Consider the following 72,089-nt stretch of genomic DNA (forward strand, 5'->3'; position numbering starts at 1 on the left):
AATAACCAATTTAATAATATGTAATAATTAATTAGAAATACAACTACATATTAGTTAATAAAAATTAATAACCTATTCATAAATATTTAAGAACTAATTAATTTTCAATAACAAAAACTAATTAATAATACAAATTAATACCAATTAAAAATTAAAAGTAAATTAATTATCAATACACAAAAAGTATTTTTAACATGTAATTAATTACAATTACATTACTTCCCACCCTGTTCCCCTATAAACCCACATCCCACTACAGAAAATACATTAATAAAATTATCATAATTATCAAATATTTAATTAATACAAAATAATTACCAATTAATAAAAATTAATTGCCAATTAATAGAAATTAATTACCAATTAAACATTAATTAACAATAACTTTAAAATCAATACCAATGAATGAAAAAAATTATTTACTTAATTACAATTAAATTACTTCCCACCCTATTCCCCTATAAACCCAAAACCCGCTACAGAAAATAAATTTAGAAAATTAACATAATTAACAATTAATCAATTAATACAAATTAATTGGCAATTAATAAAAATTAATTGCCAATTAAAAAATAACAATAAATTCAAAATGAATACCAATAAATAAATAACAATATTTAATTAATTACAATTAAATTACTTCCCACCCTATTCCCCTATAAACCCACAACCCGCTACAGAACTAAAAAGCAAAATGTAATTAACAATTAATAATAATTGCTAAAAATTAATATTTAATTTAATATAATTAAATTACTTCCCACCCTATTCCCCTATAAACCCACAACCCGCTACAGAATTAAATTACGCAAAAATTAAATAACACAAAATGTATTGCTTAAAATACATTAAACATACATTACAAAAATTAATACATATACTAACATACAAAACACTTTAAAAAAATTGATATTATTAAAAAATCGATATATTTAATGCCTATATTGTATACTTCGATATTTTGACTTCTATATTTTGAAAATCGATATTACTTACCTTAAATTCGATATTTTTAACCACTATATTGTGTCCATTCGATATTTTGTCCATTCTATATTTTTACTTCGATATTATGTCCATTCTATATTTTGGAATCAATATTATGACTGTTTACCAATAAGGAGGTGTGCAAATATGTTTTATGGCCAAAGTGTTGAGAAATTATTTCATTTCCTCTGAAACTAACTGTACCCCATTGTCCCTAATGAGCATATGGGGAATACCTTCATTCATAAACACTTCCGACAAGAAAAGTATTATTGTTTTGGTGTCTACTTTGTTGACAAACTTGATATTGATCCATTTTGAGAAATAATCTATCAGAACTATAATAAATCTTTCATGTAGACCTGAAATTTGAAGGGGGCCAATAATGCCCATGCCTAACTTTTCCTACGCTTTGATTGGTACTTGAACTGGTTCCAGTGGTATTTTCCTTGTACTCTTGGTCTTGTCACTGAGACCACAAGCATGGCATTTCTTAACCATTTCTTCCATGCAGCTGTCCATATTAGGAAACCAATATCCTGATCTTAGCTTACTTTTTGTTAGGCTTCTGCCTAGATGACCTTCATCGGCCATTTCACAGATGCGATTTCTGAGTCCTTCAGGGGGGGATTACTTTGCCTGCTCTGGTCACATTGTTACCTGCAATAGATAGTTCCTCTCTGATATTCCAGAACGGTTGTAGCTCTACTGGGAGACCACTACATTTCTTGGGCCAACCTTTGCTGATGAGTTCTTTAACTCTTCCAAGCGTGATATCTCTGGCCATTCGAATGTTCCATTCCTCTTCTAGGATGGCAGGAATGTTTACTTGCAAAACTTCTAGTTCTTCTGTGCTTTCCTCCCCATGTTTGTCAAGGGGTAAGCGTGAAAGAAAGTCTGCTACTAGATTCTTGTTGCCTGGAACACACTGGATTTTGAAATTGAAATCCTGAAAGGACACAATCCATTTGCCAATATGAGGTGTTGCTTTTTCTGTATGTCCTTAGATGAGAACAAAGATACCAAGGGTTTGTGATCTGTTCTCAGTACAAATGGTAAGCCCCATAGAAAAAATGTAAAATGGTTAGTGGGCCAATAGCAGGACAACACCTCTTTTTCAATAGTGAAGTAGTTGTTTTCTGCATCCTTAAGTGTCCATGAAGCGAAATCTATAATTTTCTCTTTTCCTCCCTGCATTTGTGAAAGTGTGGCCCAATGCCTCTATTGCTGGCATCCGTGGGTAAGAAGGTACCACTAGAATAATCAAAATTTCCTATGCAAGGAGCTTCAGCCATGGCTTTTTTGAGTTCCATAAATGCCTTATTGTGAGAGAACGACCATTCAATTTTTTTTTTAGAAGGTCGCTGATAGGTTGAACTTTTTGGGAGAATTTTTTTAAGCCGAAAGTCCCCTAAAGTAGCTATGTAGGATGTTACTTTTTCATTTTTTCCTTGTACCCTTTGAAACAATTTGTGGCATTCTAACACTACATTAACCGTGTCTTTGAAATGGGCCCCAAGTTTCCTCAAAGTAGTGGTAAACACATCCACATCCCCTTCACCTTCGAATTTGCATAGGATAGCCAGGGGCAAGGGAGGGATCCAGTCGAGCTCTATGTTGACCAGCAAGGCCCTTATGTCACCGCAAAGGTCCTGGGCACAAAGTCGCCATTTTTGGTAGACACAGGAGCAACACGTAATGCACTATCCAAACAACTGATTCCCCGGGCACCCTTGACGGTATGCCCTCCACCAACCCTTTGTCCAGACTGATCCCCTTCAAACTTGAAAACAATGTTATCGACACGACGTTCCTTCTCTCCTCCAACACTCCCGACGCCATTATGGGTCTCGATCTACTGAAGCATTTCCGTGCGACTATCAGATGTTCGCCAGGCGGAGTACGAGTCATCTTATATGACAATCAGCAACACCCGAGAGATAATCCATTCCAACACATGTACCCCATTGCTGAGGCAGACACATCCCTACTAGACACGTTATCCTCGCATCTGTGGGCTAGGGCTGTTTCTGATGTAGGACGAATGATTATTGACCCAGTGCATGTGACTATACAGCCAGATGCAACGTTACCGAAAATACCCCAGTACAAGATATCGCCAGAGGGAGAGAAAGCCTTGACCCAAATCATACAGTCACTCGTAGAGGCGGGAGTGGTGGAAGAGGTATTGAGCCATGTTTGTAACAGTCCCATTCTACCGATCATAAAGCGTCAGGGAAAGGGAGATGGAAAAGCCTACCGCTTCATCATCGACCTACGGGAGGTAAACAAAATAGTAGTTCCACAGTATCCAGTAGTTTCTGACATCACCGCCATCCTAACCCTGATTCCGTCAACTGCTACCACTTTCACCTTTATCGATCTTAAGAATGCCTTCTTCTCCATACCCATTCACCAAGAAAGTCACTATCTCTTCGGATTCATTCTAAGATCCTGCTCATATAGATTTAGTCGAGCACCCCAGGGGTACACAGAGAGCCCGAGCATCTATAGCCAGGCGCTCAAGAGACAGTCAGATGCCGTTCAATTACCGGACGGAGTGGTGTAGATACAGTATGTGGACGATATCCTTCTAGCAGCAGACACCACTCCACTAGCTGTCACAGCCACCATCCAACTCCTACACTTCCTTGCAGACAATGGCCACAAAGTTTCTCAAAAGAAATTGCAGTTCTGCCAGCCACAAGTGACCTATTTAGGTCACCTCTTATCGAAAGAAGGAAGAAGACTGACACCCAACAGAATCCAGACAATTCTAGACACTCCCATTCCCAAGAATCAGAAACAAGTCCGCTCTCTGATAGGCCTCACCTCATTTTGCCGACAGTGGTTACCAAACTTTAGTCTCACTGTGAATCCCCTTCTCTCCCTCCTGGCCAAAGACACCCCCTCACCTTTTCCTGGACACCCGAATGCCAGTCAGCATTCAAAGAATTATAAGATGCCCTCTGTTCAGCTCCTGTTCTAGGTACCCCAGACTACTCCAAACCAGTCTTCCTCTACACTCATGAAAGAGAGGGATGTGCATTGTCCATCTTAACACAGTCAATTGGTCACAAACATCGGCCATGTGCATACTTCTCTGCCACCCTCGACCCAGTAGCTCGAGCGCTGCCAGCATGCTTGCGCGCTGTGGCGACAGCAGCCGAATCCATATGCCAGAGTGAGGGAACAGTGCTCTCCAACCAAATCACAGTGTTAGTACCCCATGCAGTCGACACACTACTGAACCAGACCAAGACCCAACATTTGACGAGCGCACGACTGACCGGCTACGAGCTAACCTTGCTAGCACCACACATCACGCCACTCTCAATCCTGCCACATTGTTGCCTCTACCCGAAACTGACCCCGGTGTGACTCCACTGCATGGTTGCGTAACCCTCACTGATGAACAGACAAAGAGTAGAGCTGTTCTCTGAGACACTGCATTTCCAGAGCCAGACGGAGAACTATGGGTAAACGGCTCATGCCTCAAGCTTCCCGATGGCACCACCTCAGCAGCATATGCCGTAACCACAGCCCGAACCATCCTAGAGACAGCCCGCATTGCCCAACGATCCGCCCAAGCAGCTGAGCTCATTGCCCTTGCACAAGGTGTATTTTAGCGGCTGGCACAACAGTCAACATATACCCTGATAGCCAGTACGCCTTTGGGGTGGTTCATCATTTTGGGCTCCTTTGGAGGGAAAGAGGGTTCCTGACATCACACGGCACACCCATCCTACATGGAGATCTAGTCTCAGCATTAACTGAAGCAGTCCTCCTCCCCAAGCAGCTAGCAGTAATTAAGTGCCAGGCTCACAAGAAAGTGACCGATCTCATTGGCCAGGGAATCGCACTAGCTGACATTACTGTCCAAACCACAGCCCAGGACAGAACCACAACACGGATGTACGTGACCAGGTCACAAGCAGAACAATGGACTGATGCTAGAACGACTGTAAGAGACATACAAACGACAGGCACACAGGACAAACTGACTGAATGGGCTCGGTGGGACTAAAAGACGAGGAAGGCTGCTGGAGGACAAAAGACGGAGACAAATGTCTGCTACCAAATGCCTATCTGATCCCTATATTGACCATGGCACATTTACCCGCACACATAGGATCTGCCCCCATGACCGAATTGATCACCAGGGTATGGCATAACAGCAAGATAGCAGAATCAGCAAAACACCTAGTGCAACAATGCCTAGTATGTCTGCAACACAACCCAGGGAAGGGGACGGCAGTACCACGGGGAGGGTTTGGAGTTCCCGACTATCCCTTTGAAGTCCTCCAAATGGACTACATCCAGCTAGAAAGGTGCAGCGGTCTTAAATACGTGCTGGTGATCGTGTGTGCTTTTAGTAAATGGGGGAGGCCTACCCCACCAGCGACAACACCGCCTTAGCGACAGCGAAGGTGTTACTAAAAGAATTCTTCCCCCGATATGGCCTTTGTAGAATTTTATGGAGCGACAATGGCCCCCACTTCGTAGCAGAAGTTATACAAAACATATTGAAGGGGTTGGGGGTCAAGCAAAAGTTCCACACCGTTTTCCACACCCAATCAGCGGGCCTGGTAGAGAGACACAACGCCACACTAAAACTGAAACTAGCAAAAATAGTTGCCACAACTTGGTTAAAATGGCCAGACGCTCTCCCACTGGCATTGCTCTCAATGCGCTCCACCCCAACAAAACACCGACTACCCCCCTATAAAGTGGTCTTTGGCAGGCCTATGAACATTTGTGCGGCATAAGCCAACTTCAATCCACGATGTCCCGGACATACTAATGTCTGATTCCTTGTACAAATTGACAAACAAACTAACTCTTATCCACCAACAGGTGCTGCGTGCCATTCCAGACGTGTCCAGGGGCCCAGGACATTACATCCAGCCTAGGGACTTCGTGCTGACTCGAAATTTCCAGAGGTCAAAGAGTCTAGAACCCAGGTGGATGGGCCGCTTGCAGGTCCTGATTACCACCCGAACTGCCCTTCGAGTGGAAGGAAAGAAGAACTGGGTGCATGCGCACCACTGCAAGAAGATACCTCCAACACTGACGGCCCCCGGAGAAGTGAACAGCCGAGAGGAGCTCCTGACCAAAGACCGATCAGCCCTGAGTTGCTATCCACAAACAGAGACACTTGAATTGGCAGAGTTTCCTGACCCCACGGTACCATCCAATGAGGGGTACAATTTGAGATCGACTAAAGGAGAGAGCTCTGACAAGCAGGACACTAACTGAGTCAAAAGTCTCAGATCGGTAGCTAACACTACCAGGCAACCGGGACATACGCTAAACGAAAGTATGTGGTTCTGCCAGTCGTCGAGTCTCTTGAAGGTGATGGAAGATACCGGATGACCGAAGAACCACAGCGACGACTCCAAACTTGCCAAACTGCACAGTGCAAAGACAATAACTCTTGTGGCAACATCTCTCACCTGCCTCTTGCTGTTTGTTGCCATCTGGTACCTTGATGAAAATGCTCCCACTTACAGGATAATGTCACCGACCATGCAACCCACCACCAAGAAAGAACACTGTCTGGTGTCACTGTCACCGCGCCTCCGAGAACGGCGCAAAGAGTTCTGGTACAATTCTTTTGTACAATTATTGCACCAACACAATCTTGCCGCAAATGGCACGAACTGTTGGATCTGTGGGTTGCTACCTCATGCCACTGAACATTCCATTCATTTCATCCCTTCACCTTTCTCTGTTCATGGATCCTGCCTTGCCTGGTTAATGCTCCTGCAAGAGAGCTACAAAGACAATGCCACGTCCGATGGGACCATCAAACAGTTTCACAATGAGTTCTGGTTGAACAAAAGAGAACCTCTGCTCCCTTCTGCCCTCTGACTTTGAATGCAACCTTTCCTATAAACATTCCAGTCAAAGAAAGAATTGAAATGCAGGTGTACCACAACCCATCCAGACCTACCTTTTCCTATCTGAAGAAACGAACTGCCGCAACACTGACAGTGGCCCTATCTGTGGTGAACGTCTGCATCGAAGGCCACAGGACTAAGATCATAGGTCACAGCTCTTTCCAGATAACGAAGACTCTGAACACTGCCGACCCCCCTTCATTTGTTGCATCACCCAATGTGTACTTTATCTGTGGTACCAAAGCCTACACCTGGCTCCCAAAAGGCTGGGGGGGCACTTGCTACATTGCCTTTGTTCTGCCGCCAACCTACACAGCATCTGCAATCCATCACAGAGAAAGGCGGTCCAAAGACACAGAACAAGCAGACTCCGCCGCATCACAGTCCCTTGATGCAGCAAAAGGACTCGTCCCACTATGGGGCCCGCTGGCAAACAGCCGAGCCATCCGACACCTATCACTAGCAGAAGAAACAGCCTTGAATGTCATAACTGGCATACTCACCAACAACACAGCTGAGCTTCAGGCAGTCCGCTTGGTAGTTTTGCAGAACCATCTTGTTCTAGACGTGGCACTAGCAGACCGTGGAGGAGCATGCCGCATCATCGGTGCCAGCTGCTGCACTTTCGTCCGTGACAGTGCGCCTTCAGTCTACAAGGCAATTGAACATCTCCACAGGCTGGCATCAGAGATCCACCAAGAACCAGAGACTTGGACACTGGGAAACTGGTTTTGGGGCATATTAAAGGAATGGGGTTGGAAGATATTGAGGGTCCTCTTGGTTCCGATCTTAGTAATATGTGGCTGTTGTCTGGGGATACATTGTATACCGCCCCTGTGTTCTCTTTGTTTGCATTCTCTGCACTTTGGACACTCGATGCGAAAACATGAAAGCAATGTATGACAGAGAGGTACAGGACATTATGGACATTAAAGTAACTGACAAGCTGGCTCCTATATGTCCAAAGGGGCGACTGTTGAATATAAGACGATAAATATGAACATTGCCGGCGCCATCTTGTGTAACCAAGGCCCCTACGAGCGTTTAAGCGGCAACCATTTTAGTCTCTGCAGCCATTTCCCACATTGCTGGTCACCTGCGCATCACCCCGACCGCCCTCATCCCCCCGCCTTCTGACTGAACCCGAGCATACGTAAAACCATGTCAGCATGACAATACTCTAGAGCCACTTCCCGCACCAAACCCACTTGTCCTTTCATCCTCTGCGCGCGATCAGGCCCCTCTGATAACCTCCTCCACTGCACCTGGCTACTCAATCCGGTCCCAGGCACTAACCAACCCCTGCGAACCTAGTTTATTGCCCACATAACGACAGAACTTGCTTCACCAACAAAGGGGCCAGAATTTAATCGGCGACCCGACCCCTTTGATCTGACGATCCCACGTGTTTTAGGTCCTGTCGGAATGTCCAGCTGCAAGATATCGATCAACTGTAAGATCCAGAGGGGGAACATTTGCTGCTGGACTTGTGTGGGAACTAGCTTAAGGCGGGGATTCCAAGGAAATTTCACTATGTAATAAACTGATGCCAGGAATGTTTGACCGTGCAATAAAACTGACGAAAGAAACATATAAAAGGGCAGGCCTCAGAGATGCAGCTAGAGCACCTCCTGACAATAGCCCCGGTGTCCGAAGTGATGTACTCTCCTCTAGAACTATAAACTTGTTCTTTGCCTTCCAACTGCCAGCGCATGCCTCGTTATTTTGATCATTAATCTTAAGGTGAATTAGAGGTGGTTTGCATCAAGCGGCATCGAAAGTCTTGGGAGTCTTGCTGCTTTTCATCAAAGGTACTTGTAGCAACAAGGCCTGCAGTAAAATTATCACCACTTTAGTGTCCGTTTTCGGGCGAAAATCGGCGCTAATTGTATTGCCCTATCGGCAAAGACACGCTATCGCGTGTTTTCATGCTTCTTCACTCGTTTCCTCAATGTCCAGCTTTGCATCGCTAATGAGATGAAATGTGGGCATAACACACAGAAATTACCAGGAAAATGTCGCTAAGCGACATTTCTCCTATTAACAATCTACACACTAACCTGCACAGTGATAAGAAAAGCAGCGCTAACCCCGCTTATCCCTACTTTCCTTACGCCTGCTTTCAATCTGACTTAGCCATTATGTCCAATGGAAGGTGGATATTATGCCCTGCCCTATCATCAAGCTATCACCTATGGCTGTACGATTATCGCTGGATTTCCATATTTATTACTTTGGAGAAATGAATCGCTGATAGCGCGCTATCTCTGCGATAAAATCCAGCCATAGCCGGCGAGAAGTATCCTCGTGCTAAGAGCGCTTAGCAATAATTTTCGCCCGCTGTTGCTGATATGCCCCATGGTTTGGGCAGGATCGCTTAAAAGTGTAATGGCTTAATTTGTGCTCTTTGCACTTTGGTATGCAAAATATCTGTTTAGATGAGCAACTATCCCTTTTAGGTCGAGCCTGGGCAGCGGATGTGCTGCTCTTTGAGGCATGCTGTGCTCAGCTAGGAAAAACCACCACTGGGTCTGGGTTCCCAACAGCAAAGCTTAGCCACTGACTAATATTAAACGAAAAGAGTGCCAATACTGTTCTATGATTTAGACTTGAATCAACTAAAAGTTGATTCAAGACTAAATCATAGAACAGTATTGGCCCTCCTTTTCGTTTAATAGTACTCAGCTAGGGACTTGAGGCTTTGCCCACTCTCCGCACATATTTTTCATTGGCTTGTGTCATTGTCCACTGCAAACTGTGGCTGTTCATTGGTCAGTAGGCTTAGTACCGCCTTGTTTCATTTTGTAACCTCCCATAGCGACAACTCATGTTAAGAGTGTTGTTACTCGGTAGGCTTTAATTACAGCCTCTAACCACTATTTTCCCAAATAGATTTTACCTGCCTTGTGGGCAGGACACACACTCTCCTAACGCTTTTTAAAAATATTTATAGCATGGGCGCCAAATGCATTTGCAATGCAATAGGTCTTGTATTTGCAAGAGTTTAAGCTATTGGCATTGTAAATGACAATGCCTTTTATTTATCTGTTTTAAAAACAACACATAAATAAAAGGTATCGTCATTTACAATGCCAATGGCTCAAACTTTGGTAAATACGAGATCCTAATGCATTTCTAATGCTCGTTTCAAATGGAATTTCTATCATAGAAAAAAAATCAGTCACTGGACAGTGTGGTGTTAGACCCTGCTCACTATTGGGTTGAGAAAAAAAGTAATTAGAAGCGCCGGGAGATGTAGCGATCCAATGTAGCCAGGACAAGCATGGGAGGCTGTAACATGACAAAGAGGCGCGCACTCTGCCGCAAATGCATTAATTCAAAACTAACATGCAAAGCCCGAATGAGTAGCCAATCACAGGATGCGATGATAATGTTTCTAGAGGGGCTTCGCGTAAGAGCAGAGTTGCTTTTTCACTTTCAAACACTCGATCAGCTGATTTCCAGGAGCCGGCAGACACATTCCCTTTTCTTCCAGTGGTGTGCAGTGATCACAAGGGTCTGGGGGGGTGGCAATAGTGGGACCAACACCCAGCAGGCAGGCGCATCGCATACAAACGTCTGTACAACAGACCCCACGGCTAACACTGCATGTATGTCCGCAGCAGTACCACTCCGCTTACAGTGACATTGCCTGGTACTCCGATGAAAACAAAGGCGCACAGGCCCTATAGTTAAAGCGTGCCACGCTGCCAAAGATAAAACCAGCATTTGCAATGCAATAGGACACGCATTTACGCAAGACCTATTGCATTGGTAACAGGACTGCGGGCGGGCAAAGAGGATCGAAATGGAGTGCTGGGGTGGGCGGGGGGCCGAGAATTCTTGGACTGCTGGAGGGAGGGAGACACAGGAAAAAAATTGTGTTGAAAGTAAAGAGGCCTGTAGCCTTGGAAGGATGCAAATGAGAACATGCTGGGCATAAGGAGGGATTAACAAGCCTAAAAAGAATCGGAAGGCAGCATTTAGGACCTAAGCCAATGAAAAAGATGGGCGGAGAGAAGGCGGAGCTTCCACGAAGCTTCCACGCTATATTGAATACTGCATGCCTCGCAAAGCATGCGCTGCAACGCTAGGCTCGACCTAATGATGACTGGGTCGAGAACGAGTAGGGCTAGAAGTAGTGAGAATTACCAATTAGTAATTTGGGCATCCTCCATAATGTACAGAAGTGCATTTCCCACTAATTAACTTAAATTTTTACATTTTATTTCTCATTTAAGCAGCACATTATTTTAAATGTAGCTACCTGAAGGTGGAAGACCAAAATATCTTACAGAATATTCAATTTTTTAACCCCACCTTTGACCCTGCCCCATGCTCACTGACACTGCCCCATTGCATGCAGCATCACAGTTCTCATATTGTTTATTAATGCACTTCTAACAGTGATGTAGTCACTTGTAGGTGAAACGCCAACAAAATAGAGAAAAACTTTCTTTATAACGGTTTGTCACCCAAGCCTCCCAACACCCCCACTCCCAATGTACTTAGGATCATAGTTTCCACGTGAAAGAATGAAGCTGTTTCCACATTAGTACAGACAGTTCTGAAAGTAGTATAGTTGCTATGTTCTCTATCGGATTTCACCTCCACTAACGTTCCCTCATCAACGCCACACAGAGAAAAACCTCACCGAAAACAAATGTAATAATTCTTCCATAACAATTTCCTTGGATCTCATTTCATTATGAGACCTACCAAAAATTGTACTAATTTCCCTTATCAGTGCCCCACACTTTATTTTTAGGTTGAGCCTAGAGTCAGGGCGCATGCACTGCTCTGCGAGAAATGCAGTATCTCCTGCAGGGACATTTATACCGCTTCTGGCTCCCCATTGGCTCCTTTGTGTGCTTTTAGACATTCCTTTCCTTTCATTTGCTAATTCTTATGTTTGTCCCACCTTTTGGTGGGGGGTTCTAGCCCCTGGCGACTGGCCCTGTTACGGATACAGGGTCGGATTGGCAAGGCGGGCACTCGGGCAGTGGCCGAGTGGCCGGTATCCGAGTTCCAGCTGTGGGCTGCTTTATTGGACAGCCTGGGGCCGATTTGGGCTATGTCTGTGTGGTTCAGATGCCGCCAGAGGACCAGTGGGTGCCTGCGTGGCCTTTATGGGGGCGATGGGCGTTCATTACCTCCCTTTTATCAAAAGGCAGAGGTGTCACTCTCATTCTCTTACTGGGCCGGCCCAATAATGTATGCAAATTGAGGCGGGCAGAGGGCCTTAGCAGAAGTGGCCTCACTTGTTTTCAGGTGTGTTTGACCAGTGTGAATTAATTTGTGCATTTTTAAGATCTAAGTAAAGTTAAGAAAACATTGCTCTCTCAGAGACCGTCCCCCCCCCTTCCTTTTATCAAACTTCGCTTAAGCAGTGTTTTGTGAAAAGGCAATATGCAAATGAGGACCACTTTTCTTTAGTGTGCCCGGGCCTATTTTTAATCCCAATCCAACCCTGTTTATTGCCCTTCTGTTTTATTTCATCACATTGTTGCAGTTCTTTTTCTGTTTCCTTGTTTTGAACAGCTCTCCGAGCACAATCTTCCCTTTATCAGTGCTGCAACTCAATTCAACTTTAACCATGGTGGCAGCTTCAAGAGGCCCGCGCCCGCAGGTAACATTTTAGTTATAATCAGTTCGACTGCCCCAGCCTCATGTCTAAGTATTGCTGCTGCATGCATTTCTTTTGTCGTGCCAGTTTATTCTCCACCGCACCCTGCTCATTCACCAGGGTTAAAGGAGGAAACCGGTGTTCGAGAATTTGACCACCTGCTCGCATCCTCCTACACTCAACATGTGCTGTTGCTGCACCCTGGCCAGTAAGGTGACCAACTGGCATTGGTGTAAATACAGGACGGTGAGTGTAAAAATTCAGGACAAAGGGTCAACATTAAGGACACAAATTCAGGACAGGAGGTCAAAATTCAGAACAAAACTTCAGGACAATTGGATACGTTTTACAGACACATCAGAGGTCACGCAATAGTATATAAGTAAGCCCAGCCATATCCAAACATATTCAACCATTTGTAAACCTAGCCATCATATATCCTTCCATCTATCAATTCACTCATCCATCCCTTCATCCATCCTTTCACTCATCCATCCATTATCGCTCCATCCACCCTTTCACCCTATCCATCTGTACACTCATCCATCCACTCTTCTACCCATCCATCCATTCACTCATCCATCCAGCCATTTACACTTTCACCCATCCAGCCATCCTTTCACTTACTCATCCATCCACCCAGTCACTCATCCTTCTACCCATCCACCCTTTCAGTCATCCATCCATCCTCCCTTTCTCTCTCCATCAACTCTTTCACTTAGCAATCCTTCCATCCGCCCACCCATCCATCTACTCATCCACTCATGAATCCATCCATTGACCCTATCGCTCATCCATCCTTTCTCTCATCCATTTATGCTTTCACTCCTTCACTCATCTATTCATCCTTTTGTCCATCTACCCTCCATTTCACTCATTCATCCATCCTAACATCAACCCTTTCACTCATCCGTCCATCCAATCACCCTTGCACTTATCAATCCATCCATCATTTCACTCACCATCCACCCACTCACTTATCATCCACCTTTTCACTCATCTCCTTTCACTCATCCATCCACCCTTTTAACCATCCAGCTACCCTTCCACCCAAACATCCAGCTATTTACCTTTTCTCTGTTCCATCCTTCCACGCACTCATCAATCCATCCATCCTCTCTCATTATCCATGTATTCAATCTTTCATTCATCCATTCACCCGTTCAATAATTCATCCAGCCAGCCATCCAGCCATCCCTTCACTTACTCACTTGCCTACCTTTTCATAATAATTTTGAGCTGAGCCTTTTTGAGAAGAGGCCCATCGAGAACTTCACCCTCACTGCAGGAGCCATCCCAGGACTGGGACAGAAGCCACCCAGGGCAGAGACAGGATCCACCACAGGGGGGCAGGAGCCATCACAGGCGGGGGGGACAGGAGCCACCACTTAGAGGGGCAGGAGCCATCACTGGGGGGGTAGGAGCCATCACTGGGGGGGCAGGAGCCATCACTGGGGGCGGCAGGAGCATTCACAGGAGGGGGAACATGAGCCATCACAGGAGGGGGAACAGGATCCATCAGGGTGGGCACAGGGGTGGCCATGCAGTATTCTAGTATCATCTTGGTCCCTTCCAGGGTGGGGTAGGGCTCTTCACCACCTCCTGGACAAGACAAATAGAAGACAGGCTCTTTCCAAAATGTTAGTTTTGCCATCCCCCACTGTGATGTACAGTACTTACAGGAGATACTCCAAGAGAACTGATTTAACTGATTGTCCTCCATACTTTGTTAGTCAGTGTGGGTGCGATTGTGTCATTTCTTTATTTTATTACATTATAGACTGCATGTTTGAAGAACCCAGGTTTGTTTACAATTTAGTGACAACAATTAATCTCTGTGAAGAGAACCACGTGCTGCCTCGGTGTAATCATCGTGGCCGGTTCTAGGATGTTTGGGGCCCTGGGCAGAAAGGGAATGTGTGAAGCCCCTCTAAAGTACAGATACATGATGCATTCAGGGCTGTGTGCATCTGAATAGATGACCCTGCTCCTGAAGCTGCACCCCCTCCCTCTCAATCCCCTTCAAGCACCTCTTAACAGCTCAACAAAGGCTGACGGTGTGAGGGTTGTCATCCCGCTGTGCCTTTCCAATGCTGCTGGGTATCTGAGCTTTGGAACAGCATCTGAGTCTGTTACATCCGAGCTCAACAGAAACAGAGCCAAAGAGGGAGGTGGGTGGAAGCTGTGCCCGGTTAAAATTACGGACAAATGGCGTCCTTTAAAGAATCCTTCACGGACAACGGACAGACAGCCGAAATGACGGACTGTCCGTGAAATTTACGTACGGTTGGTCACCCTACTGGCCAGGTAGAGCCCAGCTTATGCAGCAGACTCACCACACTAGTGTGAGTCTCAAAGTGAGAGCAGGTAGCACAGGATGAGGCACTGCAGCATGGCTCGCTGTCTGACTCTGAAACAGAGGCAGGCTGGGGTTTCCGCACTGCCCACAGCAGGTCCTCTCAGTGGATCATTCTGACTATCAAGAGGCTCGGGTGAGTCAGATATTAATTTAATAATCTGGTGCTGCTAACCTTAAAAATGTTTGTTACGAGATTGGGGTGCGGGCTCCAACACGTCACAGAGCCATGCAAATCGGCATACTAAAGGTTTCTGTCTGTGCTGTAAAGACAGGGCTATTGAAGGTGAAAATTGTGTCCAACTAAACTAACAGTTTTGCTGATTTATTAGTGCAAAGGCTTTAATATTCATGCTTGACAGTGGCAGTAGGTACGAAGCTGCAACCTTTATTTTCCCAGCACAGTCAGACTTGCTAAATCATAGATATGTCATGTGATTAATGTTCCAGCTGGAGAGAGGACAGACTTTTGTCTACTGGCAGTTTTCACTCTCACCATTAAGCACAGAATGTTAATATACCTACTGCAAAGAAAGTCTTCCAGCATATTGTATTGTATTGAACTGTATTGTATGCGGATAGCTCAGTGTGTTGCTGCTTTTGTCACAGAGATCCATTTTGTCTGGGGTCTGAAAACGGACCCTGGAATCGCACACGCTTGTGCGTGTGCTTTTCCTTTTGGGTTCCGTTATTGGGCTTTCAGTGCATGTTATTTTTTTACCGAGCACGCAATAGGCCAAAGGCGGGCGTATTGCTCCGCCCATGGCCTATTGGTGTCTGTTATGCGCACCAACGCCCATATGTTTTCAATTATCGTTATAGATACCGACGCGATAATTGAAAACATATGCCTGCAACGGTTTTATTCCGCAGCTTCTAACTCCTCTAGTCAGAAACACGAAAATGAAGTAGCAGGTGAGGAGAGGTCATGTAGAATGTTTATGGAAATGAGACAGCCAAGAAACGTTAAGCGCTCTCTCTAATAATTACCAAATGAAAGCAACCCTACGCTTCCAAGCTATCTCTGGAAGGGGGCAAGAGATGGTACTGACGTAAATAATTAATTTACCATCTTAATTTCTATGCAGATAAGTACTTAATCAATAATAACTCAGATCGGAAGAAAGAAGACAGAGTCCGTGGTGTTAGAGTTCTTAGGGGTTTTATTCCTTAAAGAGGAATGGTCATGACCAGGATATCAGGTTCTGACCACCACAAGGGTGTCAGAAGGGATAGAGCAATATTTTATTGACAATACATAGCTTATATACTTAATTTACATCATAGAAAGCAATATAGTAGGCGTAACAGCTGAGAGAAGACAAGATAACAGCATCCACGTGTTACTAGTACGTAATCAGGAGGCGTGGACTAGGCGTAACTGGAGGTGTGCTCTAGAAACGTCACAGGTAGGTGTCACATGTGGGTGGCACTAAACAGAAATGTTGCAATGTCAGCAGAAATCTGAAGCTTGGGTGCGCGCGCAGCTGCATGACGTGTGATTGGCGTGAAACTGGAGGGTGCAGGGGCTTGACATTTACACTGACGGAAAGAGACAGAAGTCTGGCATGTCAGATCAACTTGTGCTTCTATCCTATCTGATATCTGATGTTTAGGAACTGAGCTATCTGGGCGGAAAGGTCTCTGGGGCAGAAGCTATTCTATACTGACTGTGAGTGCGTGTATAAGCACCTGAGTGTCTGCATGAGAGTCTGCATGAGAAGCGTGGGGGCATGGGCCTTCCAGGGTAGCATGGTAACGGGAGCTATGAATTACTTGCATAGAAACAGTGTGGCCGGGCCCTTTGGCTCTGCAGCTGGGGAATGTTTACTGAAACTGGTAGGCAGGAATGTATCTTCGAGGAGCGGAACAGATAACTCGAAGGTTGTAGTCAGTCTTGGCAGGCAGCAGGCTGAGCTAAGCGTGGTGGGCCGCGCTGGAAGTAAGGCAGAGTTCACAGGTACGGGGGCAGCCTGGGCAGCCTGGGCTGAGACTTTCAGAGTCAGAAGGAAGAAAGAGGCTCGATGGCAGAAATTCAGGGCCTACTTTGCCAGAGCTGAAAAACATGTAAAGTACACTACAGAAAGACGTTGGCATAGTATACTTAGGAACGGACTATTTGACCCATTCAGGGTGGGTCTGAAAGAGGACATGTTAACGTTGGACGCAAATGTATTTGCGTCTTCATAGCTTGCACAGGAGGGAAGTTACATGCACTTTAATTCGTACATGGAGACGGTGGGGTACACGATAGGGAACACATCTTTGACCAAAAATTTATATTTCCTCATTCCCTCCTTGTTCCCTACGGACCCTTCATGATATCTCGATCCTCATGAATCGATCAGTTTGTTCTTGTAACATCATTTGTTCGTCTTTCTTTCTTTGACGGTTTGAGAGAAAACTGGAATGTTCAATGCATGATGTGGCACATAGTCCACATATCGCCGGCCCACACTGTTGGCACAGGCAGCAACTGAATACTATGACAAGGCCAATGCCTAGGAAGGATAGGATCTTCCATCCCCAAGCGGACAACGTCGTCCAGAACCAACCGGACCAAGTCCAGGTGCCTGGATTCTGATGTATCAGATTAGCAATTTTATGAAGACGTGTAATAGCTTTGTATACAGAGGGAGCGTTTTCTGGGATGAAAACACAGCAACTTGACCCGATGACCTCACAAGCTCCACCTCTATCTGCCAAGATGACGTCAATAACAAGACGATTCTGAAGGACAACAACCCGCATGGCAGATTGCTCCTCTGTTAGGTTACCTAAGGCGGAGGCAGTTTCATGTACTACTTCTTCAAGGGTTCTAGTTAATCTACGTATTAATTTACTGTTTTGCACGGGGCCTAAAAAGAAAAAGAATCCTTTATTAAAATCGGTGTACTGTTCCCATGCCGTTTCTGTGTAGTCGACAAGTGGGATATCTCTTCTGAGTCTATTCTTTACTAGATTTGTATTTCTGTGATAATCAGGAGGAGCTAGGAAAACAGGTGGCAGAAGGAATGCAATATAACAGGTACCATCCCAATCGGGAGGCAGACGTATGTATGCGGTATGACCACAAACAAAATAAGAATGACGGATGGCTTTAAAGGACGATGTACCATGATCACTGAATTCGACCACAGTAGTACATTTACTATGGCCCAAATGTACTGAACCTTTCTTCCTGACACATAATTCACCAGTGACGGGTAATACTGACATAGCGGGCAGAACTGGTGCAGCTTCGGATTCAACAGTGAGAATCATAAGGTTAATCGTGTAATTACTTAATCCATATACTTCATTTTCTAGATCAGTTCCTATTCTAATGGGCAGTCCCTCCTTATCAGGGTAACAGACGTCGAGCAGGACCAAGTTCAAGTTTCCCCAAACCCAGCTCCCATCGAAAACAGCAATATCAGGATTTAAGGAATTAATTATTTTGAACCATGCACCACAGGAGCCGTTGTGAGTGAACGGGTACGGGAAAAGGGGCAGAGCTCCCTTGTAATTCTGGTAGGGAGGGAGTCGGCCACATATCCAGCAGTTTGTAGCATTATTAGTCTGATGGGAATGGTGTAGCATACTAATGAATGTGTTGTTGCGCAGCGCAAGTCTGTAAGAGAGTTCATGTGGAGGTAACTTACTAAAGGAATGTTCAGCAGATACATTGTAAGCAGATTGTTCACGCTTGAAAATAGGACAATAGATAGGAAGAAGTATACTGGCAACAATAATCAGAATACTTAGAAAAAACATGATTAATAATGTCACTATACAGTGACTACGGAGTGATTTGCAATATGCACGTTTCTTGAATTGTCTCTCTCTCTCTCTATCTCGATCTAGGGGATACATGTCAGAAACTATTTAACCGATTCACCTAGGGGAGGACTTAAACAATTAAACTGTCTGACTTGCTAGATTGGAGCTTCAACTTGTACTCTTCTTGGGGAGTTTTTTCTCGTTCAGAAACTTTAAGGTCTTTTGGCTCAACACAGACTTTGGTGGGGGTGGACGAGTCTCGATCTGGTTTCAGTTCATGGAATTTTTTAACATGACTCGTGTGGACCCACCCCTTTCTCCCTTCAATCTTCACTGCGGTCCTCGTGGTGAGAAGGACGGTCTTCGGCGATTTCCAGCGGGGCTCCAGCGGACTTTTCCTGTCAAAGTTCCGTACTAACACTAGGTCCCCAGGACGGACATCATGCGGCTTTACATCAGTGTTGTCAGGGAAGGCTGCGGCAACCTGTGAACGACATGATTGGAGTGCAGACATCAAGGAAGCAAGGTAATCTGTCAACATATTACAATCAACATCAGTGATTTTCTTAGGAATGGGCGTCCCCCACATATTCGGTGGTCTGCCAAAAACCACTTCGTACGGGGATAGCCCTGATCTCGAGTGGCAACCATTCTCATATAGAACAGTGCCACTGGCAGGGCGACTATCCAGTCGACCCCTTTCTCCTGACATATTTTTGCAAGGCGGGTCTTTATTGTCTGGTTATGCCTTTCTACAAGGCCTGCGGCTTCGGGGTGTCGGACACAATGGAATTTCCACTGGTATCCTAGCAGCAAAGAAACTTGCTTCATTAACTCGGACGAGAAGGGTTGTCCGTTATCTGAGTACACGACACGAGGCAAGCCGTACCGTGGGAAGAATTCACGAACCAGCTGCTTGGCAGTGGTCGGAGCAGTGTAATCTGGGACTGGATATGCTTCGGTCCAACGGGAAAGTGCACAAACAACTACAAGGACATATTTGAATCCTCGACAATGGTTCATCTGGATATAATCCATCTGGAGGACTTCAAAAGGGTGATCGGGAGGATGAAATCCACCTTGCTCTACAGGGACGCTTTTACCTGGATTGAACTGACAACAGATCATGCAAGTACGCACTTTCTGTTTTGCGGCTGCTCGTAAGTGTTTATTGCTCCAGAGATTCTGTAAACTGTCTAACATCGCCTTTTCTCCTAGATGTGCTGGACTATGTGCTGTATTTATTATGACTTGAACCATAGAGTCAGGGAGAAACCATGTAGATTTTCCCTTCGTCATCCAACCTTGATCTGTCTGGATCCCTCCTAGTTCAGTCCACTTCTTTATTTCATCTGCGGTAGCATGTGTCTGAATATCGATTACATCTAGGGCGGGATCCTTGACTGTCATACAATTTGTCGGTACTATTGTCTTTGTCACATCAGTTGTCTGGGTGTGAGTCAGTGCTGTATGTTTTGCTGTCTGGTCTGCCAGGTCGTTACCCTGGGAGACAGAATCTGTAACTTTAGTATGTGCTTTACACTTCATAACAGATATGCCTGAAGGCAGATGTATTGCTTCTAACAATGCTTGAATGAGAGGGCCATGTTGGATCTTGGCACCATGAGAGGTCAAGAAACCTCTTTCTTGCCATAACATGCCGAAGTCGTGTACGACTCCGAACGCATAACGGGAATCAGTATATATGTTGACATTTTTGTTCTTGGCTAGTATACAGGCTCGGGTCAGAGCAATAAGCTCTGCCGCTTGAGCGGACAGTGTGTCAATACGATGTGTTTCTTCAACTTCAGTTTCAGTGGTCACTGCATATGCGGCCACTAATTCTCCTGTACTTGTTCTCATACATGAACCGTCCACGTAAAGTGTCAGGTCTGGATTTGTCAGTGCAACATCTGTTAAATCTCGTCTGGGCTTTGTTACTGCATCAATGATTTCTATGCAATTATGCGGGGCTGGATCTGTCATACTTGTAGGTAACAATGTCGCGGGGTTCAGAATGCTGCAGCGTCTGATTTCTATGTGTGGCTGGAATAGTGTCAATTCATAACCTGTCAGTCGTGCTATAGTCAAGTGTTGAGTCTGGGTTCTGTTTAAAAGAACCTCTACAGAATGTGGAACTTGAACTGTTAATGGATGTCCTAAAACAATCGAGTCACTCTGTCTGATTGCTAGTGCTGTTGCTGCTACTGACTTCAAGCACGCAGGGAGTGCCTGAGCTACTGAATCCAATGTACTTGAAAAATAAGCGCAAGGCTTATATGAACCTGCTTGGTCTTGAGTGAGGACAGACAATGCTGTGCCATCACGTTCTGTAACAAAAAGTGTAAACGGCTTACTGTAACATGGTGTCGCTAAAACTGGTGCTTGACATAAGGCTTTCTTTAACTCCTCTAAAGCTTGTGTGTGTTCCTGAGTCCAAGGGAGGACAGTCGAAGTTGCTGCCTCCTGTGTCGTTAACTGAATGAGTGGTTTAGCTAGGAATGCATATTGGGGAATCCATTGTCTGCAGTACAAGGTGAGGCCTATGAAGGCTCGCACTTCCTTTTGTGTCTGGGGTTGCGGCATATTTACAATTAACTGAATGCGATCGGGAGTGAGCTGTCTCCCCACTTTGGACAGCAAGTGACCCAAGTACACAACTTGCTGAACACAGAATTGTAGCTTCGAAGGAGACACCTTGTGTCCCTTGTCGGCCAGAAAATGTAAAACTGTCAGTGATGCTTGTTCACATTCGAGTTCACTTCGCACCGGTGATCAACAGATCATCGACGTATTGCAGTAAAGCAGTGTTAACTGGCATTTGAATACAATCGAGTTGTCTTTTCAGTGCTTGACTATAGATGCTGGGGCTTTCTGTGAATCCTTGAGGTGCGCGTGAAAATTTGAAACTTCGTCCATTTAAACTGAATCCGAAGAGACATTGGCTCTCTGGATCAATAGGTACACTGAAGAAGGCGTTCTTGAGATCAATTACAGTAAAGAACGTTGCTTCTGAATCAATAGCAGTCAATAGGGAAGAGATATCGGGGACCACAGGGTACTGTGGTACAATGCATTTATTCAGTTCTCTTAGATCAATCACCAGCCGATATACTGGCGGTGCATTGGGATCAGTACGTTTAAGAATCGGAATGATGGGTGAATTACAGATATTGGAGTCGGTCTCTACGACCACTCCCTGGGTAATGAGCTCTTCAATGATTTTCAGTAAAGCCACTACAGCATCGGGTGGTAACTTGTATTGTCTGATTCTGGGTAAAACTACACCTGGTTTGAGTGTAACACGGTATGGGGTAATGTGCATACAACCTACATCAGTTGGGCCTTTTGCCCATAAGTGATCTGGTACATTTTTCAATCTGACATCAAACTCACGTAACATATAATGACCCTTGAAATCCCGTAGAAAGAGTCTGACTCCCTCCGGGGAACAGCAGATCACGGCTCCTAGAGCCTTCAATGTCTTAATTCCTAACAGATTTTCTGGACATGATTTCGTAAGTAACAGGTCTGTAACACGTGATAATGGACCCACAGCCAGGGGAACTGGTTCTGATACCTCATTTACAATGGGCTGTCCTGAAAAACCAAGGGAAACATTCTGTGAGCCTGAGAGGGGTGCCCCTGGAACTTCATCATGACTGATTGTGGTGCGACTTGCCCCTGTGTCAATTAAAAACTTTCTGTCTTTTCCCAATACTTGACTGTGTACGTAAGGACCTTCTTGATCTACAGGAATCTCGATAAGAGGCAAGCCACCTTCCCTCTCTAGGCCGTTTCATGTATATCGTGGATAATCGGGGTATGCAGACTGGGCATACTGGTACATCTGTTGCGAAACTTGCTGAGTCGCGGCAATGGGCTGTGGCTGTGATACCGCTACTGTCTGTGCTGCGTGTGACGCAGCATGCATACGCTGTGTATTCTGCATGGGCTGTTCGTTCTGTGAGGTCTGTTGGTGACCATGGTCATGTCTAGGCGGATGCGGCCTTTCTTTAGTTTTACCTGTCGCTATGTTATGTTTCAGGACTGGGCATTCATGTACGTAATGACCTGGCTGCTTGCAATAATTGCAGGTCCCTTTAACGGGAGCTGTAGCGTGACTTGTCTGGGTCGCACCCTTTCTCTGACCGTCGGCTGGGACCGTCTGAGCTACTAACATTTTCATTTTTGTGTCTTTCATGCGTTTCTGTTCCTGATCCTGCTCTTCTCTAATTCTGTTCTGATGGTATTGTAACATTTGTAACATCTGTGATGGCGTATTGGCTTGCCATGTACTCTCGACCTTGTATACACGGTTTTTAACTGCTAACAGGGAATTCTCGACTAGCTTTGATACAAAAAGATGCGGGTACGACTCGCTACTTGGTTTAAGACCACTATTAATAATGAAACATTTCTCGAATCTTGACTAGAAGTCACTAGTATCTTCGTCGGGTTTCTGTTTACATGCTGAAATTGCATCCCAGTCTTCCTTTCTAGTTGTCAATAATCTGGGCAGAACCTGTACTATCAAACCGGGTAATGCTCTAGTTTTCTCCCCAAGGCCTACCCCTGGGACACGTTTGTTCTCTTCATCTTCTATCTCTGCCCATACAATCTTTTTCTCTCCCACCTCCCATTCCTTTTCCTTTAGTTTCTCGTAGATGCCCGTGGGCAGCAGTACCTTTAACATTTTCGTGATATCTTCGTACGTATAATCCCCCATCAGTAACATGTCTTTAAGCTCTCTATGAAAACCTGCAGGGTCTTTATCATGGCACGGGACTAGTTTCTTCATTTCTAACAGTTCTAACTTGGTCAGAGGTGTGTGTACATACACACGTTTCAGAGTATGATCGGTACCCATGACTGGATGTACTTCTCGTAAGGGGTTCTGACTTTCAATGCCATGCAGACGTTCCATATGATACATTTTCCTTTCTGGGGGCGGAGCGGGAACGTATTCAGAGCTTACGAAAGTGTTATATCTGTGTCGCTGTTCTAGAATTATTTGAATTAATTTGGTGCTTAAACCTCTCCATCTATCAGTGAGTAGTGCTTCTAATGTATCATGTAAGGGACCTGGGTCAGAATGTTGGTTTCTGTATTTCGTGAGGAGGTGCTGAATCATGTATACACCTGCTAATTTCTGCTCGTCTGGGGAAAGGTTCAAAAATGTCTGCGCTACTGTGTCATCGTTATATATATCCGGATTGTCCGTCCATAATATGGCGGACCGGGCTAGTTCTTGTTCATCCATAGAATTGAGTACATGGTACCCCATTCGGTCTCGAAGCCTTTTATCAGTCTCCTGGAACTGATGTTCGGCAGAATTCGGGTTTGTTAAGGCAGAGAGAAAAACTCTCTTGCTTTCTGGACGGATGCCCTTCCTAAGGTAAGTTCCCTTACCTACATACGCTATCGTGTCTGTAGTCTTTTCTGGTTCTTCAGGTTCTTCTTCCCCCTCGGAGGAAGCCTTGTCTTTCTCTTCTCTGTGTATATCTATCACTGCTTTTCTTATTTTCTTGTACATACTGGCTATGCAGGTCCCCTTGTCGTGTTTTCCTTCAGATATATTTTGACCCCACTTGTTTAGTGCATCTCAATCAATCAATCAGTGACACTTATAAAGCGCGCTACATACCCGTGGGGTCTCAAGGCGCTGGGGGGGGGGGGGAGCCGCTACTGCTCGAACAGCCAGGTCTTCAGCTTCTTCCTGAAGAAGAGGTGGTCTTGGGTCAGGCGCAGGTCGGTCGGGAGGGAGTTCCAGGTCTTGGCGGCCAGGTGGGAGAAGGACCTTCCTCCTGTAGTCGCTCTTCGGATGCGGGGGACGGCGGCGAGGGCGTGGTTGGCTGATCGGAGGTGGCGTTTGGGAGCGTAGAAGTTGACTCGGCTGTTGAGGTAGCTCGGGCCTTGGTCGTGTAGGGCTTTGTGTGCGTGGGTGAGGAGGCGGAAGGTGATTCTTTTGTTGACGGGGAGCCAGTGAAGGTCTCGCAGATGTCCGGAGATGTGGCTGGTTCGTGGGATGTCGAGGATGAGTCTGGCTGAGGCGTTCTGGATCCGCTGGAGTCTCTTCTGGAGCTTGGCGGTGGTCCCGGCGTAGAGGGCGTTGCCGTAGTCCAGTCGGCTGGTGACGAGGGCCTGGGTGACGGTCTTCCTGGTCTCGGTGGGGATCCACCAGAAGATCTTCCGTAGCATGCGTAGGATGTTGAAGCATGCCGAGGAGACGTTGTTGACTTGCCTGGTCATGGAGAGGGAGGAGTCCAGGATGAAGCCCAGGTTGCGTGCATGGTCTGTCGGTTTGGGTGCGGTGCCCAGGGCGGGAGGCCACCAGGAGTCGTCCCAGGCGGAGGGAGAGGAGCCCAGGATGAGGACCTCCGTCTTGTCTGAGTTCAGTTTCAGGCGGCTGGTCGTCATCCACTCGGCTACCTCTTTCATCCCTTCGTGCAGGTTGGCTCTGGCGGCGGCGGGGTCGTTGGTCAGGGAGAGGATCAGCTGGGTGTCGTCGGCGTAGGAGATTATGCTGAGGTTGTGTTTGCGTACGATGGCCGCGAGGGGGCTCATGTAGACGTTGAAGAGGGTGGGGCTCAGAGATGATCCTTGGGGGACGCCGCAGATGACTTCGGTGGCCTCTGACTTGTACGGTGGTAGGCGGACTCTCTGTGTTCTCCCGTCGAGGAAGGAGGTGATCCACTCCAGCGCCTTGTCCTGGATTCCGACGTTGCTGAGGCGCCGTACTAGGGTGCGGTGGCAGACCGTGTCGAATGCCGCGGAGAGGTCTAGGAGGATGAGGGCCGCTGTTTCTCCATTGTCCATCAGGGCTCGGATGTCGTCGGTGGCGGCGATGAGGGCGGTCTCGGTGCTGTGGTTGGCTCGGAAGCCGGACTGTGAGGGGTCGAGGGATCCGTTCGTCTCGAGGAAAGCGGCCATCTGCTTGTTGACGGTCTTCTCGATGACTTTGGCTGGAAACGGGAGGAGCGAGATGGGGCGGTAATTCTTGAGGTCGGTGGGGTCCGCTGTTGGTTTCTTGAGTAGGGCGCTGAGTTCGGCGTGTTTCCAGCTCTCGGGGAAGATGGTGGTGTCGAGGGATGTGTTGATGATGTCTCGCAGGTGGGGTGCGATGACAGCGTCGGCTTTGTTGAAGACGTGGTGAGGGCAGGGGTCGGTCGGTGATCCGGAGTGGATGGAGTTCATCGTGCGGATGGTGTCTTCGGTGCTGATCGGGGTCCAGGCGTGGAGGGTGGTGGTGGGGGGTGGTTGTTCGGTCATGGTGTGCGTTGGTTGGTTGTTGAAGCTGTTGTGTATGTCCGTGATCTTGTTGTGGAAGTATGAAGCCAGGGAGTTGCAGAGGTCTTGCGATGGGGTGATGTCGTTGTTTCCTGCGCTGGGGTTGGAAAGCTCTTTGACGATGTTGAAGAGTTCCTTGCAGTTGTGTGCGTTGTTGTCCAACCGGTCCTTGAATGCTGTTTTCTTGGCGGCGCGGATCAGCTGGTGGTGTTTCCGGGTGGCAAGTTTGAAGGAGGTCCTGTTGTCCGGTGTCGGTTCCCTTCTCCAGACTTTCTCGAGGGCTCGGCAGTTCTTCTTGGAGCTCTTGAGTTCGTCGGTGAACCATGGGGCTTTCTTGCTGCCGGGTCTGCTGGGCGGGGTCCTCAGTGGGGCGAGTTCGTCCGCGCAGTTGCTGATCCACTTCGTGAGGTTGTCGGCGGCCTGGCTGGGGTTCGCTGAGCTGGCAGGAGGGTGCTGGCTCAGGGAGGTGGCGAGCTGGTCTGCTGTGATCTTGTTCCAGCTTCTGCGGGCGGTCTGTTGCTGGTGGTGGTGGGTCGTTGTTTTCTTGAAGGTGAAGTGGACGCAGCTGTGGTCCGTCCATTGAAGCTCTGTGGTGTGGCTGAAGTTGATGTCCTTGCTGGATGAGAAGACAGCGTCGAGTGTGTGTCCGGCGAGGTGGGTGGGGGTGGACACCAGTTGCTTGAGTCCCAGGTTGGTGAGGTTGTCGAGCAGGGTGCTGGTGTTGCGGTCGTTGTTGTTCTCCAGATGGAAGTTGAGGTCTCCCAGGAGGATGTAGTCAGCGGAGGGGAGGGCATGTGGGCTGACGAAGTCGGCGATGTCCTCGCTGAATTGTGTGCGTGGTCCAGGGGGTCGGTAGATCAGGGTGCCTCTGAGGGTGGTGTTCGGGTTGGTGTGGATCTGGAAATGCAGGTGTTCGGCGGTGGTCAGGGAGTTGTCGGTGCTGGTCGTGAGACGGATGGTGCTCCTGTGGATGATGGCGATGCCTCCTCCCATCTGGTTGGCGTTTCGGTCCCTCCGGACGATCTTGTAGCCCTCTGGGATGGCGATGGCGATGTCGGGAGCTGAAGAGGCGTTCATCCAGGTCTCCGTGAGGAAGGCCACGTCTGGAGCTGTGGTGTCGAGGAGGTTCCAGAGTTCGATGGCATGTCTGTGGATGGAGCGGGTGTTGAGCAGGATGCACTTGAGGTGGGTACTGCTGGTGTTCGGCTTGGTGGGTGCTGGTGCGAGGCAGGTCCGGATGCAGGTGAACTTGCAGGCGTGGCAGCTGAAGGGTCCGTGGGTACGTCGTGGAGAGGCTTGATGGCATTCTGGGAGTCGGCCGGTGTTGAGAGCGGTGAGGGTGGCGGCGGAGTACGTCAGGCGGGTCGGTCGGGGTCTTCGTGGGCCAGGGGTCCTGGCGCTGGTCGCGATCCGGTCGCGGACGGGCGTAGACGGGCTTACCTTTGGCGCGCCTTCGGCGCACAATCGGCGCGCCCGCTGCGCGTGACCGCTGCGCGTCCGCACGGTCGCCATTTAAGGCGAAGTGCGCGGGTGGGCGGAGCATCTAATTCACTCTGATCTGTCCCAGGCCTGTCTCGTTCTCTTATTAGGCAATTTATGAAAAAACGTAGTATCTGTGCTTGAACGTCAACTTTCTGATGCTCCATGGCATCCTTAATACTGTCAGGGTCTACCCCAGTCTGAACAAACTGATATATTCTATCTAGGCGCTCCTTCATTCCTGCAAAGAACAGCAGGAAATCAGTAGCAGATCGTAACCGTAGTGATGCCATCATCATTCTATCATCTTTGCCGGGTACTGGATCATATCTGCAAACTGAAAGGTTTTCCTTGAGTATGTCAAGGCGGGGTGACTTGAACGAGAGAGGACTCTGCATAACCCTAAAGTTGAATCTGTGTGTTAATGGCGGGGTCCGGAGACCCGCGGTCGCACCTCCTGAGGCGGAGGCTTGGGCATTATCTCTATGTGGAGTCTGTATCTGAACGTGAATTTGTCTTTTAGTAGGGTCAGGTAGACGTGGTTTCGGTATATCAATTTTAGGTGCGGGAAGTGGTGGAGGTGGTGGAACAGGGGGAACCTGTCGTGGTACTGGCGGAATATGATCTTGGGGCGGGTTACCACCCCCGTCCCCGTCGCTAGGCAGGGCGCGAACAGGCAGGTTGGTGTAAGCGGGAGCTACATCCTCTAGATAGGAATTTAGGAATATATCTTTAGTGGTCTTGTGCGTTACTTTAGTTGGAACCAATGGTGACGGCAGATTTTTCGGTATTTCTGAAATGGCCTCAGGCGAACCCTCGGCCGCGAGATACATACCGTTTACGAAGTTATTTCGTGCACGGTCTATTTGCTCTGATTTTACTCGGATCCCCTCAGTAATTAATTCGTTTTCTTGGACTTTATCTGATTCTTTAAGTCTGTCCTCTCTACGTAGTTCCTTTTCAGCACGCTTATGTGATTCCTTACGCCAGAACTCTATGGCGTCTTTCTGAGATTGTCTGGCTTTCTTTTTCCATAATGCTTCTTCTACCTTCATGATGCACTCGGCATCCCATGTTCCAGTAACTGGCCATCTGTGTCTCTCGTCTAGATGCTTAGTATAATCGGCCCATAAGTCTAGATACAGTATGGCATCTATGCCATGCTTATGATACATAAAATTTCCTGGAGTGTCCCTAGGGGGGATAGGAATTTCTTCCTCTAGTATCCCTTTCCTAGTTCCTATCTGTTTTAACTTGTTGAAAAACGGCATCTTGTTTACTTAGTACTGAACGCTCAATCCTTGCTACTTAATACTGGATACAGCTAGTTATACTAGAACACAATAATGCACATTAAAAAACAGTCACACTCATACCACGACATTAATTACATAAAAGACATTTAAAGACATATATGACTACCCCCTATAAAGGATGTACTGCTAAACAGCACAGATACACTGCTGAGAACAGTGCAAGGACTTGAATCATCGGATATACTGCTAAACAGTACAGATACACTGTCTAAAACAGTGCAGACCGGACTTGTGTAACCCAAACCCGTCTAGATACGTCCCAGTAATGGTACTCACCGGGAAGCACGGAAAACAGAAGGCCTTGGAAAACTCGACTGGACTGGACCGGACTCGACTCGACACGTGGATACTTCGGAAAACTGGTGGGCCTCTTGACACCTCGGACCTTGCTTCTTTCGGCTAGGCTCTGGTCGGGATCCTCCGCACTCCTCACCGCCTCGTCTGGGTACTGCTCGCAATCTTCGTCACCTCCGTAGGCCAGAGGGAGATACAGGAAATCCTGCCAGTACGCGTAGTTTCCTTCTAACTGATGGCAGGGGACAGAGCTTGCAACGCACCAACCGGCGCGTGAGGTGGGGGAGGGTCCCTGTTCGGGCGCCAAAATGACGTAAATAATTAATTTACCATCTTAATTTCTATGCAGATAAGTACTTAATCAATAATAACTCAGATCGGAAGAAAGAAGACAGAGTCCGTGGTGTTAGAGTTCTTAGGGGTTTTATTCCTTAAAGAGGAATGGTCATGACCAGGATATCAGGTTCTGACCACCACAAGGGTGTCAGAAGGGATAGAGCAATATTTTATTGACAATACATAGCTTATATACTTAATTTACATCATAGAAAGCAATATAGTAGGCGTAACAGCTGAGAGAAGACAAGATAACAGCATCCACGTGTTACTAGTACGTAATCAGGAGGCGTGGACTAGGCGTAACTGGAGGTGTGCTCTAGAAACGTCACAGGTAGGTGTCACATGTGGGTGGCACTAAACAGAAATGTTGCAATGTCAGCAGAAATCTGAAGCTTGGGTGCGCGCGCAGCTGCATGACGTGTGATTGGCGTGAAACTGGAGGGTGCAGGGGCTTGACATTTACACTGACGGAAAGAGACAGAAGTCTGGCATGTCAGATCAACTTGTGCTTCTATCCTATCTGATATCTGATGTTTAGGAACTGAGCTATCTGGGCGGAAAGGTCTCTGGGGCAGAAGCTATTCTATACTGACTGTGAGTGCGTGTATAAGCGCCTGAGTGTCTGCCTGAGAGTCTGCATGAGAAGCGTGGGGGCATGGGCCTTCCAGGGTAGCATGGTAATGGGAGCTATGAATTACTTGCATAGAAACAGTGTGGCCGGGCCCTTTGGCTCTGCAGCTGGGGAATGTTTACTGAAACTGGTAGGCAGGAATGTATCTTCGAGGAGCGGAACAGATAACTCGAAGGTTGTAGTCAGTCTTGGCAGGCAGCAGGCTGAGCTAAGCGTGGTGGGCCGCGCTGGAAGTAAGGCAGAGTTCACAGGTACGGGGGCAGCCTGGGCAGCCTGGGCTGAGACTTTCAGAGTCAGAAGGAAGAAAGAGGCTCGATGGCAGAAATTCAGGGCCTACTTTGCCAGAGCTGAAAAACATGTAAAGTACACTACAGAAAGACGTTGGCATAGTATACTTAGGAACGGACTATTTGACCCATTCAGGGTGGGTCTGAAAGAGGACATGTTAACGTTGGACGCAAATGTATTTGCGTCTTCATAGCTTGCACAGGAGGGAAGTTACATGCACTTTAATTCGTACATGGAGATGGTGGGGTACACGATAGGGAACACATCTTTGACCAAAAATTTATATTTCCTCAGTACACCGCCGTGTAGTGGTTGCCAGACCACTGTAGATGTGCCCGACCCCCTGGCCTACGTCTGGGGGCCCTGTGCCGGGGGTAGGTTGTGCCACTAGTCCCAGGTGTGTACTGTAGTCCGGCATTGGATGGGGAGGGCTGTGCATGCAAACCTTTGTAGATTGGAGGCACTCTCTGCAGCAGTGGCTTACAAGGAGAGGCTTCAGTGTCCCTAGACCAGCACGTTTACCTTGACTCGCTAATTCACCACCCCCCAGTGTAATCCAGGCATAACCATGGGATGGGGGGTTTATGAGCAGGCCAAACAGCTCCCAGGCCCAAGGGGTGGAGGACGGTGAAGTGGAGGGGGGGTGATTGGTGTTGCAATATTTAGCAATGTCAATAGCTCAAACTTAATTATTGTGAGATCTATTGCATTGCAAATGCTTGTTTACATGTGGTTAAGCCACTAACTGGAGCTGAGGTTGAGGATGGGGGTGCTGAATAATTAGAAATTAAATAACAGCTCCAAAAGCCCTGCTGCTGAGTTCAACTTTTTTGTTGCTCAAATAAGTGTGATTTCTGATATTTGTCTGTTTCCATGGATTTTTTTGCATGATTTTGGTAGCTAGAAATGGCCACTCTAAATGACAATGGGAACTAGCCTCAAAGGGCATAGGGATAATATGTTTGTACACAAGAAGGAAATACTATTTCTTTTGAAAGTATTTAACCACCAACCTGGTTGGTGGCATGCTTCATCATCGGGCTCCACCGGTGACACTTAATGTGTCCCGGGTGTGCTTCAACGCCTGTTTACAGCGGAGCTAGTTTCGTGGTGAATGAGTGTGCAGTGATAACGTGTGAGTGTGAAGTAAAAACTGTCCTTGGGTCCCAATTCCTATACCAGGTAATTTTATAAGCGGGCCCTTGGCAGTGTTAAATAAAAAGGCAATGGTTGTGTTGCGGAGTTATCTATGGTCTTCCACATCCTGTGTGGTCAACATGTTTCAGCCAGGCCTTGGTAATGAGACAGCTTTCTTCAGGACCTATAAGTGTGTGAAGTGCTCGCAAAGTGATTTAAAAAGGCAGGGTCAGGAATTGAGTGTAAGTGACCCGCTATGTCTAAGGTGCAATATGGGTAAGAGGCTGCTTCCCTCTGTGCTTTGCACCTGTAAAAAGAAAGGACATAAAACAACACAAACAAACACATAATGAATGGAAATTAGCATCCCAGGGTGCACATGTATCTTATGTGCTTAAATGCTGTCGTGTCCGTGTAGTAACCATAATGCTAAAATAATGGCGTGGTAGTTGGTTGGCGGTAAAAGCTATATGTGCATATAATCGATAGCGAATCACACCATGCTGCAAATTGGTGGCGGACAGTTAAAAGATTACAAATGCAGTATCACCTGCAGGGACGTTTATAAAGCTTCTGGCTCCCCATTGGCTCCTTTGTGTGCTTTTAGACATTCCTTTCCTTTCATTTGCTAATTCTTATGTTTGTCCCACCTTTTGGTGGGGGGTTCTAGCCCCTGGCGACTGGCCCTGTTACGTATACAGGGTCGGATTGGCAAGGCGGGCACTCAGGCAGTGGCCGAGTGGCCGGTATCCGAGTTCCAGCTGTGGGCTGCTTTTTTGGACAGCCTGGAGCCGATTTGGGCTATGTCTGTGTGGTACAGATGCCGCCAGAGGACCAGTGGGTGCCTGCTTGTCCTTTATGGGGGCGATTGGCGTTAATTACCTCCCTTTTATCAAAAGGCAGAGGTGTCACTCTCATTCTCTTACTGGGCCGGCCCAAAAATGTATGCATATTGAGGCGGGGCAGAGGGCCTTAGCAGAAGTGGCCTCACTTGTTTTCAGGTGTGTTTGACCAGTGTGAAATAATTTGTGTATTTTTAAGATCTAAGTAAAGTTAAGAAAACATTGCTCTCTCAGAGACCGTTCCACCCCTTCCTTTTATAAAACTTTGCTGAAGCAGTGTTTTGTGAAAAGGCAATATGCAAATGAGGGCCACTTTTTTTTAGTGTGCCCGGGCCTATTTTTAACCCCAATCCAACCCTGTTTATTTCCCTTCTGTTTTATTTCATCACGTTGTTGCAGTTCTTTTTCTGTTTCCTTGTTTTGAACAGTTCTCCGCGCACAATCTTCCCTTTATCAGTGCTGCAACTCAATTCAACTTTAACCATGGTGGCAGCTTCAGGAGGCCCGCGCCCGCAGGTAACATTTTAGTTATAATCAGTTCGACCGCCCCAGCCTCATGTCTAAGTATTGCTGCTGCATGCATTTCTTTTGTCGTGCCAGTTTATTCTCCACCGCACCCTGCTCATTCACCAGGGTTAAAGGAGGAAACCGGTGTTCGAGAATTTGGCCACCTGCTCGCATCCTCCTACACTCAACATGTGCTGTTGCTGCACCCTGGCCAGTAAGGTGACCAACGGGCATTGGTGTAAATACAGTACGGTGAGTGTAAAAATTCAGGACAAAGGGTCAAAATTCAGGGCACAAATTCAGGACAGGAGGTCAAAATTCAGGACAAAACTTCAGGACAATTGGATACCTTTTACAGACACATCAGAGGTCACGCAATGTTATATAAGTAAGCCCAGCCATATCCAAACATATTCAACCATTTGTAAACCTAGCCATCATATATCCTTCCATCTACCATTTCACTCATCCATCCCTTCATCCATCCTTTCACTCATACATCCATTATCGCTCCATCCACCCTTTCATCCTATCCATCTGTACAATCATCCATTCACTCTTCAGCCCATCCATCCATTCACTCATCCATCCAGCCATTTACTCTTTCACCCATCCAGCCATCCTTTCACTTACTCATCCATCCACCCAGTCACTCATCCTTCTACCCATCCACCCTTTCAGTCATCCATCCATCCTCCCTTTCTCTCTCCATCAACTCTTTCACTTAGCCATCCTTCCTTCCATCCATCCACCCACCCATCCATCTACTCATCCACTCATGAATCCATCCATTGACCCTATCGCTCATCCATCCTTTCTCTCATCCATTTATCCTTTCACTCCTTCACTCATCTATTCATCCTTTTGTCCATCTACCCTCCATTTCACTCATTCATCCATCCTAACATCAACCCTTTCACTCATCCGTCCATCCATTCACCCTTGCACTTATCAATCCATCCATCATTTCACTCATCCATCCATCCACTCACTTATCATCCACCTTTTCACTCATCTCCTTTCACTCATCCATCCACCCTTTTACCCATCTAGCTACCCTTCCACCCAAACATCCAGCTATTTACCTTTTCTCTGTTCCATCCTTCCACGCACTCATCAATCCATCCATCCTCTCTCATTATCCATGTATTCAATCTTTCATTCATCCATTCACCCTTTCACTAATTCATCCAGCCAGCCATCCAACCATCCCTTCACTTACTCACTTGCCCACCTTTTCATAATAATTTTGAGCTGAGCCTTTTTGAGAAGAGGCCCATTGAGAACTTCACCCTCACTGCAGGAGCCATTCCAGGACTGGGACAGAAGTCACCCAGGGCAGAGACAGGATCCACCACAGGGGGGGCAGGAGCCATCACAGGTGGGGGGGGGGGACAGGAGCCACCACATGGAGGGACAGGAGCCATCACTGGGGGGGTAGGAGCCATCACTGGGGGGGCAGGAGCCATCACTGGGGGCGGCAGGAGCATTCACAGGAGGGGGAACATGAGCCATCACAGGAGGGGGGAACAGGATCCATCAGGGTGGGCACAGGGGTGGCCATGCAGTATTCTAGTATCATCTTGGTCCCTTCCAGGGTGGGGTAGGGCTCTTCACCACCTCCTGGACAAGACAAATAGAAGACAGGCTCTTTCCAAAATGTTAGTTTTGCCATCCCCCACTGTGATGTACAGTACTTACAGGAGATACTCCAAGAGAACTGATTCAACTGATTGTCCTCCATACTTTGTTAATCAGTGTGGGTGCGATTATGCCATTTCTTTATTTTATTACATTATAGACTGCATGTTTGAAGAACCCAGGTTTGTTTACAATTTAGTGACAGCAATTAATCTCTGTGAAGAGAACCACGTGCTGCCTCGGTGTAATCATCATGGCCGGTTCTAGGATGTTTGGGGCCCTGGGCAGAAAGGGAATGTGTGAAGCCCCTCTAAAGTACAGAGACATGATGCATTCAGGGATGTGTGCATCTGAATAGATGACCCTGCTCCTGAAGCTGCACCCCCTCCCTCTCAATCACCTTCAAGCCCCTCTTAACAGCTCATCAAAGGCTGACGGTGTGAGGGTTGTCATCCCGCTGTGCCTCTCCAATGGGGCTAGGTATCTGAGCTTTGGAACAGCATCTGAGTCTGTTACATCCGAGCTCAACAGAAACAGAGCCAAAGAGGGAGGTGGGTGGAAGCTGTGCCCGGTTAAAATTACGGACAAATGGCATCCGTTAAAGAATCCTTCACGGACAACGGACAGACAGCCGAAATGACGGACTGTCCGTGAAATTTACGGACGGTTGGTCACCCTACTGGCCAGGTAGAGCCCAGCTTATGCAGCAGACTCACCACACTAGTGTGAGTCTCAAAGTGAGAGCAGGTAGCACAGGCTGAGGCACTGCAGGATGGCTCGCTGTCTGACTCTGAAACAGAGGCAGGCTGGGGGTTCCGCACTGCCCACAGCAGGTCCTCTCAGTGGATCATTCTGACTATCAAGAGGCTCGGGTGAGTCAGATATTAATTTAATAATCTGGTGCTGCCAACCTTAAAAATGTTTGTTACGAGATTGGGGTGCGGGCTCCACCACGTCACAGAGCCATGCAAATCGGCATACTAAAGGTTTCTGTCTGTGCTGTAAAGACAGGGCTATTGAAGGTGAAAATTGTGTCCAACTAAACTAACAGTTTTGCTGATTTATTAGTGCAAAGGCTTTAATATTCATGCTTGACAGTGGCAGTAGGTACAAAGCCACAACCTTTTTTTTCCCAGCACAGTCAGACTTGCTAAATCATAGATATGTCATGTGATTAGCTTAGTGTGTTGCTACTTTTGTCGCAGAGATCCATTTTGTCTGGGGTCTGAAAACGGACCCTGGAATCGCACACGCATGTGCGTGTGCTTTTCCTTTTGGGTTCCGTTATTGAGCTTTCAGTGCATGTTTTTTTTTAACAGAGCACGCAATAGGCCAAAGGCGGGCGTATTGCTCTGCCCATGGCCTATTGGTGTCTGTTACGCGCACCAACGCCCATATGTTTTCAATTATCGTTACAGATACCGACACGATAATTGAAAACATATGCCTGCAACGGATTTATCCCGCAGCTTCTAACTCCTCTAGCCAGAAACACGAAAATGAAGTAACAGGTGAGGAGAGGTCATGTAGAATGTTTATGGAAATGAGACAGCCAAGAAACGTTAAGCGCTCTCTTTAATAATTACCAAATGAAAGCAGCCCTACGCTTCCAGGCTATCTCTGGAAGGGGGCAAGAGGTGGTACGCCGCCGTGTAGTGGTTGCCAGACCACTGTAGATGTGCCCGACCCCCTGGCCTGTGTCTGGGGGCCCTGTGCCGGAGGTAGGTTGTGCCACTAGTCCGAGGTGTGTACTGTAGTCCAGCACAGGATGGGGAGGGCTGTGCATGCAGACCTTTGTAGATTGGAGGCAGCAGTAGCTTACAAGGAGAGGCTTCTGTGTCCCTAGACCAGCACGTTTACCTTGACTCGCTAATTCACCACCCCCCAGTGTAATCCAGGCATAACCATGGGATGGGGGGGTTTATGAGCAGGCCAAACAGCTCCCAGGCCCAAGGGGTGGCGGACGGTGAAGTGGAGGGGGGTGATAGTTGGACAGCTAATGATGAGGATAGTAGGCCTTCGCCGCTCCCCACGCCTGAAGATCACGGCATTACATTAGTTCCGCCCTCAGCGGCTGGGGCCAGCCTTCTTTCAGACCCCTTCCTTGGAGAGTCTGATGTTCTTCTTTATGTCTTAATGGCGAAGGGCGGCGGGCAGCAGGCAGCAGGAGCCAGCGAGTGGTGTGAGAAGTGCGGCTCTCGCTACTACACATGTGGACCGGGGCAAAGATAGAGAATGCGTAGCCATCTAGGTCAAATGGAACAGGAGGGAGAAGAGGCAGATGCCCAGCTAAACAGCCAGGCCACCTGGCTGTTCCCTGGGTGTGCCATGTTAGTAGGCCTCTATGATTGGTTTGAGCTGGATTTGGGAGCACTCCGGCAACATGTCAGGCCCATACCGCCCACTCCCTCAAAACACAGGGGCACTGATGAAGCAATGAAGGATGGCTGGCCACTGGGTGCAGGTTGGGCTCCCCCAGCAAAGGTAGTCACTGCAAAACCAATAGATGTGGGAAGGGCACATGCACTGGTTCTTTTAGGAGAGGATGAGGAGACAGACGGCGCAGCATCCGTGATCCGTTCAGTGTACCCTGGAGTCTCTCCAGCCTCATGGGCGTTGCGTTGGTGGCCCTGTTGAGGGATGTTACTCTGCCATGTCTGCCGGGGTGCGATGGGTGGTAATCTTGGCGTCTAGGTCTGGGAGGCTGGGCACAGGTTGGCCCCCACCACATGGTGCACAGGCCCGGTGGGCCTTTCAGTGTTCAATAAGCAGCTCCAGCAATCTCTCACAACGGGTGGCAGGCAGCTGTGCCAGCCCGATGGTGCGTCTACGATGTGTGGTTGCAGACCTGGGATGGCCATGTGGACTATGTGTCCTCCTTTGTAGAAGCGCCCACAATTAGCCAAGCCTTGCCTGCAATCTCGGGGTACCAGTCCAGGCCCCACAGGCGCAGCTAGTCACTGAAGGGCACAATAGGTGAATGGTTGCGCCTTCGGTCCAGGCAAAAGGCTCACAGAATGCCGGGGTGGGGGGGTCGGTAAAATGTGGGCTGTCTGTGTAAGGGTAATTACTGCCAGGATCAGTACAGACGATGGCAGATCATGGGTCATGGTGTAGAGCAGCTCTAAAACACACCCAACATTTTTTCATAGCTGACCACGCACCAGCTTCCAGACTCATTTGAGTTGACTGCGCAAGTGTGATTAAATGATCAACCACACTCACAACCACACACACAACCACACACACACACACAACCACACAAACAACCACACACACACAACCACATGCACACAACCACATACACAACCACCCATACAAACACACACACACAACCACCACACAACCACACAGACAACCACACAACCACAACCACACACAACCACACACACAACCACACACACAACCACACACACACAACCACACACACACAACCACACACACACAACTACACACAACCACAACCACATACACAACCACACACACACACAACCACACACACACAACCACACACAACCACACAGACGCAACACAACCATGGGCTTACACACAGCCACACCCAACCACACACACAACCACACACACAACCACAAACACAACACACACAACCACAACCACACACACAACCACGTACACACACAACCACAACCATACCCACACAACCACACACACAACCACAACCACATACACATACAACCACACAACCACACCGTCAGTGCACACTTTCACCAGGCACAGACACCATCAGTCATCAGTGCACACTTTCACCGGGCACAAACACCATCAGCCGTCAGTGCATGCTTTCACTGGGCACAAACACCACCAGCCGTCAGTGCACGCTACAATCAGGCACACACCACCAGACATTAGTGCACGCTTTCACCAGACACACACACACCACCAGCTATCAATGCACGCTTTCACCAGGCACACACCACCAGCCATCAGTGCACGCTTTCACCAGGCACACATACCGCCAGCCGTCAGTGCACGCTTCCACCAGGCACACACACCACCAGCCCGGAGTGCACACTTCCACCAGGCACACACACCACCAGCCATCAGTGCTCAATTTCTACAGGCAAACACACCACCAGCCATCAGTGCATACATTAATTGTTAACGCATCCACAATTAACTATTGTAGCAATCGCAGTATGGCGCACTTTACTTTTAAACATATTCATCTAAAGCTCAGCATGCCACCATTGCTACAAAAATAAATAAAAAAACAATTTGGCCTACAATTTATAGACTTTTGTTGCAATTGGTGTTGCAATATTTAGCAATGCCAATAGCTCAAACTTAATTAATGTGAGATCTATTGCATTGAAAATGCTTGTTTACATGTGGTTCAGCCACTAACTGGAGCTGAGGTTGGGGATGAGGGTGCTGAATATTTAGAAAATAAATAATAGCTCCAAAAGCACCTGCTGCTGAGTTCAACTTTTTTGTTGCTCAAATAAGTGTGAATTCTGATATTTGTCTGTTTCCATGGATTTTATTGCATGATTCTGGTAGCTAGAAATGGCCACTCTAAATGACAATGGGAACTAGCCTCAAAGGGCATAGGGATAATGTGTTTGTACAGAAGAAGGAAATAGTATTTCTTTGAAAGTATTCACCCACCAACCTAGTTGGTGGCATGCTTCATCATCGGGCTCCACCAGTGACACTGAATGTGTCCCGGGTGTGCTTCAACGCCTGTTTACAGCGGAGCTAGTTTCGTGGTGAATGAGTGTGCAGTGATAGCCTGTGAGTGTGAAGTAAAAACTGTCCTTGGGTCCCAATTCCTAAACCAGGTAATTTTATAAGCGGGCCCTTGGCAGTGTTAAAAAAAAAGGCAATGGTTGTGTTATGGAGTTATCTATCGTCTTCCACATCCTGTGTGGTCAACATGTTTCAGCCAGGCCTTGGTAATGAGACAGCTTTCTTCAGGACCTATAAGTGTGTGAAGTGCTCGCAAAGTGATTTAAAAAGGCCGGGTCAGGAATTGAGTGTAAGTGACCCGCTATGTCTTACACTCCTAAGGTGCAATATGGGTAAGAGGCTGCTTCCCTCTGTGCTTTGCACCTGTAAAAAAGAAAGGACATAAAACAATACAAACAAACACATAATGAATGGAAATTAGCATCCCAGGATGCACATGTATCTTATGTGCTTAACCCCTTGCGTGCGGCGGGAATTCCCTGCCCATGCTGACTCCGCCTTGCGCGGGCGGAGTCATGACGGAACGGTTCCGTCATCAGCACAGCTCACCCGTAGCTGATGACGGAACCGCTCCGTCATCAGCATGCAAGGGGTTAAATGCCGTCATGTCCGTGTAGTAACCATAATGCTAAAATAATGGCGTGGTAGTTGGTTGGCGGTAAAAGCTATCTTTGCATATAATCGATAGCGAATCACACCATGCTGCCAAATTGGTGGCGGACAGTTAAAAGATTACAAATGCTTACTCTTGGTGTTAACAGAGCAAAACTTCATGAGTATCCAGCATTGAAGTTGGCTTAGACACTCCTTCTATTAAGTTAAAGAGGAGACATACAAAAAGGTGAGTAAAGTCGCCTAGAGATAAAATAGAGGATCTCCCATGGCCTAGAGAGTCAGCAAGTCATTCAGGCCACAGAAAGCCATTCCAAAACAACGATAACATCATTCAAGAAAAATCTTGACTAATCAAATAAAGAAATGGCAGAATATGAAGAGTACCTCACACAGGCAAAAATTACCAAATTTCAAAAAGACATTAAAAAATTCTCGTTCACAAAAATGTATCCCTACACAGAGGATAACTACACTGCTCCCCAAAAGCAAGACAGATTCAGTGACACTTTGGGGGATAACAGCTCAATCTCAAGTGATTCCATCGCAGGCTCACACAAATCTAGAGGGAAGGGACGACAACAACGGTGGAAACAACCATGGGGCACACCAAATTTTCAAAGTCCTAACTATGGCGTTTGCCCACCCACCCCAAAATCCATACTTTGGGTGGCCCCCTCTGTATCACTTCGGACCCCAAATCTTCTTTCAAAATAACCAAAGGCTACCTTTTTTAGGATGTGGCCGGAGACCAAGAGGACAATGAAGGAACTAACAACAGGTCCGTTGGGCAGAGGAGGAAGGACCGGTGAGTACCAACACCAGGAACAAGACGAGAGAACCACAACAAGGGGCGAGCGGACATCGCTAAGAACGCAAGATCCGAAACCCACTCCCCTGTTATTCAATCTATCTTCAATTCCCCTTACACAGAAAGAAGAAGACATACTTAATAAAGGACTGTCTGGGTGGAGTCCGATGATGAAGCATGGGTGATGGCTTTAAAAAAATAAATATTTCTTTCTTCCGTACAAGCACATTATCCCTATGTCCTTTGAGGCTAGTTCCCATTGATATTACATATATCTCTCGGAAAGTGAAATAGCCTTGCTGTTCCTCCCTCTCCCCTTGATACCTAAAACTCTAAATGACACACATTTCATTGTTGAATGACTCTCATTAATCCACTGAATCTATGAAAATATCACACATAAGAAATGTGAAACATTAGCAAATATGCACAAATAGGTGTAATTTCTTATATTTATATGATTCCCTTGCCTTCATTGCTTGATTTTGCTCGCGAGAAAATGTCACTCAAAGTCGTTGAAATGTCACTTACAGTTAGAGTGAAATTATGAAAATGTCACACATAGCAATTTGAAACCTTAGCCACATTAGTGTTTCACGTACAGGGCATTGTGTAAGGCTAAACAAGAACAATGGATATAACACCCAGGATAATGTGCTGCATGACTAAATACTTTTAAGGTCCCAAAGGTGAGACCAATTGCATTGCAAATGCTTGTTTCCTTTGTCAGGGCCTCGTTTCTGGTTCAGATATATCAATCATCACCTTCCACAACACCCTATTATTCATAAGTCATTGGCAACAAAGTTATTACATTGACCTTTTCCCTATGAAGGGAAAAGGTCATGTTAGTCAAATACATACAGTAAATAACTGCATTTACTCCACTCGTCTTCCTTATGCATTATGCTCTCCCCTGTTGCCATCCGGTTCCTGGATTACAGAGAAAAACAAAAAAGGTAAGTGGCCTCTCTGGGTGCCCCAACCCCAAGTAAGGGCAGGGGGACCTCTTTGGGTCCTCAGGTGTTGTCGTCTTCTTTGTTGCCTGAGCCTTCCAGGCCCCCCTCCTATGCAAGTGTACAAGGGGACCCTTTTGTGTCCTCACGTTTCGTCGTCACTGCCTACATCTGATCCATCCAGTGCAGAGTGGACACGCAGGAGATTGTGGCTCATCTTTCGACACACCAGGATCGATGTCTCCTTCCTCCCTACTACCAAGCAGTTTGTGGAAAACAGAGGAACATCGTTAAAGCAGCACAGGAACCTCCAGCAGTCCTGGGGGTCCCTAAGTGTGTGTGTCCCTGAGAATAGACCGTCATCACCAAGTCAGTGCTGATGCATGATATTTGTATCCAGGCCCTAAGCTCCGAGCCTAGGACCTTCATAGGTCCTGTGAGTATGCGCACTCCCAGGAAAGATGGTAGGTCTTCTCTTCCGCGGTGCACCCTATCAAGGAGAAACTTGTATAGGTTGTACCCTCTTGTGTGCATGAAGGCTCTCACTGGCAGTCCTCCTTGGATGGCCATCCACGCGATGTCTTTGTGCTGGTTGGCCAAGCTCTTGGAGGGAATGTTCGCCCACATGTGGTCCACTGTGGCAGAGGGGAGGGTGCTGATCGGTTCACTGATGTCCCTCTCACGTTTTTGGCATTGGACGATCTTTGGCGTCCATTTGGCTGTGGCAGTAGCCTCCAGACAAAACTCCTTGATGAACATTTCCACTTCCTTGTAGAATCATGGGGTGTCCAAGTTGTAGAGGAGGGCGCTCAACCATTCTGCCCATCTGAGGCTGCTCCATGTTGGCAACAGGAAAAAACGTACCATCAGAAAGTCAGCATGGCTCTCATCTTCACTCCTCAGGATGCTCCTCACGCATTGGCATACGTAGATTACCTTCTTTTTTTAAATTAATTTTTTCATTCTCTCAATATAATAAAAATATATTTTTTTGTCCTCATATGTGCCATCGTAAAAGCTCTAGTTGGGATTACTCCATGCTTTTCAGAAATGCCCGTTAGGAAACCGCCCTAGGAGGGGGCCTGAAAGATATGCAGGATTCGCCCAAAGTTACGGCTGTATCCTGGTCCCACTCATGTTCACGACACTTGGGGGCCCGTAGATTACTAAGGAAGACCGGACCAACAAGCCTCTGGCATAATCATAGGACTGATCTTTATTTCCCTCTCCAGACCTCTAGGGCCACGCAGATCTTATTGGCACTAGAGCTATCACAGGCAATATCAGATTGACTAATCATAATGATGTTCTTTAGGCAATCCGCAAAGGAAGGAGGAGCCTCAGATTTCCAGGCTCTACAGATTTTCCTCCTGGCAATAATTACTACGTAGAGTACAAACTTTGAAGCTTGAGCATTCATACAGTAGTCTGGCAAAAGTCCCAAAAAAATCAGTCTTACACTTACTTCCACCTGTACTAACAGGACTTCCTCCAGGAAACCATATGCCTCTGTCCAAAAGGAGACGAACTTCGAGGGGTCCATAAATATATGCCGATCATCAGCAGCTGGATACTCATATCTGGGGCAGTGGTTGATCGTCGTAGATACCTTAGATAGTTTCCCAGGAGTCCAGTACACTCTATAGGCCGCATATAGATGATTTCTCATGAGATTAGCTGGTTTAACTACCGCCTGTAACATAGTAAAAGAGTCACACCAGAGTTTCCGTAAAGCATCCCCATTTTCAGAGAGATCACTGTCCCAGCGTTTCACTAACTCCATGTCTAGACAATCCCCTGTATCTTTAAAGGCCCTTTACCAGAATGATACCTCGCCTTTCCATGGACCAAGTCTAGAAATGGAGTCAATACTTGTACTCAAATCCTCGTTGCTCCATAGCTGTGTTACCCACCATGCGGACAGTTGATTGAACTTAAATCTCGTCAATATCCCACTGGTTATGTTCGAGATTAGGTCCCAGCTGATAAGTTGTGAATCTTTCTGGAGGTCTCCCCACAACATGATACCTGCTAGTCTAGGTGGTTGTGATAATTGGTCCTGAAGACATTCGGGGGTGCCTGGAGAGTCCCATACTGGAGCCTGTGCCGTATAGTACGGTATTCCCAGACTTTTCCTAATGTACCCCCAGTTTTTTAGTGCCGCCAATAGGATCTTAAGACAGACCTTTTTGTAGAACTTTCAATTGCCAAATTTATAAAGGAAAAACTCCTGTCCCTGCGGAACATCCTGTAACATTGCCTGAAACAAAAGGCCCATAGAAGATGAATCTACCTTATTAGCTAACATTCTAAAATGTTTAAAATGAAAGGCATGACAATAAGAAAGTAGGTCAGGTAAAGCCAAACCTCCTATCTTCAACCCTCTCATGAGCTTTTTCCAAGCTATTCTCGGGGTTTTTGTGGCCCATATAAATGAACCGATTTTACCTTGAAGGGTAGCTAGATCTCTGTTATTAAAAGAAAGTGGAATTGAATTAAACAGAAACGTTAACTTAGGCAAAATGATCATTTTTACTAGGTTGACCCTCCCATATATGTTCAGTGGTAGGTTCGCCCAGCGGGACAACAAACCGCCTACCTCCTTGGAAACCTTCTCCCAGCGAATTTTAGGTGTATCTAACAGCTTCTGTGCTAGGTAAATCCCCAAATACCTCATCCGGACCTTCGCCCCTATTACGTTAGTGCAGTTTCAACTCATAATTTCAGTTTTCTCTTTATTAATTTTATAACCAGAGATCTTACCAAATTCCCCAGCTAATTAAAACAGCCTTGGTATAGCTTTTACATGGTCAGACGTGTACATGAGAAGGTCGTCCGCATATAGGGCAAACTTCAATTCCAGGTTGGCAATCTTAAATGGCCTGATGAGAGGATGCTCTCTAAGAGAGCAAACAAAAGGCTCAATGTATATATTAAACAATAAGGGTAACAGGGGACATTCCTGTCTGGTGCCTCTTGAGATACTAAACCATTTGGTTAGGATCCCGTTAACTAGCACTTTTGCCCGTGGATGTAAGTACAGAGATTTGACAGCCTCAATAAAATTAATAGGAAAGCCAAAACTCCGAAAGGCCTCCCAACGATAGTTTCAGCTGACTTGGTTAGCGGCATCGATTGCAACAATAGGAAGTGGTAGCTTTTTTTCTGTTGCAACATCTATCACCCCCAAGGCTAGGAGGGTAAGCTTGTTATGCTGTCTTCCGGGTATAAACCCTCTCTGGTCCGGATGTATAATGGTTTTAATAATTTTAGCCATCCTGGTAGCCAAAATCCCAGAGAAGATCTTGAGATACGAATGTAATAATCAGATGGGCCTGTATGCCTCGGTTTTTTGAGGATCTTTATCTTGCTTGAGGATTAGGGACACCTTTGCCTCGGACCATGATGGAGGAATACCTTCTCCATGTAGATATATTTTATTGAAGAGGGTTTTTAAAGCCGGCACTACCCTATCTGATAGACCCAGGTATATTCGACAGGGAGCCAATCTGGGCCAGCAGCTTTACCTCTATTCATTTTTTGGAGTTGCTCTTTAATCTCACCCTCCGAGATACTAGTAGAAAGATACAGCCTGTCAGCTTCGAGACAGTTGGGGTTGGTCTCTCAGATTTAGCCATGCCTTAACCACATCTAATCTATAATCAGTGTCCTCCTGGTATAGATCAAGCATGAGGGATCAGGCTACCTCCCTAATATCTTCATCTTTCGGCAACATGGCCCCTGACCCTCTTTGGACCGAGCTCATGATATGGTTCCTTACCCTGTCTACTCTAGATTTCCAGGCCAGCAGGGAGCCACATTTTTCTCCATAAGCGAAGTGCTGTAGTTTACTGGCCTCCCATCTATCCTTAATAGTTTTATCCATCTTGGCCTGGAAATCAGCTTGTAGGGACACCAGCTCCCTTTTGAGCTGTGGCATCAGACTTCGGGAGATCAAGGCTGCCTGTTGCAGCTCAGTCTCTTTGCCTGATCCAAGCTGACCAAGGCCATCGGAACTTTTCACCTCTTGACGTACTCGATCGTGTCCCAGACCAGGGCTAGACTGTCCGCAATTTGCCAACCTGGCATCCCACAGGACTGATCAGGGAGAAATATCTTCGCTATCACTTTCTTTAGGTGGTTGGCCATCACCTTCACAAGGATTTTGTAGTCGACATTAAGGAGTGAGATGGGCCTACAGTTCTTGAGATCTTCTCTCTCTCTCTTCTGTTTGTACAAAGTGTTATCATGCCTTCACACAGGCATTGTGGCATACTGCCTTTGCCCACCATTTCCTCTGGGAGGTCAAGCAAGACCGGCTCATCAGCTCCCATAGTTGAACATAAAGTTCCACTAGGAGACCGTCATTTCTAGACGTCTTGCCCCTCTTGGAGGTTGTATCGGAGAAGTGCAGCTCTTTCAGAGTGTAGGGCGTGTTCAGGCCCTATTTCTCTTCTGGACCCATTGTATTCGAGATGTCCTTCAGGACAATATCTGCCATGGATCTCTATGACGACTTCTGTGGGTAGAGTTCACCATAGAACTCTTTTATGACTCTCCTGGCTTGCTCTTTCTCACTTTGGAGGTTTCCCTCCAGGTCCCAAAGGTCTTCCAGCAGTGTGTGGGTCGAGTGAAGTTTCTTGAGGAACGAGTTGCATTTCACGTCCTTTTCAAGGTTCTCGGTTCTGGTCTGGAAAATGATTTTCTTGGATACTTCCCTTAAGTGCCCTTTGAGCACTTTTCAGGTTTCCTTCAGTTTGTCATCCACATCCCATCCTTTGAGCTCAAGTCCATACAGTTGCTTCAGCTTGCTTCGCAGCCTCCTGAACGCACTCTTCTTTTCCCGCGCAGTGGCTCTGCTTCAATCCTGGAAGAAGCTCCTGAACCAGTCCTCCACCCATTCCCACCACTTGCAGGAAGAGTGAAAGAAGTCCCTCCTGTCCCTCCACTCCACATATGCGACTTTGAGGTTCACCACTCACTCCTCGTTTTTCGGCAATGAGCAGTTCAGTTTCCACGAACCTGGGCCAGCGGGGAACTTCCCTGTGAGTTCCATCATCTAAATTGACGGCTCTGTGGTCAGAGAAGTGGATGTCAACCATGGAGCTTAGCCCAGGCTTTACTGTTGTGGAGGTGAATAGGAGGTCGATCCGTGAACGCATGAATGTGTCTGGCCTACTCCAGGAAAAATTCCTGGCATTCGGCCCCATGCTCCTGATGACATCCTGGAGGGATGCTTCACCTATCATCTCCACCAACAGCCTTGACGTCGCATCCATCCCCAAAGAGTCTGACCCATTTTGTCTATCCATCTCTACTGTGCAGTTGAAATCACCACCCATCAGCATGGTCCTGGAGGTCACGAGTTTCATCCTGAGCATCTCAAGCCACTCAGTTTTCTCCGGGGGAATAGACATCGATAAGCCTCATGGGATCACCAGTAGCCGTCCATGAACAGCACTCTGCCCCCTGCTCAGGGACCTTGTCAGTGGCTGCTCGGTGACCTTATCAGTGGTGAAATGCTTCCCCTTGATCAGAATGGCGACTCCATTGGAAACGTTACCTACCGTCCGGATACCTGGGTAGTCACCCAGCAGACAACAAATGTCTGCTGTGTAAGAAACACTGTCAAGTCCCTCCCAAGAACTAAATTGAAGATATGTTTAGGTATTTCCACCTAAACATAAATCCCCTCCCCAGAGGTCTAGGGGATTTACAGTGCTGTGAAGAATGTTAGGAGCATTATTAGTTCTCCAGCATTAGCCTATCCAAAAGACAGGAAAAGTAGAGTAGCTAGGGAACCCAACGTTACTGGGCTCTAAAAGCTGACCACAGGTTCTCAGGGTGGACAGGGGGTACTATTTTGCGCTCCTAGCTGCCAATTCATAGAACTAATCTGAAACAAAATCCTAAACTTACTGCTTTGGTATTCACAGAAGGAACTTACAATTTATGGTATGCACAGAAATCACTTATGACTACTAACTTTACGTCCGCTCTCGGGCCCGAATTTCCACACCCGTAGTGGGATTTCCGTCTCCCGGCTCGAATCTCTGCATTCGGGTCTGATGACGATTTCAAGTGCCTACCATTCCCCCCAGGCTCAAGTTGAATGGGTGATCACTCATGATAATTAGTGCTACACACCTCTGTAACGGTAGGACCCACACTGCTTGTGCACTTCTTTCATGCCTGAAATTGAGTGCATCACATGTGGCAGCAGAAATATAAAGTTACAAACACATTGTAGGTCCAATGATTTCCTCCCATATTCCAAGACCCACAGAGACTTCTCCTACAAGGTTGTGTGTGACATCTGGTCAGGGACCACACACTGAGCAGATGCGGGGCCATGGTAAGTAAACCCAAGAATAAAGTACCTGAATGCTCATGCCCAAGAAAGTGCCTTTAATCTCTGCTGTATTTTGTATGTGTTTTATATGGTATTTAACCACATACCAGATAACACCATGTTGGCTAGTGAAAGGATGACACAAAATGTATGTGAAAATAGTATCTAGTGTCATATTGAGTGTACTAGACACAACTGGATTGTAATTCAATGATATGAAAACTCCCTATCACAATTCTAATGGACAAATCATATTGAAATTGGTGTGGATGAGGGTCGCACTGGTGCCAGTTTTGTACTTTTGTGATGGATATATGGGATGCTACGGTGAATCTTCAAGAAGTTACATTATAAAATCTCTTGGCTGAAAGGCACAACACAAATCCAGTGTAGGCGGCAACCATCAAATCTTCACAACTTACCCACAATGTGGGATCTGAGTCAAATGTTGCATTCTGCTTGCCTCCTCTTTTACTGTATCCAACGAGATAAGTGAGTGTATAACATTTGAGTTTAGGATGTCTGCTGTGCAAGACATCATCCGTTGTTAGCTTAGTTTCACCCTGATGTAGTAAATGGATTATGGGAACAGAGGACACTCAAAGGATGGACATTAAAAATGTGTGATCTCTCAATCCAAAATGAGCTTTCTGACTTCACAGGTAGGGAAGCACAAATGACACACAAAATGTACCTGACTATTGCACATCTCATATATGAACTGATGTGCAAATGTGAAACTGGTCAGCCTGTCGATGTACACTCCTTTTTATTCATCAATAGACAATATCATACTCATGAGCCATGTTAGTCTTAATGGTGAAGGTGTAATCAATGTAATACGGTGGCGTCCTGATTATTTCTCCCCTTCCTTCAAATATCAGTAACATTCTCAAACACGTTTGTCTGTTGATGTGTCATCTCATTGATGTGAGCACTGTGTGGAGGTAACAGCTGGCAATTTCTGCATGCGAGGGGACCCACATGTAAAGTCCATGAGGTAAACATGCTGCACATTGTCCTGGAATATCCTATCAATGGTCATTGAGAATGACATATACATGTTAGCTCATAGTTACCATCTGGTGTACTGAAATATGGACATGTATGTCTCATCACAGCTGCTGACAGGATGACACCAGTACAGTGTACAACACCATCCCAGGGAATGCAAGACATCCTGGCTGCAGCAGTGAAACCCTCGCACATGTCCATCAGGTAAATGTGGCATGAAGTGTTTCCCTATCAATCAATCAATCAAGAATTTGTAGAGCGCACTACTTACCCGCGAGTGTCTCAAGGTGTTGGGGGAAAAAAGGGGGGGTGCTACTGGTCGAACAGTCAGGTCTTGAGTAGCCTCCTGAAGGTTGGCAGGTCTTGGGTCTGTTGTAGGCTGAGTAGAGGGGTGTTCCAGGTCTTGGCGGCGAGGTGGGAGAAGGATCTGCCACAGGTGGTTGTTCTTCGAATGCGAGGGACGGAGTGGAGCTGGGGGTTGTGGATGTAGAAGAAGAGTCGTCTGTTGAAGTAGGCTGGGCCGGTCTTGTGGAGAGCCTTGTGGGCGTAGATGAGGAGTTTGACGGAGATCCACTTGTTGACGGGGAGCCAGTGCAGGTTTCTCAGGTAGGGGGTGATGTGGCTGTGGTGTGGTACGTCAAGGATCAGGCGTGCAGAGGCATTTTGAATGCATTGCAGTTGTTTGATGAGCTTGACCGGGGCTCCTTCATAGAGGGTGTTTCCATAGTTGAGTCTGCTACTGACGAGGGACTGGGTGACTGTTCTTCTTGTATCTGTCAGTAAAAACACCTGTAGATCTTGTGGAGCATGCGTAGGGTGTTGCAGCAGGAGGAAGAGACTGCGTTGACTTGCTTGGTCATGGAGAGCGTTAAGTCGAGGATGACTCCCAGATTGCGTGCATATTTCGTGGGTTTTGGGGCTGCCCCCAGTGTCATTGGCCACCAGGAGTCGTCCCAGGCTGAAGGGTTGGAGCTGAAGATGAGGACCTCCGTCTTGTCCATGTTCAGTTGTAGGCGGCTGCTTTTCATCCAATCGGCGATGGCCTTCATTCCTTAGTGGAGGTTGGGTTTGGCAGTGAGGGCGTCCTTGGTGAGGAAGAGGATCAGTTGAGTGTCGTTGCCATTGGAGATTATGTTGAGGTCGTGCTGTCGGGTGATGTGTGCGAGCGGGGCCATGTAGATGCTGAACAGTGTCGGGCTGAGGGATGATCCCTGGGGTATGCCACAGATGATTTTGAAGGCTTCGGATCGGAATTGGGGGAGGCAGACGCTCTGGGTTCTACCGGAGAGGAAGGAGGTGGTCCATTCCAGGACCATGTTTCTGATCCCTGTGTCGTGGACGGGTGCGAATAGTGTGCTGTGGCAGACAGTGTCGAAAGCGGCGGACAGGTCCATGAGGATGAGGGCCGCTGTCTCACTGTTGTCCGGTAAACATCCTTCACAACGCGGTCAAAACACTGCGGTGCCATTACGTCGCGTCTTTTACAATGCAAGTTGTTACCACGACTTGCGGGGGAGGGCGCTCTAGACTAAGGAATAGTAGATTTACTATTCCAACACCTTCCCTACTGTACGTAGGCTAGAATTGGAATAATAAATCTTACTATTCCTAAGTCCAGCACCCTACAGAGCAAGTCGTAGTAACGCAACGTAAAAGATGCGTTGTGATGTACCGCGATCATTTTGATCACGTTGTAACATCATACATCCCTGTTGTCCAGCAGGGTCCTGATGTTATCGGTGGCAGCGATGAGGGCAGTCCAGGTGCTGTGGTTGCCTCGGAACCCTGACTGGGATGGGTCCAGGATGCTGTTCTCTTTGAGGTATCTGGTTAGCTGTCTGTTGACGATCTTCTCGATGACCATGGCTGGGAATTGAAGCAGGGAGATGGGCCGGAAGTTCTTGAGGTCTCTCGGGTCCGCCTTCGGATTTTGAAGTAGAGCGTTGGTCTCGACGTGTTTCCAGCTCTCTGGGAAGGTCGCGATCTAGAAGGAGAGATTGATGACATTGCACAGGTGGGGTGCGATGGAGCTGCTGGCTTCGTTGAAGATCTGGTGCGGAAAAGGGTCTGATGGGGAGCCGGACTGGATTGTGCTCCTGGTCTTGATGGTGTCATCAATGTTCACGTTGGCCCAGGCTGGCAGGGGGTTGTGGTCGATGGTGTGCAGAGAGTCTGGTGTGGCGATGTCTGTTGGGGCTGGCTGGATGTTGAAGCTGTCATGGATGTCGACGATCTTGTGGTGGAAGAAGGTGGCGAGGTAATCGCACAGGGATGGCGACGGCGTGATGTCGTTGGTGTTGGAACTGGGGTTGGAGAGTTCCTTCACGATATTGAAGAGCTCCATGCTTTTGTGTGCATTGTTGTCGAGGCGGTCTTTGAAGGAGGTCCTCTTGGCAGACCTGATGAGGTGATGGTGGTTGCGGATGGCGTCTTTGTGGGCTGCGTATCTGTCCGGTATCTTTTCACTGTGCCATTTCTTCTCTAGTTTCCGGCAGGTTCGCTTGGAGGCTAGGAGTTCTGGTGTGAGCCAGCTGGCTCTCTTGCTGGTGTCTCTGTAGGTGGCTTTCTTCAGTGGGGTGAGGGTGTTGGCACAGTTGTTGATCCATCATCTGTGGTTGCGGGCAGCGTCGTCGGTGTTGGAGGGGTCGGTGGCTGGGCTGAGAGCGAGGTTTGCCTGTAGTTGGTCCTCGGTGACTTTGTTCCAGCAGTGGTGGGGGATCTGTTGGGTGCAGTGGTGTTGCTGAAGGAGTCGTGGGAGCTTGAGGAGAAGACGGGGTCGAGTGTGTGATCAGCGGAATCAAAAACCATGACTAAGATCAAAATACCCTTTTGCATAAAACCTGTAAATGGGGCTTACAAAGTTACATACCTATCATAAGTCTCACATGTGCCTGCAATTAGTAATACAGATGATTGAGAATGGTGTCACTTCCCCCTACAGATGCTGGATCGAGGACTGCTTTGTCAACAAAACCCTTTGAGGAGCATGGTTCAGCAGTTTTATTTATTTATTTATTTAAACATTTGTAAAGCGCTACAAAGGCCCTTGGGCATCTCGGCGCTGATATCTGCTAAATTCAGCCCTAAAGGAGGATCTACTTATTGGTCAAATAACCAAGTTTTGAGTTGTTTTCGAAAGGACATCAGCGGGGATCGCAAAGGGACACAAAGTGACACAAAGCTGTGGCTGGAGCTAGTAAGTTTGCTTGTGCAATGTACATCTCCATTTCACCCCTCAGTGCTATGGTGTGAGCTGTCACTTCTGTTGATGCAAAGTGCATTAGAACCAACACTTGTGTTGCACCAGACCTTATACTAGGTCAATTACTTATCCTGTTGCAACCTCTGTGTTCCAGGTGATGATGATGATGAGGAGGAAAGACCTTCCACCAGTGTTGGGCGACGGGCAACCAAAGTGGAAAATCCACTGCTCCTCCAGGCAGTTATGTCGGCTGAAAGTACTGTGCAAGAGGAAGAGGAGGGAGTACCTGAGGAGAATGAAGGATTGGACGATGATAGTGCCTATCTGTTCATCCTCTCAGAGGATGAAGAGTCTGATGCCATGGACAGAACTATTCCCACATCGCCTACATTTTGTAAGGCCTCACACCCATCCTCCCAGCAAAGTGCCTCAGCCTCCTCCAAAACAAATAATTACCTGTCCCCAGCATAGAGCTAACCAGCCATACCTCATACATACCCCAACACAGACATCGCTCCATCACAGCCCTCACATCTGGAACAGACGTGGTGGTCCACCTACACACTCCTCCTATACCCAGGAATTCTCTTTACCATCTGAGGGAAGTACCAACCCTGTTGCAGTGCAGGTATCCCCTAGGCACCATTCTCCTGTCCACAGGCTTCCACATGCCACCCTCCTCCCTACTGTTAGACCTGGTGTTCGCATCCATACCCGGCCCCTGCTGAGAGGGCCTGTACATGGCGATGGTGCCCAGTGGGAGCAAGACGTCTTCCAACAGCAGGCAGATGTGAGGCAGGACATTTGTGCCATAGGGGCCACCCTGTCAGGCATGTCTGAGACCCTGTGCTGATTGCCTCAGGTGGTGGACAAACAGACCCATGTTTTGGATAGGATGGATAGATCTTGGCAAAACATGTACAAGAATATCAGAGACATCATATCTATACAAAGGGAAGAGAGTTTAAGACACCATGCCTTGGCCATGAAGATGAAGGAGGGCATGATGAAAGTGATCCAAAGTCTCCCTTCAAAGTCAAAATCGGGAGGAGAGCAATCACTTCTGCCTGCAGTACATCACACCCATACAACTGTACCACAAACTGCACAGGAACATAGCAAGGAACCACACCCACCACCTCGACCTATCCAGGTACTCCACTCACCTGCACATCCACCACCACCCCCTGACCAGGCACTCCCCCCACCTGCACAACTGCCACCACCCCCTGAACAGGCACTACCACCACCTGCACAAAAACCCCCTGTCCACACACAAAAAACAAATGCACAGTCACCATTCGCCCCTGCACATGAACTTCACCCTGTACAGGCAGACGCACCACACCAACCTGTACCTCGGCGACAACCCAGACATGATACCTCACAGCGATACTCACCTCCAAAATTGCGAAGCCGCAAGCATGATCCCCATTGATGACATCCCAGGAAATTTGTGACCAGTTTGAAAATGAGTAGATAAAAAGAAATTCTCTTCATAAGTCAAAACTCTGTTGCGTATCATGTTGTGATAGGCTAATGTTGCCCAATTCTGGTGGCCTAGAGATGTGAGGCTGTATGTGTGACACATGTACAAGTGTAACCCTGTCATTGCAGCAAGCCCTCATGAGCAGAGCAGATGACTCCCAAAATACATGTCCAGAGTTTGTATCAGACATTCACAATGAAGTTAAACAAGATAGAAAAAGTATGATTCAAAATAGGATTTTCTATAAAAAAAAGTCTGGGTTTAGAAAAACAACAACAGTCCATTTGGAAGAGATAAAGGAAAACATATGATGTTCTTACTGCAGAAGGAGAAGGGAACTTGGATTGGGGTGGGGAACATAAATATAAAATGTCAGGGAGAGTCAGAGAAACCAGTCTATTTATAGGGGGAAAAGTAAAATATTGTCTACAAAGAAAAATCTGTCCAACAGGTCAAGTGTCCTGATGGTCATCCTCTAGTACCACAAAGTCGAGATCCTCTGAGTCCGATGTGAGCTCCTGGCTAAGACAGTGCTGGAACAGGCACCACACGGGGTCGTGACACACGAAGAGTACGGGGGAAACATTGTGGGGCAACGAACAGGGGGAGACATGACGGTAATGCAGGAAGGAAGTTGGGACACAAAAGACAACATGGCTGCAGTCAGGGAATTGACACTGGCAGTGAGGGTGGCCAGAGCTTGTGCAACTTCCTCTCGCATCATGCACACTTTTGGATGCATCTGCTACATAATGCAAGAGGACATATCTGGCTGACCCTCACATACCCACATCAAGTCATCTGGTACAGCCACAGAAGGAACAACACAGGGAGAGGTTTGGGTTGAACATTACGGGTGTGGTACCTCAGTTTCAGAACCAATTGTGTCGACCTGGCAGCTACGATGAGGGGGATAGGTTGCAAGGGATGCAGCTGGAGGTCCTGATGGAATGGGGGCCTCTAGAGTTGGGGAGGGGCTGAAGGCAGGCCCAGGTTTTGTAGTGGCCTGCCCCGGGGACACGTCGCCAAAACCTACAGGTGATTGGTCTGGGGGAAAGTAGATCTACCCCCGGCCAGAGGTGTCTAGTTCTTCACCCCCCCTTCAATGTCCTCAGCTTCCACCCGGTCCGTCACACCAGAGTTGTCTTCCTGGTCAGTCCGGGTGGGTGCACTCCCCATGCCTCCTGATATTGAGGGTCCCACCTCATCATCCTCTTCCTCACTTTTGGAAAGAGGTCATGGCCTTTGGCGCACCACAACTGGGCTGCGCCGAACCTGGTCCACTTGGGCAGCTGAGCCCACTGAAATGTAAGGCAAATCATGATGTAGTTATTGTACATGTCAGTACAAGACTCATACTTAGATGAGCCAAGGTTAGACTTTGTTTTCCTCTTATCACACTATACATTTGTCAGTGTTTATCAGCTTAAATTACGTGTATATTTACTGTCATCTCCTGATTTGAAACTGACATGAACATCTCACACGGTTTTCGGTGGCTTACACATCTTCACTGGTCAACCATCAACTTTGGCATTCTTGTGACCTGTGTCTCCTGTCACTGCTACATGGGCAGGTTCCAACCCCAGTCTACAAAAGGAGATCAGAGAGAGTCTAGATGATATTGAAATGGGCTTGTGATATGGAGTGTCTGCACTTTTACGTCTGGACAAAGGTTATCTGCTGTGTAGCATTTTATGGGACAACACAAATGCCGATTGGGGGTCACACATCCATATAGGGTCTGGCCAATTAGGTTTGCTAAGTTGTGACGCCAAGCTTTTGATATTCCCTCACAAAAGCTGACAATCCAGTGCCACATATTGGCTTTGGAGACTGATCAGGTAGTGCTATGCACTGGTGAACAGTAGTGGCTCGGAGTTACAGCTACATGTACATGAAAAAGGGCATACAGGCCACTATGGGTAAGACGTGCGTCTGTGGACACACTTGGTAAAATTGGAAACACTTAAGAGTGAGGCAAGAGTCTCAAAGTCTGTCTTGACTCCTTTGCACATGAGGATCTGTCTCAATCAGAACCCAAACTAACCGAAAGCAATGCAAATCACAGCATCCAATACCCATTGGTCCCTCATACACACACTGGACAGTATCTGTACCATTCCTCATCCAATGTACACATCATTTATGATTCCCTTGGTTCACTGTTAATGGAGCTTGCAGTCCAAATGTCTGTAGAAAAAATGCAACTGTGTGGCTCAAATCCCCAGTTAAAGAAGGGAACTCGCACAGCTGGTTATACAAAAGATGACGGATTGTAAAGAGGTATAGTGTGCTGCAAGAGGAAAACACTGTCTGGCCTGGCAGTGTGGAATCGAAATTTGCCTAGCGTAGTAACGGTAAGTTTCAATTCTATTAAGGACACGGAGGCGAGGATTATGCTTTTCTCTCTTCGCTGTTTATTCACATAACACCACACAGCAGCCAGAAAAGCATCAAAACTTGAAAAAAAAATTGTATTCCCAACACAGGAATATCAGAAAACATCGTAATAACATTTTTAATAACTACAAGTCCCATGAGATCAACATTAGGCAGTCCTTCCTTAGTGTCTATAAATCCCAATATAAGGCGTCCATCCTGTGAACTCCTCCTCTTTCTTCGTCGCGAGTCAGGCCAAAGTCTCAAGCATCTCGTTTCGCACCATCATTCCCTGGCGGAAAAAAGAACAACGTGAGCTAAGCCATACCCGCTGGGTTCGAAGGCAAGAGAACAAGACAATGCCACAAGTCAACGACATGCAATCCAGAACAATAATCAAGCTAGGCAAATTTCGATTCTATGTCAGGACCGGAGGCTTCGGATTATGCTTGTTCAAAGCTTGTCCACCACCAAACTAGCAATATCCACCACCGGCTTAAAATAGAACCTTTTGAAGGTGGAATCCGAAGACCAGTCCGCAGCTAGCATGAGGTCTTCTAAACGTGCCCCAAGGGCGAACGCTTTGGAGGCCATGGCCCCTCTTGCTGAGTGAGCTCCGAACCGCCTCATATCAATACCAGCTTCCTGCATTACCCAACGCACCCACCGGGCTATAGTGGGGGAAGAGACAGCCTTGTGAGGTTTGTGCAGCGCAATGAGTAATTGCCGTTCGCCCGGAGGGCGAAGTTCCGTCGTGACCTCCTCATAGGTTTTCAAACACTGTACCACACACAACTTAGGGGCATCTGCAAATGCCAGATAAGAAATAGACCTCATAGCCGATTTCGTTTGGCGGCCCACGGTAAAGGTCACCCCATCCGGGGAGAACACTCTCGCCGTGACATCTAGGGCACGCACATCAGACACTCTGCGACAAGACACTAAACAGAGGAGCATCGCCAGTTTAGCTGATAGTTCCTTTAAGGAGAGATACTTGTTAGGCTGCCAGGAAAGAAAAAGGTTCAACACCACGTTAACATCCCACAGGACGGAATATCGTGGCTCCGGCGGTAAAGCCAGACGCACTCCTCTGAGGAGCCGACACACAAGGGGATGTTCCCCGACCGCCACTCCATCCAACTGCACATGAGCTGCTGATATGGCAGAACGTATCGTGTTAATAGTCCGGTATGCTCAGCCGGCAGTAGAGAGTTCCGCCAGAAAATTCAGGATGGGAACGAGGCCTGCGACCATGGGATCCAAATCCCGTCGAAGACACCAACGAACCCACCTGGTCCAAGCCGATCTATACCTCTTGGCAGTGCTGCCTGCCCAGGCCTTGGACAAAAAGTGCTGAGCTGAGTTCGAAGGGCCAGGGAGCGACCAGCGTCGCCTGAAAGACTCCATGCCATGAGGCAGAGAGAACCCTGGAGGAGATGGTGAGGGACCCCGTCCGGATTGAGGAGAAGACAAGGAAGCCGGGGGAGTAGGATTGGAGAATCCCAGGAAAGTTCCAGAAGAACTGGAAACCACACTTGCGACCTCCACACGGGCGTCACCATCACCACGTCCGCCATTTGTCGGCGAATCTGGGCCGCGGCCCGCACTATCATGGAGAAAGGCGGGAAGGCATACGGTCGTTCCTGGCTCCAGTCTTGGAGGAACGCATCCGTTGCCTCCGCCAAGGGATCCGGTCTCCAGCTGAAGAACCTCGGCAGCTGGAAGTCCAGACGGGATGCAAACAGGTCTATGGAAAAAGGACCCCAGCATGCCGCCAGCCAGTGGAACACTTGAACATCCAGCTTCCACAGGCTGGAGTCTCGAAGGTATCTCGAGTGCCAATCTGCCACTTGATTGGCCCATCCCGGCAGGTATTCTGCCGTTACCGAGACCTGATGGGCGAGACAATAATCCCAAAAGTCTTTCGCCAGATCCGCTAGGGCTCGTGATCGCGGACTCCCTAAATGGTTCACATACCGAACCGCCGAGACATTGTCCATCCGCAGAAGGACACATGACTTCACCGAGTCCCTCGTCCAGCAACGGACGGCGAACGAACCTGCTAGAAGTTCCAAGCAGTTGATGTGAAGTCGCTGTTCGTCGGACGACCAGGCGCCGCCTGTGGAGAAATCCCCGCAGCGGGCGCCCCAGCCGGACCTGCTGGCGTCGAACTCGATTACCAAGTCCGGAACGGATCCGAAAATCGCCCGGCCGTTCCACGCCTCCATGTGGGCGAGCCACCAGGACATTTCCTCCTTGACCTCTACCGACAGGGGAATCAAGCGGTTGTAAGAGAGCCCCCTGCGCAAATGATGCGCTTTTAGACGCTGAAGGGCCCGATAGTGAAGAGGGCCTGGAAATATTGCCTGAATTGACGACGAGAGAAGGCCCACCACTCTGGCAACCTGCCGAAGGGAGGTGTGCGATTTGGAAATAGTTTGCCGTAGCACATGTTTGATTTTGGCCATCTTCCTGGACGGCAGACTGAGAGTCGATTTTACCGAATCCACCACGAAGCCCAGGAACACCATTTGCTGGAAGGGCGTGAAAACCGACTTCTCCCTGTTGACGATAAAACCCAGACCTTGCAACAGGGAGATTGTCAGGGACAGATGAGCGGCCAACTTGCTCGGGTCCTGGCCCAGCAGCAAAATGTCGTCGAGGTAGACGATCAGCCGAATCCCCTGACTCCGCAGGGCTTCTATGGCCGGGTGCAGAATTTTCGTAAAGCACCAAGGGGCCGAGGAAAGACCGAACGGAAGGGCCTTGAACTCGAACACCATGCTTTACCAGCAAAACTGGAGGAAACGGCGATGCGGGGGGTAAATGGGAACCACCAAATATGCATCTTTGAGGTCCAGATGGACCATCCAATCGTTCCGGAGCAAAACGTCTCTCAACAGATGGATGCCCTCCATCTTGAAGTGGTTGTACACTACCCAGCCATTGAACTCCCTGAGGTTGATGACTGGCCGTCTGCCCCGTCCACCTTTTCCACAAGAAAAATATTGCTCAGGAAACCCCCGGGGTGACGCGTTGTTCGACAAATAGCCCCTTTGCGCAGCAGCGCCGAGACTTCTTCGTCGATCAACAGCACGTCCGGCTGAGAAAAAGTTATGGGCCGAGGAGGCTGTAACTGGCACGGCTGGTCGTAAAACTCTATGCGGAACCCCCGCACGGTCTGAAGGACCCATGCGTCTGTCGTAATAGCCGCCCATGCCTGGGGGAAACATGCCAACCTCCCCCCAATAACAACTTGATCCGCAGGGATTACACTCACCGTGTGAATTGTTGCCGCCGGAGTCGTTCCGGAAGTTTCTGCATCCTCGGAAACGCTGACCTCTGGTTGGGTAAAAGTTGTTGTAGTTCGCAGAGGAGTTGTAGCCTCCTCTGCTGGAGCCATGCCCTTTACCGGGCTGCTGCTGACCACCACGGCCGGTCGTGAGGCCCCTACCACGACCAGCCCCTCGGGAAAAACGCTGGTGGAAGACCCGCTTGATGGTTAACTGGGCCTTGTCCAGGGAAGTGAAGGTGGAAACAAACTTTCCCAGCTCCTTTATGAACGGCTCCCCAAAGAGACCTCCTTGAGCAACAGCGCCAGCTTCCGAGGAAGCCAAATCACCTAACTTGGGGTCCAGTTTGAGCAGCAGCGACCGACGCCGTTCGGTCGAAAGGGCGCAGTTAGCATTCCCCAGGAATATAACGGCCCGCTGCGCCCAATTGGACAAAACCTCCGGGCATATGGCGCTGCCCGACACCTTGGCTTCCTCGGCCATATCCAGGATCTTGGTGAGGGGGCCAATGGTGTCCAATAGCTTGTCCTGACAGGAGCGCCAAGAACGGTCAATCCCTTTACGGGGGTCCTTCACAAACTTCGCCATGAAGGTGGCCATCTTCCCATCTAGTTCCGGCGTCATAGCCACCTTCCCATCCAAAGTCGGGCGGGGGCATTCGCCCCTCAAACAACTGCGTGCCTCCTTCTCCAAGGGCTTGCGGAGGCGGCCCGCCACAAATTGCGCCACCTTGTCCCCAGGCGCCCAAGCAGCCGACCGAGGGTGCATGATCTCATCCGGGTCGAGCATGCCCGAAGTGTCCTTGGGCAACTCCGTCGAGTTAGATGCCAGTCGCCACGACCGTACGGAGTCTTCGTCGTCGTCTTCGTCTGTATCCGCGGGGGAAACACCCCCCGGAGAGGCTGGGACAGCATCCGCCGGCATCGAAGGAGTCTGAGGCGGGGGTGCCGCAGAGGCAGACCCGGACCCCTTAGCCAGGAAAGCGTCTCGAAGGCGCTCAAAAGTGTCCTTGTCCACGCCCTGCGCACCACTGGGACCCGCGACCCCCCGTGGCTTCTTGGCCGCTGGTGGCCGGCTAGGATCGTTGGCGGGCATCCCCGCGAGGCCCGGCGCCAACTTGGCACACTCCTCAACAATGCGGGCCCAACGATTTCCTGCACGCAACGGTAAATCGACTGATCCACAGCCGCATAGAATTCGTCGTCTTGGAGGTATTGGCGTATCAGATGAGGCTAACACTTGTTCAATGGCTTCCATTCCTCCATCATGAGGAATGGAGGTATAGAGTGAACAAACGTCCACTGTACACATGATGAGCTCTGTGTCTTTCAGTTCATTCAGGACAGGTTCTAGCTTCAAAAGAAAATCTGTGGTGTCACAAACGTGTGACTGGGTTTTTAAAACAAAAGGTTGAAAATATTTGTCAAGAAATTTACCCACATTCTCATGGATGCTTCCTCTGGTGGATACGATTGGGCCGAAAGGAAACCTCCCTCTGGTGGATACGATTGGGCGGAAAGGAAACCTCCTTTCAGCCCAATCGTATCCACCAGAGGAAGCATCCATGAGAATGTGGGTAAATTTCTTGACAAATATTTTCAACCTTTTGTTTTAAAAACCCAGTCACACGTTTGTCACGTTCGTGACACCACAGATTTTCTTTTGAAGCTAGAACCTGTCCTGAATGAACTGAAAGACACAGAACTCATCATGTGTACAGTGGACATTTGTTCACTCTATACCTCCATTCCTCATGATGGAGGAATGGAAGCCATTGAACAAGTGTTAGCCTCATCTGATTTAGACCCTGATCTCAAAAATGTTCTCATGCAACTTACCATGTTTACCTTATATCACAGTTACTTCACTGTTCTGGACAAATGGATACTACAACTGAATGGCACTGCCATCGGAAATTCGGTAGCTCCTTGCTACGCCAACATCTATATGAGTCACACATACTATGTCAAAACAGCTGGCAACAACATGGAAAATTGTATCTCCGATACATAGATGACGTGTTCTTATTATGGGGTGGATCGATCGACACCCTAGTTAACTTTCTCGGATCATGGAACAATTTCAACGAAAGAATTCAATTCACCTGGGAATATAGTGACAAATGCGTCCATTATCGGGACGTGGAAATACACAGAAAACCTGAAGAATGGTTCACCACAATCTTCCGGAAACCTACCGATAGGAATTCAACATTACATTACAAAAGCTTCCATCGAGCTGGTCTTAAGAACAATCTACCTTATGCTCAACTCCTGCGAGTGAAACACATCGTGTCTAGTGAACAAGAAAGCAAGAAGGAGATAAAAATCACTTTGGAGAGACTCAAGGCCCGTGGGTATCCCACTCCTATTCTGGACCTAGCTGTTGAGAGGACTGAAAAGAAAGTCAGGTCTGAACTTCTAAAACCTAAACCTAAAAAACTCTCAGACCGCATGGTCGTGGTCTCTAAATACTCCAAGATGTCTAATCACTTTCAACACATCATCCGAAAACACTGGCCCATCTTATCTTTAGAACCTGATTTCCATGACCTATTCAGCCAGACTCCTATGTTCGCTTTCACCAGAGGTAGAAACGTGAAAGAAATCCTTAGTCAAACCAACAAACCGGAAACTTCCATTACCTATACTGGCCTCAAACCCTGTTACAATTGTAGTAACTGCAGTAATTGTATTCCAGGTAACACGACCAACCATCCGATGAAAGGAAATGTGATTAAACTTCGAGTCAATGCCACCTGCAACAGTAGTAATGTTATATACATGTTGAAATGCCCCTGTGGTAAATGTTACATTGGACACACTGAGAGAAAGATCCGTGTTAGAATTCTGGAGCACAAAAGCAATATCCGGACTCAAAACCTGAAATCCAGTGTGGCAACCCATTTTCAAGAAAACAGACATAGCATGGCTCAATTGAAATTCGAAATATTGGAGCAAGTCAAGGTCACTTCGAACAATAAGAATACTCTCCTAAAAAGAGAGAACTTTTGGATCCGTCTCATGTCCACCATGGTGCCCCATGGGCTTAACGACCGCATGGAATTTTTATGCTATCTGTAACATATTGCCATTATGTATCTGTTCTTGTTTTTTCATCACCTTATCTTATATTACTTGTTTTTCCTTTTTCTATATTTTGGTTGACGGTTTTTTCTTTACTGTTCCAATATGGCGACACCATGCACTCTCTATTAGTCCTCTGTTTGTTTTCCACAAGGTTTGCTGTCCTTCTTCTACGTCTATTACACCCATTCGCCTTTACTTAGTCGACTTGCGACTTTTCCGACTGATCACTCTCTCCGCGGAACTCCGCGTAGTTTGAACAACATCACACGGTTGTAAGTACCCGCTCTGGGACTCCGCTAGAACCTTAGAGGTTTAACTGTTGGTGGAATGGTTGGCTCCGCTGTTGTTTAATATATCCTGCACTTTCCTATTATCCAGAGTTGCACGCGTGTTTACTCTTTTGCATGTAACCTTTGTCTATTTATTTGTTTTCTTTCCGAGTATCTCACTCTACACACAGTGATTGCCCTCAGGTGTTTCACATACCGCATGACTTTTGTTGTGGATTTATCTATCACGTTTTCGGGTGGAACTTAATTTTTGTTGACTGCTAATTAATTTTTGTTGACTGCTCATTACTCTGAGTCACCTGATTTTGGTTTTTATGGTATACTATGTTAATTTTGTTTGCTCTCCTGCAGATAGACATATGACTGAATTGTTTTATTTGGATTTTTTGTAGAGTAATCCCCTGACGAAGGGCGTGGCCCGAAATGCATCGGGATGTGTGATTATTTGTTGAAAACTCTTCCAATGATGGAGATATGTTGTTGAATACTCTTCTTTCATTGACTCATGAAACAGCAACTTTAACATCAAAACAATAAATATTGAAAGCTGAAATGAACAGTTTGGTGTTTTTTGCCATTAACCTTTGGCTTACCTATTTTGTTATGGAATAAGACCAGTTGGTCCCCTTTGTTGTGCTCAGAGGCGCTCCCTCTCAATAGAGGGAGCATTGTATTAGTTCCTTCAAATCCCCAGTTGTCATGATGAACCTACAACTCACAGAATGCACTCTGCCCTGTACCGTCAATGTGCTACAGTGAGCCTTTTGCTTCCTGAGGACTGCTGCATAGACACAGAATAGGTGAGTGGAGGCATGGGACACATGATGGTACTGCTCTGTCTTGACTCATATCATACTTCCAGACACATATTTCTCATATAATGCACTTACCAGGTCTCTGCTGCTCATGCCCCTCCAGCTGAGCATTGAGGGTCAGATAAGCTGCACGCAGGACCCTCCTGTACAGTGACGAGAGGCAAGGACAATGCACATGGTGCTGGTAAGACTGGCCCAGTAGCTCTTTGGCCTTGTGCCGGACCCAGCCTTTTAGGTCATACCAATGCTTGCTGCATGTCATCGCATTACTGGTGTGAACGCCCACTGTACTACTGTCTGCCCATAGACTGGCCCGTGCGGCATTATTCACCTGGTGCTCTGGCCCCCCATATAGCTGAGGATATTTGAGTATCACTCCCTCAGCTAAGATGTCTAATTCCCTTTCACTGAAAGGGGTATTTTCTCTTCAGAAACCTCAGCCATTTTGGTGGAAATAAGGTTGAAAACAGCAGCAGGATGGCAGAGGATCTGATGTGTGAGAGAGGATCACTCAGAATGAACAAAAAATGCCTGCCAACAACTTCCTGTGATGTATTTCCTGACTCCTACTTCCTGTATGTAATTTCCTGTATGAAATAATGGGTTCCGGTACAATTTCGAAAATTCCGACTCGGAGACGGAAATCCCACTCCTGGTGGGGAACTTCCGCTCTGGGCGCGGAAATTCCGGCCCGAGTGTGGACGTAAAGTTCATAGTCGTAAGTGATTTCTGTGAATACCATAAATCGTAAGTGCCTTCTGTGAATATCAAAATAGTACGTTTAGGATTTTGTCTCAGATTAGTTCTGTGAATCAGCCCCACAGTGAGCAAAAAAGATACAAGCACGCTGGTATCCCTCTTCCTGCTTCCTTAGAAGTCAGTTGGGCCTTTTCCGTAATTTGTATATGCAATGCAAATTTACTTCACTTCACAGTCAAAGTCGCAGATCCGATAATTATCAAAATTACTACCATTTAATAGGGGTTTAAAATGATAGGAACAGATACTACACTTGATCTTAGCCACACATACATCTTCAGTTCATTAACTAAGTGAAGTAGTGTGGCTCACTGGAGTGAAGTAGTGTGGCTCACTGGTTAGAGGCGGCAGGCCCGAGAGCAGAGGATGGCCGGGGACCAGGGTTCGAATCCCGGCGCGGCAGGTTTCTGGACCAGGGTCAGCGGACTCGATAATTCTCTCGCCTCGGCGCCCACTCTGATCAGCGATCACACTCGGCAACTCTGGGCATTAGCTTGCCTCATCTTCACTAACGGCCCCACCAGACCGCCGGGGATGCCTGGTCTCACCCTAGAGATACCCATTAAGGGACCATCTCTCAGGGAAGCCAGGAAGGGTTTCGCAGCGGTCGAAGCGCCTTGGGACCCTCCGGGTAAGTAGTGCGCTATATAAATGCCTATACATACACTAATAGAGGTTTCATAACGTACTATAGTGCATTTCCCAATAACTTTTTTATTTCTCATGTAAGGTGCAGATTATTTTAAATGTAGCTATCTGAAGGTCGAAGACCAAAAAAACGTATAGAATATTTTTTTGGGTAGCTCCACCTTTGACCCAGCCCCCATTGCATGCAGCATCACATTTCTCATACTGTTTTTAGGTCGAGCCTGAGTCAGCGCGCAAGTGCGGCTCTGGCAAGCTACTGTAGTTGAGTATGGAAGAGAAGCCCTATCCACTCCCCGCACATATTTTTCAGTGGTTTGTGTGTTTGTCCTTTGTAAATGCCAACAACTGATTCCTTAATAGGCTTCTTAGTCTCTCCTTAGTGCCACCTTGTCTTCATTTGTAACCTCCCATGGCTACTGTCCACTTTACCTTGGTTGTTACATGGTACATGTTATTTGGACTTGGAAGCACTATTTTCTTTGTTGAGTTTCTCCTAATTATGGCACGACTACTTGCTTTGCTCACATTCAGCGCGCCATGCATGCTTTTCATGTAAATAAACATGGCATCCTGCCAGGCTTACAGGAGAGTTAAGAGGTCACCCCAACGTACGTGACTGGTTTTATTTCATTTTGCCATCATCGTCGCAGGCTCCTGTGATCATGCAAATTTAAAAAGCGGAGTCCACCCACATCCCTTGAAATCAGCACCTTCTCTGTATAAATAATTGGATTCGCGATCAATGTTTAAAAAAAAAATCTTTAATATTTTCAATAAGTTAGCAACATCTATTTACAGGCTTGTTTCAAACATGTAAAGCCATATCACCAATATTACAGTTAAAATAACCATTGTTGCAGATTTCAGGTCATACTTTTCACTTCTTGGATTTGTGTATTAAAGTACATCATTTCAACACTCCCAACTCCCGCGCTTCCGTCTACTGGCTTCCTGTTTTCCAATTTCTTTGATGTATGCTTTAGATATGTCTTTAGTTGTCACTAACTCATACTTCCTGCTTATGTGTGCTGTTCATTTCTTGGTGTTCCCCCATGTGGTTCTTGCTCTGAGGGTGGGATTTGTACTAATACCTCCTGAATCATCATCCCCCATGCCTGCAACACTTCCAGTGTCTCTTCTAGTTTTTCTCATGTGTTCCTCTTCCGCCGTTGACCATTGCTTCAGATCTTTCTTCCATTTCTCTATATTCAGGCCCTGGGGGGTTAACCAGTGTATTGCTATTCGCCTCTTAGCCATCGTAAGTCCCAGAATCAGAAATCGTCTGCTCCTCTTAAGTTTTGGATTCCTAGGTATCAGTCCCAGGAGACAAGTCTGACTCGATTCCGACTCACTACCCTGTTAAGTTGTTTCAGTATTTCAGTCCAATATGCTTGCGTTTTGAGGCAATGCCAGACCATATGTAGGATGTCAGCCTGTGTGTGCTGACATCGGGGAAAACGCGGGTCTCTCGTTGCGTTTATGGTTCGTAATTGCCTAAGTTATGACATGTGAACAATATTGTATTGTATTTGCTTAAACCTGGCACGTACCGATACTCTACGGACTTCTTCATGTATTTTTTTCCATTCTGTCTGCTGGCAGTTTATCACTGGCCAACTGCCACCTCTCCTCAATCTTTTTTTTTTTTTTTAGAATTTTTGAAAACCTTTATTGTGCATAAGAAAGAATAACAAATACGGGCCTACAACCATCCGGCCGGCCACGAACAGTCGGTTAGCACAACAGCATACGTTATGGCGACACAGTACTGTAGCAGAATCGCAAACAATTAAAGGAAGAAAGACTGAAGGCCATCGCAGCACCGTGTCACAGGATGATTGTTGGTTAAATTTTAAAGTTTTTTGTTATGCAACTATTAAGATCAGGTCGTAGTGTTCCGTACTAATAAAAGAAAGGTAAGAGCAAGGTCCATGCAGGCGGAACTTGACTTTAGCACCTGTGTCAAGCAAGTCTTAAACCGGTAATCAAGTCCCCGCCAGGCAGGATGGCCACACAATAGTTATGCCACATATCAGCACCTATGACCCAGTCACATTTCCACTGCCACCCTACACCCAGCACTCCCAAACATGGGCAAGAAAGTGAAAATCATAGAAGAGAACAAAACAGGTCCCATAGAAACTAACAAAAAAAGAATGATAACCCCCCACCCTACACACATGCAGAGGCTATGGCCTACCCCCCCCCTAGCAGCGTGCCTGTCGCCCCATAAACCCGAAATTTAGGAAGAAGAAAAGTCGGAAGAAAGGAGAAAGAACAGCAAGAAATGCAGAAGAAAGAAAGAAGGAGACGAAAAGAAGAAGAAAAAGAAAAGGAAAAACATCACTCTTAAATTCAGGGAGGGAGAAAAGGACAATCTAATCTACCGCTCCCCAAAAGGAAAAGGTGGGGGGAGGAGCCCACTGAGCATCAGAACTCCCGGGACCCCAGCCATCCACTGCGTACCCACACTGAAACCTCCTACTCCAAAAGCGACTGCGCTGTACTAAATTGCAACAATAGGAGTGATGGAAGAAAACAGTACACGATGTGTGCACACAACATTTACAGAAGCAGTCTCAATCCCAGTTCAGCCCACACGGAAAAGCATAGCGTCATTAATCACCCCAAACACGACATGGTAGCGGGCACACGTCAAGGCTAGTCATTAATAGTTACCCTTTAGACCCTGGGCCCAGACAAAACCTCCCTCCCACCATCAAAGAGCACAACAGTACAGGATAGACACAAGTTCAACTGGGAAAGAGGCTGCAATTGCAAATCAGTCAGCATAACAAAACGATAAACAGTCCAGGTCACCGCCAGCCGATCAAACTAGCCGAGATGAGGGGCCCCATCAACCCTGGCCCGATCGACGAAACATCTCCAGGCATGACCATTCCAGCAGATACCCGTCCGGCAGAACAAAGGAGCAAAATGGCCGCTCTCGACGGGAAAGGTGCAAAAGAGGGGAAGATGAGCGTCCCCGGTCTCCAATTAATTCAGTGCCCAGGATGACGAGCCCCCCCTGCCACGCAGGATGTCGCTCACTCCGGCGATGTTGGAAGAGGGCTCCGAAGGCTACACCCGCAAGGGGGGCAAACAGATGGGAGAGCAATAAGCGAAGCCCTGATTGCAGTTGGTCAGGCAGAGTCAAAGTTCCCGGAGTGAGGGAAAACTGCGTAGCAGTAGCAGCGTCGGCAGGGAGGCGCGCAACATTGTAGCCAGGAATATAACAATCTTCCACACGCTCTTGTAGCAACACTGTATTCGGTTGAAAAGCACACGCAGGCAATAGAGAGACAGGCAGCCTCGGCCGCTGTAAGGAACTCACAGCTTCATCGATCTTATCCCCCAGTTCTTGAGCAATGCGCCGCCATGTTGCTCGTAGGTCTGCGAGGGCATCGAGAATATCGCCACAGGTCAGGTCATTCTGCAACAGCAGCCGATCCTCATTGCCCAGAGTCGCATCTGAAACAACGCCCATGTCAATTGCAGGCAGGTCCGCGCAGGCTGGGGACAAGGGAACAGCTCTCCGTTCCTGCTGGAGGACAAGCGCCATTGTCTTCTCTCCCACGGATCCACACTGGAGGGAGAGGGGGCGACTCCGTTATGGAAGGCAATCGTCGTATCACGGAGGGGCAAGCAGCTGCCAGCACGGAGGGTCCTGCACAGCGAGATCCCACTCAGCTCTCGGGGGCACTCACAGCGCGCGACCAGAAGGACGCCGCAAGATGGAGACCGCCCAGGATAGAGGCAGTGCAGGAGTGGAGAGCGAGGAACAAAGGGATCCCGTCTCCCCGGCACACACTCGTCAGCCGATTGGAGTCGCTCCTCGCAGGGCAGGAGGAATTCCTTCCGCCACTCGCAGGCGGGTCAGTCCCAAACGCCGGCACCTCCACAGCCCGACCGCCCGACAAAGAGCCCCAGTGACCTGCGGCGGCAATCGGTTCGAGGGTCGCGGGCAGCCCTGGTGAGTGGCTAGTCCCGAAATCCTCGTCCAAAACGGCCGGCGATGGTCGCAAATGAAAGCGATTGTCCACAGCGCATACCGGTCATTGTCTCAGCGCGGAGCAAGCAAGAATTAGTGCCAGGATATCCAAGCGGAGCAGACGGCTTTGGGAGCCGGGCGCTCACACGTCCGTCCCGTCCGCCATCTTGGCTCCTCCCCCTCTCCTCAATCTTAAGGAGCTTCCCTCTTTTATCTTCCCTCAACCCCTAAATAGGTGAGTTACAAACCTTTTCCCGCCCGCCACTGTAATCATAGCGAACAAAATTTGTAAGCGTTCCGGGGCTTCATGGAGTGTCACTCAAAGATGCAGGGCCGTGGCTGCCATCTTTGCATACTGTAAAAATTGCCCAGCTCCTGCTTCGGATGTATCTACTGCATCCTGGTAAGTAATGAACCTATTTTCTGGTTAAAAATCTGACAGCATCAGACAGTCCCCCCCTCCTTTGATTTCTCGATTGTCATTGCCTGTCGTATAATCCAGATGTCAACGAGTGGTGCATAGGGCTCTCGCTTAATAATCATTTTTACTGTCCTATTTTATAGTACCCCCATTAAGCGGATCAAGAGGGGTTATGTTTCTTGTAATCTCATTTCTTTCAGGAGAGCTCCCAGCTGCTGCCTGCTCTTGGTGCCCTGGGCGTAGTTTGAGTAGTAGCGCTACGCGTTGCTACGCAAAGTGCACCTCGCATAGCACTACGCAAACTGAATAGTGAACTGTTCGTGATGATTGCCCAGTGGCGGATGCTTGTCCGAACTGTGCAATCAATTAAAACAGCATTTTGCACAGTGCGAGCTATCGTTTTCTGCCGCTCTAGTAGATTTTTACTCGAGCAGCAGCTTTCTCAACGCGGACTGATAGTTTCTCATTGTGAGCGGTCGCGAGCATACGCGACCACTCGCAATGAGAAACCGGACCTCCCCGCATTGAGAATCTCACCGGGAGGTTTATTTTCTACGCTTGCGATCGCCAACTTGATGTTGCTGATCATGAATGAGGAAAAAGTCTCGCCGGGATGCCATTTTGCTCGCTCGCGGTCGCCAACTTGATGTTGAGGACCGCGAGCGAGCATAAAATGCCAACTATGCTACGCTACATGTTTTTACACTGTGCTACGTGTAATTCGCATAGCGCAAAGTAGCAAAACTACGCAAACTACGCGAGCATAACGTAGTTGGCCACCCAGGGTTAGCCTGCGATTAGAGTTCTTTCCCAGGAGGGGTCCGTATCTAGCCATGCTATGGCATGTTGTAGTTGTGACGCCAGATAGTATTTTTCCAGATCTGGGATTCCAGCCCTCTCCTATCCCACTGCTGTTTTATTACCTCCAGTCCTACCCTGCAGTGTTTCAGATTCCGTAACTGTTAAGGAGAAAAACCAGTTCTATGAATACTTTATGTGGAATTTCATAAAAGGACCCCTGCATAACATAAAGGCACCTATGCAGTACCACCATTTTTATCAGTGCTACTTTTCCCATCAAAGACAATTTCAATGTATTCCAGAAGTGCTCACTCCCTTGCAATCCCTTGACTATCCTTCCCATATTTTGTTCGTAAAAAATGTCTTTCTCTCTGGCAACGTTTATTCCTAGATATTGGACTAATTCTAGTTCCCATGGGTGCTCCAACAAGGGGACACTTCCCCTCCCTCAACTTTCCCTACTGGATATAGCCGTGAATTGGATGTTTTAATGCCTAGGCCTGAGGCTTCAGCAAATTTTCCAACGGCCTGAAGTAGAATTAAGGTAGAATGGGCTGGGTGCCTCAGGTACACTAATGTGTCGTTTGCATTTATTGACAGTATATGCTCTGTTTGTCCAATCGTTATGCCATGCCATTTCACAACTGATCTCAGCTGGCGTGCTAAAGGTTTCATTGCTAAGGCAAATAATAAAGGTGAGAGAGGTCACCCTCTGTGCAACTTTATACCATCAGACACATACCGCCCTGTACGGACCCTTGCCACTGGCTTTGTATAGAGTAAATTGACCCATCTTACTAACCGCGAGCCCAAGCCCATTTTTTAGAGTACTTGCCAAATATATTCCCATCAAACCGAGTGGAACACTTGTTCAATGTCCAAAACGGCCATTGCACTCCTCTTTGTGCCCCTTTCCAGTGTCAGCATTATATGTGCAAGTCGGCGGATGTTCCTTAGAGTATTTCTGCGGGTTATAAATCCTGACTGATCCTCATGTATCAGCTGCGGGAGATCGTAGAGTAGTCTGCTTGCAATCATGTGGCTTATAATTTTTAAGTCTACATTCAACATAGATATAGGTCTATATGAGTTCAGCATTGTTAGGTCTTTTCCCGGTTTAGGAATTACTATTATTAATGCTTTGCGCATTGAATTTGGTTGTTCACCACTCTCTGTTGCCTCAGTCAATCTAGAAGCCACCGTCTCCAAGTATTCTTTATAGAATTCATCTGTAAGGCAGAACATGCCCATTGACTTAGGTGTTTTCAAAGTCGACTATCACACTCTTTATTTCAGTGTCCGTTTTTGGTGCACCAAGTACTTCCTGAGCTTCGGGATCCAGGCTAGGCATTTCTATTCCCTCCAGGTATGTTTCTTTGATCTGGGTGTGAGTTGGTTCGGAGGCTCTGTATATATTTTATTTAGATGGGTTGCAAATACCTTATTAATTTCATGTTGCGTATAGACCAACTGATTTTAGCCGTCCCATATTGCCAGTATTGGTTGGGGTTGTGTCTCCATGCTAATGAGGCGCGCCAGTACCCAACCCGTTTTTTCGCCTTCTGTGTACCACTGTATTCTACTTTTATTTCTATTATATTTGTATAGTCTATCCCACAGTCCTCCTACCTTCTTTCTTTGTTCAGTCAATTTTTGGGGTCCCTCTAAATCTGTGGGTAGTGCCGCTTCTAATTTGGCCAGTTGTTTTGGCTCTGTAAGTCATGCTCTAGCACTTTCTTGACGCATGCCTCTGTTGACATGCATACTCCTCTGAGTACTCCTCTGAGTACTCCTCTGAATACTCCTCGGAGTACTCCTTTCATTGCCTCCCATTCTACTGCCCTGGTGTTCGCTGTATTCCAGATTATATCAAAATATCCTTTCATTTCAGTTCCTACTGTTGCCTTATAAACCAGGTCAGTGAGCGACTCAGTATTTATTCTCCACAGTGGTATTTTGGATTGAGGTCTACCTAATGTGCATTCTATTAGTAACGAGGAATGATCTGACAAATATCGAGCCAGTAATTGCACCTCTTCTACTGTTTTACAGCCAC

Source organism: Lissotriton vulgaris, chromosome 8, assembly GCF_964263255.1.
Source record: "Lissotriton vulgaris chromosome 8, aLisVul1.2, whole genome shotgun sequence".
NCBI lineage: Eukaryota > Metazoa > Chordata > Amphibia > Caudata > Salamandridae > Lissotriton > Lissotriton vulgaris.